We start from the raw sequence: 71,634 nt of genomic DNA on the forward strand, positions 1-71,634 counted from the left end.
AGCATGATCTTTCAACCAGTTGTGCATCCGCCTTACAGTAATTTCATCTAGACTGTATTTCCCTAGTTTGCTTATGAGAATGCCATGTGGAACTGTGTCAAAATCAAGTTATATCACATCTGCTGCTCTCCCCCCCCCCCCCCCCCATCCACTAGACCAGTAACCCCATCAAAGAAGGAAATGAGGTTGGTTTGACATGATTTGTTCTTGACAAATCCATGCTGGCTATTCCTTATAACGCTATTATCCTCCAGGTGCTGTGTAAACTCCTGGTAGAGATAGGAAGGAGCGGGGAAAGGGGAGGGCTGGAGAAAGGAGAACCAGGAAAGGGGATTTGGTCTCATTCCCTAGCAGGACTCTATTGCAAAGTTGTTCTGGGAAAGCCACTCCCTGTCCAGAGCACCAGTCACTGCAGGCAGAAAGCCCAGTTAACAGGAAGGCCAAAGGGACTCCCCAGAGCCACTTAGAAATTCCTCCCAAAGCCCTCCTGACCTGCACTCACCAGCTGATCAGGTGAGGCCCTCTCTGTGCACATACAAGGGGTGGCAGGGAGTGGGGAGATAATTTATTTGCATTAGAGTTCATTGGCTGAACCCACTGGAGTGGCCTTGGGGGTTTGGAGATTAGTTGTGCACCTCCCTCTCCTCTCCCTGAAGCAAATCAGTACAGACAGAAGCTAAGAGAAGGTCCCTGACCCCCACACTGGGCACTACCAGAAGCAATGGCTCCAAAGCAAAGTCATACTTCAAGAGGTAAAATGCCAGCCACCAAATCCTCTGCACAACTGTATTTGCTCTGGCAGTGCAACAGCACAGGGAGACAAAGCCTGGGGCAGCTATGCCATAATCACCACCTGGGCCAGGCTCTCAGACACAACTGAAACCTGCAGACGTCACTGAGGTTCTGGCACAAACACTCACTGCACACCACTGCCATGGGGACCACACCTCCTGTCTGCATAGCTAGCGTCTTCGCTGCAGTGTCTGAAAGGTAGAGAAGCCTGTAGCCACAGGAATCACTACACTGTAACTAAAAAACCGTGGAGTCCTTGTGGCACCTTACAGATTAACAAATTTATTTGGGCAGAAGCTTTTGTGGGCTAGAACCCACTTCATCAGATGTATGAAGTAAAAGATACAGGAGCAGGTATAAATACATGAAAGGATGTGGGTTGCTTTACCAAGTGTTAAGTCAGTCTAACGAGATAAATCAATTAACAGCAGGATACCAAGGGAGGAGAAATAACTTTTGAAGTGGCCCGAGAGTGGCCCATTACAGACATTTGACAAGAAGGTGTGGGTAACAGTAGGGAGAAATTAGTATTGGGGAAATAAATTTAGGTTTTGTAATGACCCAACCACTCCCAGTCTTTATTCAGGCCTAATCTGATGGTATCTAGTTTGCAAATGAATTCCAGTTCTGCAGCTTCACGTTGGAGTAATTGTGGCCACTGCACACTGGCCTTGGCTACACTGGCGGTGTACAGCGCTGCAACTTGCTGCGCTCAGGGGTGTGAAAAAACACACCCCTGAGCGCAGCGAGTACAGCGCTGTAAAGCGCCAGTGTAATCAGAGCTTGCAGCGCTGCACGCTCGCTTGCAGCGCTGCAAGCTATTCCCCTCGGAGAGGTGGAGTACATACAGCGCTGTGAGAGAGCTCTCGCAGCGCTGGCGGCGCGACTACACTCGCGCTTCACAGTGCTGCCACGGCAAGTCCCGAGTGTAGCCAAGGCCTCAGTGAGCTGTGTATGCTGCTTTAGCAGATACCCTGCCTGTCCCCACAGGAGGAGCCTTCCCAGGGTGCTGTCTGCCCTGCAGGGAGCAATCTCCAGTCCAACACTCAGGCCATTCAGCACCCCATTCACCTAATGAGGTACTAACGTCAAAGCTTCCTTTCCCCATTAATACCATCAAGCTGGCAATCAAGGAAACAAGCCAGCAGCCCTTTCACACTGTGCTGAGGTAACCTGGTATTTAGCACATTCTGAACATTAAGCTATTGTTCCTCCCCCCTCAGCCCCCACACAGAAGGGTCTGCCCAGCACTCTCTCCACTCCTAGCTTCTGGTCACCCCCACCTCTACTATTTGCAATGGAGAATCTATGCACTGTGCTTTTTGGCTGAATGGATCACCTCATAGACTCATAGAATATCAGGGTTGGAAGGGACCTCAGGAGGTCATCTAGTCCAACCCCCTGCTCCAAAGCAGGAGCAATCCCCAGCTAAATCATCCCAGCCAGGGCTTCGTCAAGCCAGGCCTTAAAAACCTCTAAGGAAGGAGATTCCACCACCTCTCTACACCTGGCAAAGGGCAGTACTAAAGTGGAGATGGGCAGGTCACAAGGGGTCACAGACCTGGCAACCAACATTCCATCAAGCCAGGATGCCAGTCTTACTAAGGTGCCGCTCCCAGAGTTTGACACAGACCACCCGCTTTTGTCAGACCATGGTAAGCACTGGTGCCCTTGTGCTTTACACCCAAGAGGAGGTACTCGTACAGATCTGGAGACTGGAATGCTCATCGGGGAAAGGCTGAGCGACCCATGCCCAGGCCATGCTGGACGCAGTCTGGAACACAGGCTGCCGGCTCTCAGGAAGAGCCACCGATTGTTTAATGGGTGCCACGAATACACCAAAGTGAATCAAAATTGCTGTCAGGGACGCAGACGCCACCTCCTCCTCATTGAGAGCTAGAGCCAGAGATATGCCGCTGGTTTATTTGTGCTCTCCCAGGCCGATCATTCTACTTGCCATCCCTGGCCTGTAAGAGCTCCACAGCTCCTGCAGGTTCCAAACATGACCAGTCCCACCCCAGGCCATTCTGGGCTAGTACCTGCTGCAAACCCACACAAGCACTCATCCATTGTCTAATCCCCACCCCACACAACATTTAAGCATCTCTCCTAACTTAGCTGCACAGGAGGCTTGGACAGTGGGTGGCGGTGCCCTTTTAGGCACACATGGAGATTTTGCAGTTGTCTTTATAACATACCTCGCTCACACTGGCACATCCTCCTCCAACAGTCACTAACTCATTCCAGGGGCTTCTTGCCAGCTGGCTGCAATACCCAGAGCATAAGCATGGCAATGGTGCCACCTGCTGTCTCCACAACAGAGCAGCAGCTTTGTAGAGGCCGCAGCTGGGTGGAAGATCTGGCTCAGCTTTCTTTCGGCGGTAGTGTCCCCATTCCCCAGACTGGGGCACTTGCTGATGGCACCTTTCTCCGGCTGTTTGTCTTCCTGTCCTCAGGCTACAGAAAAACTGAGCTGCTGGGTCCCCGGGCTGGGCTGGGGGCAGGATGGGTATTTACAACTGTCCACAACTGTTGTGCGTCCATGCGCTGACTGGCACAGCGATGCTCTCAGGTGGTCCTGTGCACAGCACTCGCCCCCCCAGACTGCAGGGCCTCCTGCCTGGCCCCTTTAAGTCTTGTGGTGTCTTAAATTAGCTGAACTGCTCCCGAGGCCACCAGGGGGGCAATGGTTTTGTATCTGATCAGATGCTGTGAGCCCTCCTCCAGGTCAATCACATATTCCCTGAAGGGGAAAGAGAGACAGGTTCAGATGGAAGGGCAGCAGCAAGCTTAGGCCGAGAGGAGAGAGGTGCTGCATTCTCCTGGGGCTCCTGCTTGCTTTTCAGGGTTGCAGTGGCAACGTGACCAGATTAGGCAAGGAGGAGTGCTGCTCCATCCAGCCCACCCACCCACCGCTGGACAGGCAACTCAGAGACATACACCCTGCACTCTCCGCGGCGGGAAGCTGAGCAGAGTACAGTCAGGATGGCATTTCTAAGGCATGCACGTATCAGTGCACAGAAAAGCAATAGGCCACTTACCTCTGCTCATCGGTCTCTGGCTCCACCAATATGTTTTCCTGCCTCTCCTGCACCCTCAGGAATACAAAGGAGTCCAGGTTGGGTTTGGGAACTGCAAGGAAAGTGACACACTCAGAGCCCTGACCCCTGGCTCAAGTGATTGAGCACAGGGCACTTTGTGCTGCACAAGCCACTCCTGTGAACAGTCTTCTGCTCCTCTCCAGGACCTTCACGAGGAGCTGGGATGCTCATGAGGACACAGTGCAATGCTGGTCAACAGCACCAGCAATGGGGGCATCACAGGCGACTGGCCAACCCCGAATGCACCAGCCAACACATACTTGAGACGGCAGGAAAGTCAGAACCCAGAGACCAGTGTGAATAGCCTGGTGACTCCCTTGTCTCTTCCCCAGAGGGCGATTCTAGGAGAGGGCCGTGTGAACATATCCAGACCACCTAAAGGGCCAGCAGTGTGGAGAGGGCCGTGCTCGGACACCTGCTTCTTCCAAGCACTCGCTGGAGCTCTAGCGCTTACACTGCTTGCTCTCTAGGACTTCAAGTGACTCCAGGGCTCATCCAGGATGTGTCCCCAGGGAGCCTCTGCTAGAATTCTATGGCCTGTGCTGCAGCCGGGCTTCCCTTACCCAGTCTCAGGAGATCCACTTTCTGCAGATTGGGAGGCATGTGTTTCAGGGCCACGTTTTTCAAGTAGGTTTCTGTGTTCGCCATGTACCTGAAACAAACAGCCCTTATTGTCAGTCAGATCACGGCAAAAGCTGCTGGGCCAGAACTGACTCCAGGTGCCAGCAAGACATGCTGAACCCACGAGCACGACAGGAACACAGCAGCAGCGGCTTGGTCTGGAGGAGCAGAAGCTGAAATTAAGGCTTCTCTGCTCCAGCAGAACAGCACACACAAATCCTTCAGCACCCAAGGGCACAGCCTATCTCCATGGGAAGGTGACACAAAAGGCAGTGAGGGCTCTTCCCACAGGCAGGACTCGGGCAGCAGAGGGAACTTTTCTGGCATAGTTTAGTGGGTGGCTGAAGTGAGACCTCCTGGGCCAATGGACTGCCACAAACTGCCAGCAGAGGGCCGCATGGAGACGGGTGAGGAAGCTGTGCAGCAGGAAGAGGCTCCTGTCATGAATCTGAAATGCACATGGAAGGAGGCAAGTGGCCAGACACCAAGACTGATGGAGGCTGAGCAGGGATCTTTTTTAAACCCCTTCCCAGACTGTCAGGAGCACTCAGGGCCAAGCCTCTAGCTTCACTGCAGGCCCAACAGAGAGTGAGGGACTTGTTAGCTGGTCACTAGGGGACAAGGTTTTCCAACCAAGCTGCCACGGCCAAGTTTGCCAAGGGAGGATCTACACTTGTGAAGCATAGGCTCAAAGGGAGAGCCGGAGTGCATACAACCCCAGTTCTCCAGGCCTGGATCTAGCCTGCAGAGTAGACCTGGCTCACCCCGCTGCCCAGCCTCCTTCCACACCTACTCACTCTTTAGCAAAGGCAAACTCCTCTGGAGAGAGGACGGAAGGCTCTCCTTCCGCTCGGGACTTCTCCTTCTCCAGGATATGGGGGAAAAACTTCTCGATCTGCCAGGGGAAGAAAAACCCCAAAGAAGTGTCAGCGGGGATTGAAACAGAGAGCTCTGTCATAGGCAGCTCCCAGCATTCTCCCTCTCCGAATTCAGACTTCTATAGCCAGAGAGAATCGGTCACTGCAGATTGGTGAGGTGCAGAGGTGGCGCATCTGCTCTGGGATTAGTTCCTGACCCGCGCAGGGCTGTCTGCGCCTGAGAGGCGGGATGGCAATGGAGTTTCCAGGAGGAAGATTGCACTTTGCTGACCCTCCATAGGGTAATAAACATGCTCACCGCAGCACTGACACCCCTCCCCCGCCCCCAAGTCATTGTGATACCCAGAACAAGATGCTGCGCTTGACACCAATGAGGACTGGATTCCCCAGGTGAACCTTGGTTACTCTAACCAAACATGTCAAGGGACCGTAACTCAGAGCCCTGGGCCAAAGCAATATGCTTTTGGTGTGGCCAGAATGCTGTGCCTCCTCTCCTGAGAGTCACGTTCCCATGGCACAGCACAGCAGAGTGTTACCTTCACAAGCCTGCAGCGCAAGTAGCTGCTGAGGACATAGCGGATCCTCTCAATCTCCATGCGGTGGATGCTGACCTTCAGGTCTCCGTGCTTGGCTCGTTTCAGATTTGACTCCTGCAGAAGGGGCACATAGGGGGAATATCAGACTGTTCAAACACTCAACAGCTAAAGACACAGAGAAGCCAATGGCCACAGACAGAGCCCCAGGAAAGAGCCATATTGCAGCTGCCTCTTGCAGACAGAGCACCTGTACCAGGAATGCAGGTTACTGCTCCTCCCTGCCACGTGGGAACCAACATGTGGGACAGCTCCTTGGAGAAGGGAATCCAAGAATCAGGTGCCAGATTTTGCAGCATATATGATTTGGGCAGGTAATGGTCAAGACTGCAGATGGTTGATTCTGTCATCCAGGCAACTGCGAGGCTGTCTGGCGCAGGAGATTTACACCACCTCTGTAGCAAACAACTGCATAAAGAACCAGGAACTGGCTAGCAGCACTGCCCCCATCACCAGCCCACACTGGCGAACAAGCTGCAGGCCAGGATGAACAGCAATCATGCTGAAGGCCCTATGGAATCGCAGATGGGCAACAACAACAGCTGATGCCAATATTAAACTCTGTGACTAACAGCAACGTGCCAGGAGCATGGGGGCTCTTGCTGCTCTCAGCACATAAGCATGAACCATCACTGCTTGGGCAGAGCATGCAAGTTAATCACAAAGATGCTCAGAACTACATCCACCCCCTGTGGGGGACACTGGAGAGGAGGATGGATAGGAGCACTGGCTGGAGCTTGGGCATGGAGTTTAGCAATGACAGTATGAACCTGCCCAGCCATTCCCAAACCCCGACCCAACCAGTGTCCCCAAACACGCACCATGTGGTCCAGCTGCTCCATGACACATTCCACGATTTCAGACTTGCTTTCCAGCAGCTCTGGGGCAAACTTCTCATTCAGCCAGGCCTGACAGCATAGTAGGACAGTGAGCCATAAACCGGCCTAACACCAAGCCCCCCGATCTGACCCACCAGGGCCCGCTCCCCTCCTAGAATCAAACCCAGGAGTCCTGGCTCCCATCCCCCGCTGCTCTGACTCCCCAGTCCCTGCCCAGAGCCGGGGTGAGAACCCAGGAGTCCTGGCTCTCAGCCCCCCCCTGCTCTAACCCACCAGCCCCCGCTCCCCACCCAGAGCTAGGGAGAGAACCCAGGAGTCCTGGCTCCCAGCCCCCCATGCTCTGACCCACTAGCCCCCACTACCCGCCCAGAGCTGGGCAGAGAACCCAGGAGTCCTGGCTCCCAGCTGTAACCACCAGCCCCCCCTTCCCCTCCCAGAGCCGGGGAGAGAACCCAGGAGTCCGGGCTACCCGGGGACCCAGACGTCCGGCCCCGCCCACCTGCTCCAGGCTGCGGAGGAGCTGGGCGGGGGTCAGCACCAGCTCCTCGCTGCTCCCGTCCGAATCCAGCTCGCGCAGCTCCGGCCCCTCCGCCATCCCGGCCCGGATCTCCCGCCAACCGCGGGCGCGCGGTGACGTCAGCGCGCTCTGCCCGGCGGCCGGCGCTTCCCCTCCCTCTCCCCCGCGGCGGCTTAAAGGGGCCGCGACGCCCAGCCAGAGCCCACGGGGCCCCGAGCCTCGCCTCCCCCCCCCCCCCCCCGGATCCACGCGCAGGGCGGGGCAGCCCTTCCCTTCGGACGGACGGACACAGGCACGGGCGGACAGACGGATCCAGGGACCGGCCCAGGCAGGGATGGGTGAGGGATGGTCAGTGCCTCAGACACTGGGGTGGGTGGCTCCATGAGGGATAGAGAGAAGGATGGAGCAATTCCTGGATGGACGGACGGACCTTAGTCCTGATTGGGTTGTGCAGGCCCCTGCCAGAGGCATCCCCCATTTCCCCCACCACAACCCCAGGAGCATTCGCGCCCCCTCCTGGGGTGCAGCCTAGGCCAGCACTAGCCGCCTCCTCCCCCCAGTGTGAACATAATGGCGCTGAGTCCTGGCGACCCCTTAGCAGTCCGGGGCCTCAGTGGGGAAACTGGACCCCATCATGCTAGGCACTGCACCCACACATAGGGTCACGAGTATTGTGAGAGGGTGTGGGGCCCAGCCCCTTTGTGGTGGGTGACTGACACACACACACACTCTCTCTCTCTCTCTCTGACTGAACTAGGGGGCTAGTTAGGGTTACCATATTTCCACAAGCAAAAAAGAGGACGGGGGGGGAGGAGCCCTGCTCTAGCCCCGCCCCTGCCCCGCCCCCATCCACTCCCTCCCACTTCCCACCCCCTGATTGCCCCCCTCAGAACCCCCAACACCCCCCCACTCCTTGTCCCCTGACTGCCCCCTCCTGGGACCCCTGCCACTAACTGCCCCCTAGGACCCCACCCCCTAGCTAAGCCGCCCTGCTTCTTGTCCCCCGACTGCCCCCTCCTGAGAACCCCCCACCCTCACTGCCCCCCTACGACCCTACCTGTCCCCTGACTGCCCCGACCCTTATCCACACCCCCACCCCATATTCACACCCCCACCCCCAGACAGACCCCCGGGGACTCCCATGCCCTATCCAACTGCTCCCCACCTCCTGACAGGACCCCCAGAACTCCTGACCCATCCAACCCCCCCTGCTCCCTGTCCCTGACTGTCCCAACCCCTCTCCACACCCCTGCCCCCCTGACAGCCCACCCAGAACCCCTGACCTATCTAATCCCCCCGCTCCCTGTCCCTGACTGTCCCAACCCCTCTCCACACCCCTGCCCCCTTGACAGCCGGGCTGGGCCGGGGGTGCTCGGCCGGGGCTGGGCCGGCGCGCTCGGCCGGAACCAGGGCCGGCGCTGCTGGGGCCTGAGCCGGGCCGGGGCCGGCGCTGCTGGGGCCTGAGCCGGGCCGGGGGTGCTCGGCCGGAACCGGGGTCGCCGCCCTGGGGCCGGAACCGGGGCTGGGGCCGCCGGGCGCCGCTCGGCCCGGGCCGGAGGGAGCCTCTCGGCCAGGGCTGCGCCCCCCCGCCCCAGCTTACCTGCTGCTGCCTCCTACTTGCCCCTGCTTCTTTTCAGACTTCCCGCGAAGATCTGATTCGCGGGAAGCAGGGGCGGGGGAGGAGCAGATGGGCGGAGCGTTCAGGGGAGTGGAGGAGGGGGAAGACAGCTGCGGGGCCGGACAGCGTGGTAAGGCTGCAGGGGATGGGGGGAGCCGGGAAGGGGCTTTGGGTGCCCAGCGGCGCTTGGCCGCCGCTTTTCTGTCTATAAATAGCCGACCGGGGGGAAATACCGGACATTTTTAGATTTTTAAAAATCCCCCCCGGATGGCTATTTATAGACCGAAAAGCCGGACATGTCCGGGGAAATCCGGGCATATGGTAGCCCTAGGCTAGTACAGGCCTCAGTTCAGACTAACTTCCACAATTTTCCTTCAGTTATACACAGCTCTGTAGAGTAATATGACCAACTAGTGTAAACTTCAACTCAGCACAAAGCATCAGTCCCAGTTTTATTAGGCCCCAGAGAACTGTAAGAAGGGGGAAATTTTTTTAAAGCAAGGTTATATGAAACGGTTAAACACAACAAGGTAATTTAAGAGTGAAACGAGATCTAAGAATGTATTGAAAAATATTTTAATTTGTGATCAAAGGGGGAGGATTTATTGATGCAATCAATGAGAAATAGGGGTAGCTACATGGTGCAATAAATGTGCAGAGCATTGTTCATTACTTTAAATTACAGCCTTAGCAGACACCCTGAAAGGGCTAGCCTTGCTGGAACACCACTCTGCCTGCAGAAGTCCCAGCTCCAGGGATGCCAGGCATAGACTGCAGAACTCAACACCGATGAATCCACTCATGAATCATTCCAAATGGAGCTGGACAGTCAGTACAGAGGCCAAGACTCCTCTGGCTGGGATACAGTATCCAGTCACTCCCCTGGGATCATCAGCCAATAAGGAGGGCCTCACAGACCATCAAGACTTTGGGTATGTTTTCCTTCACATTGACTAGCATGGAGAAGCATCTCATAAACCAGGAAGAGAAAGATAGAGGGGAAAAAGATACTGAATTGGGGTGGTTTGGTACCACATGACATTGTGATTAAACTAGAATGGTATCAAATTAACATTGCACACATTAAATGGATTAAAAGATGGCTAACTGATAGCTCTCAAAATGTTATTGTAAATGGGGAATAGTCATTGAGGGGGTATGTTTCCAGTACAGTCCTGCAGTTTTGGGGCCTACACTATTTAACATTTTTACGAATGGCCTGGAAGAAAACATAAAATCACTGATAAAATCTGCAGATGACACAAATTAAGGGAGTGGTAAATAATAAAGAGGACAGGTCATTGATTCAGAGCAAGTTTGATTGGTTGGGAAAATATACATTTTAATATGGCTAAATGTAAACGTATTCATCTAGGCACAAAGAACGTAGACCGTACTTACAGGATGGCCCACTATATCTAGGGAAGCAGGGACTTTGAAAAAGATTTGGGAGTCATGGTGGATAATCAGCTGAATATGAGCTGCCAGCGTGACGCTGTGAGCAAAAGAGCTAATGCTATCCTGGGATGCATAAACAGGGGAATCTCAAGAAAGAATAGAGAGGTTATTTTTCTCTCTATTTGGCACTGGTGCAACCACTGCTGGAATACTGTGTCCAGTTCTAGAGTCCACAATTCAAGAAGGGTGTTGATAAACTGGAGACGGTTCAGAGAAGAACCACAAAACTGATTAAAGATTAGAAAACATGCCTTGTAGTGATAGATTGAGCTCTTTGAGTTTATTGAGCTTAACAAAGAAAGGTTAGGGGGTTACTAGATTACACTTTAAGTATCTACATGGAGAACAATTATTTAATAATGGGCTTTTCAATCTGGCAGGGTAAGGTTAACACCATCCAGTGACTAGAAGTTGAAGACAAATTCAAACTGGAAATAAGATGTAAAATTTCAAGAGAGAGTAAATAACCATTGGGACAATTGACCAAGGGATTGTCCATCACTGACCATTTTTAAATCATAATTGAGAATAATATCCATAGATCTTCTCTAGGAATTATGATGGGGAAGTTTTCTAACCTGTGTTATACAGGAGGTCAGACTAGATGACCACAAGGGTCCACTTTGGTCTTGCAATCTATTAATTTATTTACAGCCTGACCTACAAGCTCATGATTCTCTGAAGGGGAGCCAGAACACTCCAGAACCAGTCAGTGGATACACAAGTTGAGCGCCCTAGGAAATGCTGCATCCAGGATCAGGTCTCTCCAGGTTGGTCATGGGCAGGAGGTCACATCCTACTTCTTGATCATTACTGTATTCCTTACAGGGAGGTGCTCAGCTATCTTCTGTAAACCTTAACTTAACCAAACCAAAAACTATAAATTATTCAGAGAGAAACCTATTCATGTCCTCTTGACTGTTAAAAATCCAATTTCTCTTTAATTCAGACAATTTTATAATACAGATCCATTTTTCCATTTACTGAGCTCCCTTGCTGTTCCCACTTTTGGGGAACAAACTTCACAAACTTTTGGCTGCTTATCTAAAAGTATGGAGTTGCATCCCACATTTGTAAATACCATCCAATTGTAAACAGTCTATAACATATTGATGTGTGCAGCCTGAACTACAGTGCGCTCAGACATAGAAACCTCTAGACTGAAACCTACATGGGCTCAACATTAGATGTGATCGCTAGTGTTGCTGCTAACATTTTGTTTCTACACAAGCAAAAATCTGATTCTTTAACAGAAAGTAGAAAGCAGGGCTTTGGAGCGGAGCCCCGAGCTGGAGCGCGGAACAGCTCCAGAACAGTGGAGCTGCAGGTTTGTGCCTGGAGCTGAAGCGGAGCCGGAGCACAGCTCCAAAGCCCTGGTAGAAAGCCCACCCTCAATGTGTAACATTCATTAGATTAGTAGGATAGCTGTGTAAGTGTATACAGATTTTAGAATCTTGGTGAGCAGCCATCAGTTTTACTTAGGGAGTTATTATTTGATTCATGTCAGTACCATAAAGTATGACACAGTTTATTTAAGAAAAATTTATTAATCCATTAATATTTCTTCAAAATTATTGCAACAGGTCTGAAAAGGCAAACACACTGTTACAGCTTAGAAAAACAAGTATTTTGTACAGTTAAAATATTACACAAGCCTCCAGGAAAAAAAATCCATGTATGAGGAAATTACATCTGGAAGCTTAGATCCAGTATTAGCACCTACAGTATCACAAAGCAGAATGCTCTCTCTGTTCTCGACAGTTGTCTTCTTTTGTAAATCCCTTAATTCCTTCCACGGGAAAGGATGATAGCTCTCAAAACAGAGGGACTCTGCTAACTTAAGCCAAGGCTAGCTAGAGAGTTCACTAATAAGGGAGAAGGAGACAATAGAAAATATGACACCAACTTGATTTGTAGGAAGTTTTACTCAGAAGATGTCCAAGGTATTTTAACAGATGTTGCTGAGGAATGTTTATGCATGGGAAATACGACATACTGCACAGCTCTACTCTTCAGCAGTTTGCCAGTGACTAGAGTTAAGAAACTATCTTACCCACTATCTAGTACTTTGTCAAATCAAATTTTCCTATAAATTATATTTATAATAAAGTTTATTACACTTCACATATTAAACATTAAGGGATAGAGTAGGGATGGTTACATTAATTGGTTCAGCATTCATTTTATTGTGCTTACATAGCTTAATGAAACAAGCAATACACTATCTCCTCCTATAAATTTAGGACAATGCAGTAACAGTAGATTCTCAAACAGTAGCAAAACACCCAGCAATAATGTTAGCTAATGGTTCTTAGGAATAACTAGAACATGAAATCAAAAAGCATTTGCATTATAATTCCCAGAGAGCATCAGCTCTGGAAACTTAAAATGCTCTATGCCTTGAGTCACTTGCTGCCAGGCAGAGGCACTCTGTGCAACGGACATATCTACCTGCTTCCCACTCCCCTCCCCCCCAAGGACTTATTCTGGAGTGAAGATTTTGTTTTTGAAACACACACATGCTCCCAAAGTCAGACTTGTTGCTTTCTGAAGTCTGTTTGATGTATAGGAAAGCCTGAGTGGCTGTGGAGGAACAGTACTGCTCTCAGGTGGCTGATCTGCCAGTTAATTTCAAGTGCAAACAGCTCAACTGCCTTTTCCTTGGAAATTAAGATGATCCCATCACTTAAAGCTTGTCATAAGGACACAAAATGGATGCTGACCAGCCAGAGGTTCACCCCATGTGGAGCAGAAGTCTAGGAAGTTAGTCCTTTAGTGGATTGCACCATGGATCTGGCAACGGAGAGGAATGATGCTCTAGACAGGAGGTAGGTGAACCTTTTGGTACAGCAAGTCCACCACCTAGCTGGGTGCTAGAAAGCAAGACAGAACAAGTTTAACATTAGGGACACTGCATGAACCATGCATGGGACCTTTACATAACGGTGTCTGTTCTCCCAGAAGTACTGCAGCAGGGAGGAGGTAGCATGTGTAATGGTTCACAATAAGGGCCTGGGAGCCAGCACTTAGTTATATTCCCAGCTGTGCCACTAACTTGGCAAGTGGCTTCACCTGTAGGTCCCCTTCTGCAAGACAGGGCATAATACTTCTTGGTGTCTCCCCTGCATCCTCTGCCAATGAGGCCAGCATGCCCACTTCACTACTTCTTCTACCGTAAGCCTTATGCATGGAACATCCTCCTCGTCTTAATCCATAAAGCCATTATCCTCTCAGGACCCACTTCTGCTGTGGCATCTACAATCAGCCACCTAATGATGACTGGGCTGTAAGGCAGCCAGGAGAGTTTAATTTGTTTAAGGAACAAGATTAAAATGATTTGGAACCATCACATAGTGAAACAGCTATCTCTGTGGCCACAAGACCACTACCATTACCATGTCATTCCTCGTATAACCAGCTGGCTTCCTCAGGAGCCTTGCGAATTATCAGCCACACCAAGTGAGGCTTTACCCCTTGGTTCTGGGCTGTTTATTGTCCAAATGACCACAAATGATAAAGCTTCCAAGTAGGGCTTCCTATCCTGCCAAGTTTACCACCAGGACTCTTCCTTCTTCAGGGACTACTGCAGGCCACCATCCCTTCCTGAAGCTTCCCCAGCCATCCACATTCAACAGAGACACTTGCCGGTTTTTACAGTTACCTACTCCCTTCCCAGGTGACTCTGACAATTGACCAGGGCTGGCTGGCCCCAAGCCTCTGGCCCTTAAAGAGGCAGGCCACTAGTACACCTCCCCATTTCACTGTAACCCCCTTTGGAGCAGGGGACTATGTCTGGCTGCGTTTGTATGGCACCTAGCCCAAAGGGTTCAATTTCATCGGGAGCCTTTGGCTGCCACTGCAATACAAATGCCTGTGTGTCCAGGTGTAAGGAGTGGATGTAAAGTACTTTGGAAGCCAATAAGGATACTAATTATGTAATTCTAAAATTAATGCAAATTAATCCACTTTTCATAAGTGAACACTGAATATTTTTAGCAGACTTGGTGAGGGACACCCAGATATTTTGGTTCTGCAGAGTGGGATGACAACACTCTGCTAGGGAAGATTACTGAGGCACAAAGAGCAGGTAGGCACTCAACTCCACTTCCCCTTTGTACCTCTGAAAATCTCCCCGAGGGACCTGCAAGAAGATTCAGACACACCGGTCAGAAGTCTCTCAGATCATGGTCTTTCCAAACAAAGTAATCAAAGTTAGAGTTTACTTACAGCTAAAGTATCCAGAGGGTTGGACTATTTAGTGTGTACTGGTAAGAGCTACTGGCAATTTGCATCTCTGCTCCTAGCATGGGCATGTAAGATGCAAGTTGGTGGCAGTGACAGGCTGGAGGGATTGCACTAATGCAATTTCTCGACATTGTTGAGTAAGCTCAGAGCCTGACTCCCCACCAAACGAATCTTCAATGGATCACTGAATCAGCAGGCCAGATTCTGATATTAGCAATACTGGTGAGAGTTACTCTGAATTTACACTGACGTTGCTGAAATCAGAATCTGACTTAGAAAGTGCCTCCTATTTTCAGCTGTAGGCATATTCCCTGCTGTTCTAGATTCTCTCACTAAACTGTATATGTAACCCACACGCGCTATTCAGCAGTCAAACAGATTGTCTAGGACACTTTGCAGGCTGCAGGTTGGGGGTGGTGGTGATTTAAGTTTGGGAAGATAGATACCTAATAAGACCCGTGGTTCCATATTGGGCATGCTCCTGATACATATGCAGCTTCTCTAACAAAGTTATGCTGAACAAAAATATTTGCAATTCATGAAACTATCCAGAAGTTCCTAATGTAAATCTTTCCCCATTTTAGAAATTTCACAGTTGTTTGAACTTTGATAGAGTAGGCTCTTGTGTGTAATTGCTCAAAACCTACACCACCTAGGAAAAACTTTGTTTAGCAATAATAGCTGTGAAATGACTCATGACAAATGGATTGTGCCAAGTAGATGCAGCTGCAACTGATAAAACAAACTTGCTCCCAATGGCAGAAAACAAAAACCACACAGAATATCAGGCTCCAGAGTGCTAATAACTAGAGCAATCAGTTTGGACATTCTAAATCAGAAGAGTCATCTCTAAGTAACACATTGTTACAAACTACTCCGACATCCCACAGCTTATTGTGCAGCTAAAAGAATATTCCGCCATCTACTCTAGGAAAGTTTCCCGTCATGGCTTGGTGAGCCTCTCAGGGCTTGTCTATATGTACAGCACTGCAGCAGCACACTGCACTGATGCAGTTGTGCTGCTGTAGTGCTTAGTGAAGACGCTACCTAAGCTGATGGGAGAGCTTCTCCTGTCAGTGTAGATATCCCACCTCCCTGAAAGGCAGGAGCTATGTCGATGGGAGAAGCCCTCCGGCAACATAGCGCTGTCTACACCAAGAGTTTGGGCCATATAACTGCATCACTCAGGGGTGCAGATTTTCTATACCCTGACATAGTTATACCGACATAAGTCTGTAGCATAGACCAAGCCCCAGGGCTTGTCTCCATGGTGCTGGCAAAGCACATTAGAGGGGTGTGATTTGTAGAGTGCTCTAACAAGCTGTGCTCTAACTGCCCCATGTAGACCCTGATGGGGGGGAAGAGGGGAGGAACTAAAAAATACCCAGACGATGTTAATGCAGACTAGGTATCTTTTAGTTCACACCAGCAGGGTCTCCATGGGGTGATTAGAGCACAGCAGGTTACTCGCATGTGATTTGTAAAACTCTCTAATATGCTTTATGCACAGTGTAGACAAGCCTGTGAAAAAAATCCCATTTAGAAGAATTGTAGGCACAGGTTAATCAAGAGGCACCCAGCAAAGCAAAGGAGGGAAGAGTGTTGGGTGGAATTCAACTGTACATGTTAGGTAGAATTTGGCTGCTGATGTGTGATATTCCTACTCAGGCCAGCAGATAAAATACTTTGTACTGAGACTGAGATTCTTGGGTGAGAGGCACTAAGTGCTTTACGAACATGAAGAGTCACAACCTTGGTTGTAATTAAGAGATAAATGGGGGATCACTTCAACCAGCATTGAAATGCAGCGACTTTAGCAGTGCACAGGAAGTGAATACTTTATCTAGTTGAACCAAAAAGGGAATTGGAATTGGAGTCAGGATACTGGGGTTAATATCTTGACTCCTATGAAAAGTGCAAGAGGAAGCTTTAAGCAGAAGATGGCAGCTCCAGCAAGAGTCCCTAACCTCAGGCTGTGGCACTGATTCAGTACTGACTATAGGGAGCAAGCGGCACCACAGCACCTACTAAATTGCCAACACTACATCTTGCAGCTCCTGGATTTTTCTTAGATGTCTCCCACCCAAGTACTGACCTGGGTTGACCCTACTACTTAGCTTGAAAGAGCCGATAGCATTCACACACTAGTGTGACTGCAGTGTTAGCATGTTAGACTGAATGGGAGTCCCATATCACCTTATGCCATTAAGTAGGAGTCACTCTGAAATCCAGAATAGCCATTTAAACAGTGATTAAATTCAATCATTACATTTTAAACATGATTTTTAAAGTTCTGCACTGTTCAGCAGAATCGGGATCTACTAAACCTAGGAGATAATGATTTTTGATGCAGTACGGCATAAATTAGATTTAAGTTTATGCATGTTTAATTAAAATCTGGTTTTCATCAAGGTTAAATTTGATGTCATCTGAAGTACATCATCATTCAGCGGCATACTGCCAAGTATTGGTGTTTTTACAACTTCCGCTGGGATTTAAAAATCTAATCCACACATAAGATTTATTTAAAAAGCCTTATGATTACATGCAGTGGTTGGATAAACATTCAGTCTCAGCAGGGGAGAAGACCTGCATCTTCTGAATTTACAGAAGCAGGTTATTGACTTGACATCTAATGCAAAGTTAATATTTACCTTAGACTCCTTAGTTTTATCTTCCACTGCTCAGTCCTCTGTCTTCGTAAATGGTAATTTCAATCTGCACAGCATGGCTGTTAAGAAAACATGCTATATAGAAAAATCATGGAGATAAAACAGGCAAGTGAAACAAAGCAAGGCAGTGAAGCACTTGATCTTTCAGCCTCACATCTGCCATTACAGAGAGGGAATTTTGCTAAATTTCTCAACTATAGTAAGCAAAACATTTTTCGTGGCTTTTGGCTTTGCATTCTGGCCTGTGCTACAACCTGCCTTTAGACAAAAACGTCTGTTTGGAGGCATAAAGACTTTGTAATATTGCAGTAAAGCTGTTAACATTTTTATGAACAAACAGCTTGGTCATTAGGCAAGTTTTTGCTTTGCACTCTTCCACTGTTCAATTATTAATCAAATTACCAAATTAAATCACTATTTACAAGTCTGTTTACCAAATGCAAGTCACTTTTCTGTACTTACAGTTCCCAAAAAAATGCACAGCACATCAAGGGTAATGAAATTACACAACTGACAGCTGTAAGCTATTTGGGCCACTACTCAGATAAACTCAAGGAACTGCAATTAATTAGGATGACAACTCACCACACACTATGAGCCTATGCATTTCAAAGGGGCTTTGAGTTCAGAATTCTTGACAGATGAAATGTATTACTCATACTTCCTCTTTTATTGCTACAAGATGCCCCCACAACCACCAAGAAAAATGGTAACTAGAATGCTAAGCCATTTGCAGTGAGGTCCGAAGCCTAGAAGAAAAGTTGTAGGGAGAACAGCTGTAGCCAAGAGCAAAATCCAGGGGGACAGACCTCATCACTCAGGCAGATTGTGGAGGAGATTTTACCATAGGCACCAGTGGGAGCAACAATGCATTGTTTCTAAGCCAAGACCAACATTTAAAATAGTTCTACAGAGCATTTACATTCCATGTTTTATTTCTATTAGGAAGTCAGGTAGCCTTTCTAAATGGCTAAGTTGCATCTTCCAGAGGTAGCTGAGGTTGAAGGAAGATACTCTGCTTCTGAATAGCACCTAAGAAAGCTCCAAGGAACCGATTTATCCAATTCATATTTTATTAAAGAGACTTTCTAAATGGATAGTAATTTTATCCTAATAAAGTTTGAGAGGAACAGCTGAGTATGTTACACATGAGACCTTATAAAACACATACTCCTTGGTGTTTATAACATCACAGAATCATGGGTGCCTGCAGCGTGCAATGCAGCCTCTGTGAAGTAAGATGCACTATTACCGCTCTGAGGACAGAATTCAGAAGAGGATTAAGAAGCCATAAAAAGATACAACTCTTAGTCCTCTCTCGATGGGGTCCGTCAGGAGGAGGCCCTGGGGTGCGTAGATCTTCTCATTCTGTTCCTGAATGAATTTGGCAATTTTCTTAAGAACCTGGTGACAGAACACACAGACTTTACAGTTTTTCTGTTTGAGTTTTCACATCAGCCTTCCTTTAAAAGCCCCATCTACACTACAAATACAACCAGGTCAGGGAAGACCTAGCAACACAGCTCCACTAACACAACTGGGACGTAGCCCTGTTGTATAGCTAGGCTATTTTTTTCTTTTTTGGCAGGAAGGATACATGGGTAGTGTCTTGTCTATACCAGCACTGAAACTATATTGCAAGGAGGTCAGGAGACAGCTGTATCGTAACAAGATTCTCTGGCAGGGGTACATTTGTATAATAGTGTGTCTGTGCTACAGGAGGTTAATATAGGCTATAGCCTGGAAAAGAGACCTGTATAGTGCTATGAAAATATGCAGTTTAAATTACTCACAAGCAATTTGCTTACTATGTGTCATGGTGTGACTCTAAAAGAGAGAGGAGGCCCCTTTCCTTCCATGTCAATTTCCCATTAATAATAGAATGCCAAATACAAAGTGCTGATCTTAGCTACTCCAAAAATAACTGTTTCCCCCCTACATGCTTCTTCCACGGATTCAGAGTTCAAGGCCAGAAGGAGCAATTAAATCATCTAGGCAGACCTTCTGTGTATCACAGGCCATTAAATTTCACCCAGTTACCCTTCAATTAAGCCAACAACTTGTGTCTGGCTAAAGTATAACTTCCTGAAAGGCATCTCAATTTGAAGACTTCAAGAGATGGAGACTCCACCACTTCCCATGGTAGTTTGGTTAATCATCCTCACTGCTAAGCCTTATTTCTAAACTGAATTTGTCTGGCTTCAGCTTCTAGCCAGTGGTTCTTGTTATGTCTTTCTTCACTAGATTAAAGAACCCTTTAGTACCTAGTATTTTCTCCCCAGGAAGATACTTAATACACTAATCAAGTCCCCTTCTCAATCTTCTTTTTGACAAGATCAATAGATTAAGCTCTTCAAGTTTCTTACCATAAGGAGTTTTCTCCAACCCCCAAATCATTTTTGCGGCTCTTCTCTGTATCTGCTCCGATTTTTCAACATCCCTTTTAAAATGCTGACACTAGACCGGTATGTGGCATTCTAGTTTCAGTCTCACCAGCGCCACATACAAAGGTAAAATGAAATAACCTCTGTGCTCCTATTCACTACACCCCTCTTCATACAGCCAAGGATCACATTAGCCCTTTTTGTCAGAGCACTGCGCTGGGAGCTCATGTTTGGTTGCCTGTCCGTTATGATCCCTTAATATTTTTTTCGAGTCACTTCTTTCCAGAATACAGTCCCCACTGTGTGTAGGTATGGCCTGCATTCCTTATTCCTAGATGAATTTTTACTACAGTTTAAATGCAAAATTATACATTTTGTTTGAATGGGCCAAGGTTACTAAGCGATTCAGATCATTCTGTGAGACTGCCCGTTACTCATTATTTACTACTCCACCAATCTGTGTGTCATCCACAAATTTTATAAGTAGTGTTTTTGCATTTACTTCTAGATCACTGATGAAAATATAGAAAAGCATCAGGCCTTCTTTGCGCCATTTGTTCTACTGCTTCGACTCCTCTAGTCCAACAACAGCCTCTTTACTGGATAGCACTCTTCTCCCCCACCCTCCAAAAACTCAGAGGTGCTGTTGCTGTCTCCTAATCAAACAAGTCCTGCTACATTAAATGGGGGGGGAGGGGTGACACTTGGATGAGGGAGGGCAGTTTTGAAGGGGTTGAATTCTGCTGGTTGTTGGGTGGGGTGTAAAACTACTATTTTATATTTTGTTCTAATAACTTATGGCAGGAGTACCCAGTGTCTTGGGTAGCTGCTTATTTGTGTATAAGTCCAAATAAAACAAACTTGTCTGCTGATGAACAATGTAGCTACCGCTTTTCCCTGCATGAATGTCACCTTTGTGATGTACCAGTTGTCATCTGTCTGAGCAGCAGGAGTCCCAGGCCAGCATTCTCTTTAAATGAATCCTTTTGCATGTTAGCACAGAGCACTGCCCTTATCGAAATAGTGCCTGGGGCAAGTGCTAACTTGCATTTCTGGCCTGTGTGTAAGCCAAGGCAAACAGACTGCACTAGTTTTATATAGTATAATTTCCAAACGCTTTGATCCAAATAGTTCACACACTGATTGTTGAAGTCAAAACAGAAGAGCCATCCATACACTTCTTGCTTCATACAGGTTCAGTCTACTTTGCCCCAGATAGGACCCTGATTAGTAGATTTAATGCAAACACAGGACAGGCTTTTAGACAGATGGTGTTGCTTTTGTCACTTCACTACAGAAATGTTTGGGAAACCGATAGCTTTCAGTGAATTATGTACTTGAAGTTATTTGATAAAAAAAACTAACAGAACCCTAAAACAAGATCAAACCCAGCTTTTGCAGTTGGCTAAGCTCCAACATTACTAGTTCTACCAGTTTTATGGTATTTCCACAACCGCTGAGTCATGCATCTATTTAAATATTTAAGAGACATTAGAAAGAAAGGTGGGAAAATAAACTGAAAAGGGTTCTAGAAGATAAAAATACCAGAGTGGGAACGCACAGTCTGCATATATACTGGGCCAAGAAAAGTTAAAATACTTTCAGAGATATTAAATCTAATAGTCACCAGCAAGGACCATTAGATAATCTAGTCTGACTTCCTGTCTAACACAGGCCGTAGAATTTCACCTAGTTACCCTTGAACGGAGCCCAATAACTTGTATTTGACTAAAGCATAGCTTCCAGAAAGGCATCCAGATTAGGACCAAACCAAGGAAGTAATTTCACCAAGGACACTTTAATATAAAGCTTTGCATAATGCAACTAACTTCTGGAAATTCAGATTATATGTATGTATAAAGCAAAGAGTATCTTGTTTTAAGAGAACAGACTACACACAGTAACAGCAGAAAACCAATACAATCTCTGAAACAGTCTTAGCTGAGTGACTTTTGTATTTTATTAGCAGTGTGAAGTTTCACTTTGGTCTCTCACACACACTGCTCCTTCAGATTTATGGAAACCTCCCAACGTTTCAGTTCAGGAAGCTTTTACTAGGCAGAGTTTTGTTTCTTATCTCTCAATGGGTATGTGTCAGCTTTCTTCAGACACATAATGGAAGCAAGCAAGCCATAAAGATGTCCAGCTCAGATCTCTCCAACTCTCCCATTTCCTGCTCAGTCAAGCCACAAGAAGTGGAAACTAGAGATGTCATATCCATCTCCACAATCCATTACTACTTAAGTCTCTTACAAAATGACTGCATGACTGATTTCAAATAAAGAATTCCTGAAATGCATCCATCCATACTCTGCTAAGGGTTACTACTTAGGGACACACTCTAGCTCGGTTTAATCAAATGTAAGTTTTGATGGATGAACTTTCTGGTGAGCTTTCCACAATATTGCGTATTTAGAAAACTATACCGATTAAAGAAAGTGGCAAGATGATCACATTATGGAAATCAATCTTATTTTGAGAGGGTCAAAAAAGTTATTTGTAAAACCAACTAGATAGTCAAACAAATTACATAGTATAGTAGTAAGAGCAACAGACACAAAGTTAGAGAGAGTTAGTCACAAGAATTAACCATCTCTTTGCTCTGTTCTCATTAGCATGATCAGGAATGCTGTTTTCTCCAATGAGATTTGAAAAGAAAAATTATCTGCCTTGCCATCCCTGTCCCAATCTAGTTTTCAGTTGTAAAAAGACATTTCAGCTGGTGCAGCCTAAGGTTTAAAAAGTCACTCTTGTTACATCAGATAGGGCAAAGATATCTAGATAAGTAAAATATCGCAAACAAGCACAATTTATCACCCAGCTCAGAAGGGATGACAAAAGGCTTCTGTTCATATATAATATGCAGCAGTAATCTTGAATAGAATGATTTGGAACATGTTTTTATTTCCAGTCAGCAATATTAAATTATCAGGCTTCTTTAAACTCTCCTTTCATTTAAAGAAGGGGAATGTATTCAGATACTGACTTGACCATCTATTCACTGGCTTTGTGAACTCAGACTGCATAAAAATAAAATAAAGAGGAACTGCCAATACTAAATTCAGACCACATATGTAAGCATGGATGCATGTGGGTGTGAAAGTATGAATGTTCCTCTAGTTCCTCAAGCCAGTGTGTCAGGGTGTTTAAACAAGAATGAAAATCTTCATTTTTAAAGAGAAGTTATCAGACCACAACATTTTTATAATTTAGAATGATCTAGTCGTTCACCAAAGGACTGGAAGTCAGCAGTTCTGCACAGCACAAAGCAGGTCACTTAAAATCTCTACACTTGGTTTGACCTGTATAATGGGCATAATATTGATTTCACAAGAGGGGCATATGGAGTAATCCAATGCTCAATGAAAAACTGGATTTTATTTGGAAATATTGTAATGGGTGTTGGATTGGGCCCTTAATGAATGTTTATCTGGAGCTTGGAGAATCTCAAATAGAGGGTGTTGTATAAGTGTATGAGAGAGGTAGATTTGGAGTAGTTATGCCCCCACCATCATCTACCTTAACATCTCACTTAAATCCAAACTCACAGGAAGACAAGTAGTAAAACAAGTAGTGGAAGACAAATAGAGGAAGATGCTGAAAAGTAAGCTAACAGCAGCATAAACGCCAGAGGATTTGTGGTGGCGGACAAAAGCCAGTGACTAGTGTTTAGGGGGAATGAGGAGCCTTCCTTGGGCTACAGAGCTGTGGAGCAACTCTCTCCTCATCAGTAATTTAATCCCGTAAGAAATTAACAAACATTCAGTGTAAAACTCTCTAGTTTAGTGTTTGTCTAATGGATTTTAAAGTTAAACATGATTGGGTTAGGAATGGTTCAACCAACTGGGCACACTGGGTGACGGATAGGTTGAAAATGTATCTTTGACTTTTCTCCTAAAACTGCACATTATCTTTGTATGGTTATAGTTTATCCAAGCAGCAGGATGATCTCTTCACACATCTGGAAGATGACACTTTATTTCTTTGCTACTCTCCAACCAGTGACTCAAGTTGGCATTTATTCCCTGCGTATATACTTGCAACTCTCCGATATAAGTGAGAGGAGAACAGACCAGGATTTTTCAGGAAGCTAGGCTAGCAGGTGAAAGCTTATTCTGTATTTGTACTACAATGAGGAACTATACTGTTATAAGAGAAAACCTTATAATCAAAGTTAAAAAGCAGAACACTTCTGTTGACAGATCGTAACTTTCACATACAACATTGTGAGTTTCATTTGCTTTAAGTTTATTGCATGAAACGTAACAGGCTCACCTTTTCATAATGTGTCTCCATACACAAAAAGATAGTATAGGCAGTCAGACAGGCCAGACATCCTTCAAGATAAGATTGGCCCCCAAGCTTCTCAGCTTCTGCATAAAGGTTATTTAGAGTTTGAACCGTCTCTTCAAACTGCTGCCTATCAATCTGAAAAAGAGATTGAATTTAACAAGCCTGACCAGCAAATTTCTCATTCAGAACTCACTGATCCCCAATACAGAGATCTAGCTTCTGTGCTAGAACAGTCCATTAACCAGCAATGTCACCTCCAGACAGTTTCAAACACAACATGGAGAGCAAAGGTTTTGTTTAGGTACTGAATGACTTCCATAAATTGTAGCATTTGGTTAAATAGCAGCTAAGTGATCTAAAGTTATTAGATCAAATGTGTATTCCCACATTTATTTATTTAGCATGTGCATAGTCATCTAGCCAAGCGATGGCATCTTCAGTGGCGTGATGCAGGTCTTCTAGGCCACCGTTGAACCTAGTCAGCAGGCAGTCTTTGACAATGTGCTTCATTGTCCGTGTCTCATTTACAGCCCTTGTTTAAACTGCATTATGTGTAAGTTGTTAGGTTCAAACTACAGCCTAGTTGAAAACAGCTGATCTGGAGGGAAAGGTCCTCTAGATTTCAAAAATAAATTCTTCACTGAAGACCTTGACTATTTCGCATTACTATGGTAGAGTTGATCAACCAAGTTATTAATAAAATTAACAAGGAAAAACCAAGGTGACTAGTGTTCCCTACGGGGCAGGAGAGAAGGAAACAACACCCAAAGTGACATTTACCAGCTACAGAAGACAAGAGCAATTGGCAAGGAGGGGTTATTTTGTAGCTTAATAAAACATTACAATTGACAGTAACAAAATGAAAGAAAGTACTTGAGAGGGTACTTGTGAGGCCACTGAAGTGCAGGCTCAGCAGAATAGCCTCACCATGAGAGAGCTCTGTGATAGACATAACTGCACAACAATACATGCTTTCTTTTTCACTGGCAAAACAGATGTAGTTTGTGTTATTGTTACAAGGCACACCTTTCCTCAGGATTACAGAAAGCATAAATATCAATGTTTCATAAATGATGTGAATGAGCATTTTAAGCATATTGTTATGTCTAGATTTTCACATCAAAATCAAATGTCTTCTAATAATGATCAATGAACAACAACAAAAAAAAGAGCAGCTGACAAGAAATAAGAATTTATACAAATGAACAGAATTTCTACTTCTTTATCAAAAATAAAGATTATAGTCCACAGGAGAGTTGGGTGCACAAGGGATGTGGGATCTAGCCCTTAGCTTGCATTAAGATAAATGCATGAGCTTTAATACACTGCTTCTTATTCAGTGTTTCAACCATTCCCGATATGCGCAAAGTAAGTATTTATAATAAAGACTTTACAGTGTCTAGAGTAAGAGATTGAGAGTTAGGTAGATTTAGTTGCTTTAATCAGACTTTATAATGAAAAGACTCCTCCCACACTGAGATGACGCCAAGAACACTCACCTCTGATTCTAATTATGCATGTTTCAGAATGTTTGGTATGAACTATAGGTTTATTGAACATTCTGTATTTTAAAGACTGTGAACAGCAAATGAAAGGTGGCAGAGTGATAGCCAGATAAAGTCTCCATCCCTTTCATAGTATGATATTCAGAGTTGAAAGCAGACAAATGCAGACGCAAACCACTTCTATATAAAGCAAGTTACGAAAGCTGGAAGGATCGGTTTACTAATATTTAAAACATATTAGATTTTATACTAGAACTTCATGTATAAATATCTTCCCCATAGTCAGAGCTCCCACACTCACAACCGCTCTTTAAGAACTGTATTGATTTACCTCCTAAAGGCTGCTAGTCTGGACAGGACTGTAGAGTTTTCAGCTATTTTATCCAGCTTGTGAGGTGCCATTCTCACCCTTGCTACTATTCAGTTTCTTCTGTTAGTGACCAGCTACATTCCCAACACAAATCATGACACCGGAAGGCCTTCCTGAAAGGCACTGCTACGGATTGCTCCCCTTATAGCCCTGTCCACACCCTTTTACTCAGTGACAAAGTATCACTTCACCGCTGCAATTACCTCACCAGCACAAGCCACTAGGCTGGCAAGAAAACATTCATTACTACGTCTACATCTTTCTGACAATTTTCTAATAATTAACACTGAATGCACCCAAGATGACATTGTGCATTCCCATACTTTGTGCATGAGAAACACACTGTTGTACAGTGCAGACTATCTAAGCACTCCCGCTACGGATTTGTTTGTATCTGAGCAAAAACCTCTCCCCTAAAATCATAGATAGAAATTATAGAAAGTAACTGCTATAAAGCAATGGTATCCAATAGAAAACAATGAATGATCCATTTCAGTTTATACTAAGAGCAAGAATAACTGGGCTGTGCATTAAAGCAGAGATACCTGTACCATGTAATGTAAAAGTCAAATCACAAACAAAAAAACAAATAACTGGCTCTTACCTAGAACTTTGCCTTCATAGATCTCAAAGCACCTCACTGAGGTGATAAGCACCATTAGCCCCATTTTGCATACAGGGAAGTGAAAGAGGAACCAATCAATATTTTTGTTCAAACATATTAAAAAAATACTAATCAGAAAACTGCCGCTGTGACAGACAGACTACATAGGTTAGGCCACAGCAAATGCAGCTCCCTAACAGTAAATTTAAGAAGTCAGATTATTAATGTGGGTTGGAAGGCAGGCTCCATTTTTATCTGTGGTTAGTTTGGTACTATTTAAACCATAGTCCTATTAACTGAAAATAAAAGACAGAATGCATCTTACAACCACTTTGATAATCTCATTTCCCATGGTGTCAAGTTTCTTCTAAGCAGAGGCCTTGGTTGAGGAAGTATTGGCAAAGTTTCATCTCAGAGACAGAGACAAAGCAGCGCCATCCACTGAACAAAGGCAGTTTAAGATTAACTATTAAAATTCATTTTTAATATATGGCTTCCAATTTAATACTCCATTACTCTTCTAGAGTGCCTCATTCAAGGATCCTAAAATCTTTAGCAAAACAATTAAAGGGAGAATCCATTTTGCCTGGATTTAAAAAAAAAAAAAAATCTATTCTGATTACTTGAATCAAGCAAGGTCACTGAAAGAGAGCAGAGCAAAAGATATTTCCTTCTATTTTACCAGTTAGTTCACTTTAGAAAATGTAAAACCACAAAAATTGGCAGTAGATCTCAGGTATGGTGTTATACTAGAGCAGGGGTAGGCAACCTATGGCACGCGCGCCGAAGGCGGCACGCGAGCGGATTTTCAGTGGCACTCGCATTGCCTGGGTCCTGGCCACCGGACCGGGGGGCTCTGCATAATTTTAAATTAAGCTTCTTAAACATTTTAAAAACCTTATTTACTTTACATACAACAATAGTTTAGTTATATATTATAGATGTATAGAAAGAGACCTTCTAAAAACATTAAAATGTATTACTGGCACATGAAACCTTAAATCAGAGCGAATAAATGAAGACTCGGCACACCACTTCTGAAAGGTTGCCGACCCCTGTACTAGAGACTACTTTTAACTCTTATAAAATTGGTTAGATTTCAAGCTGGTAGTGTCCCTTTAAGACTCAACCACTCCGAGTTAGGTAGGTACAGCTTTTACAGATTTAGGAACTGAGGCACAGAGAGTAAAGTGACTTGTCAAAGATTACACAGTAAACCAGTCACTGAAGTAGGAAAAATAATAATAATAAAAAATAATCAGTCTTGACTCCCTATCATCTACTCTAACTACCACCCCACAGCTAACAACTCAAACTGATAAAAAAATTGTGCACAGGGTAGTTTGTATAAGCACGTAGGAAGCTGTCACCTTAGTTATTGGGAAAACACCACATACATGGTTGGCTGTAAATGATAAAGGACTCATTCTGAGCACATCCTATCACATTCCCTTCTTCAGGCACAGGAAGCAAGGAGGAATGTATAGCACCTAGGCTCTCTGGTCACCCACGTGCAGCTAGCTCAGGCCTTTCTTGATCCTGTCCTTAACACAATCCCTGATAAGTTAAAACAAAACTTTTACCCTGTTCTCCAGCTCCAGGGGGAACTTGGTCTGGAACTGGCACCTGGTGCCACTACTGTAGTCTCGCTGGACAAAGACTTTACCAGAAACAGGTGCCTGCTGCGGCCGCATGGCACAGTTGGAACTGGCTGTTCTGTGAGAAGAAACAAAGGGTCCAACACATTACATGATCACCACCAGAATCACCCTAAAATTCAGCAGTACACCAAACTGCCCCCCGGACCTACAGCCCAGCCACAGGGATGAGTTTCCAGGCAGTTGGTCCTACCCCTCAGCAGAGCAGCTGTTTTATTGTCAGTTTCAATGAGAGTGTTGAAATCTTCCTCATTCCAACTGTCAGCTTGAAACTGACCGGAAACTCACCCCCTGCCTTGCCTGGTTATCCCATCCCCGCAGCCCACGAGAGAGACCCTCCTCCCTTTCACTCTGGAACAAGAACCCCCAGGAACCCATTTCCTCTGCAGATCCCCTGCCCACTCACACTCCCGCCCCCGTCCCTCAGCCCCTCCCCCGTCCCAAACTCCAACCCCCCCGTCCCCGTCCCTCAGCCCCTCCCCCGTCCCAAACTCCAACCCCCCCCGTCCCCGTCCCTCAGCCCCTCCCCCGTCCCAAACTCCAACCCCCCCGTCCCCGTCCCTCAGCCCCTCCCCCGTCCCAAACTCCAACCCCCTTCCTGACGCCCCAATCGCAGCCCCACCAAGGACACTACCCCCCCGAACTCCGGCCCAAGGGGCCCCCATCCTTACAGACAAAGCCAGGCCCCCTGCTCCCTCCAGTCCGACTCCAGCGGCTGTCGCGAGCACTCACTTACGACTGCCGTAAAAGCACCACCCCAGCTTCGCTGAGAGCCGTATGTCAGGAGCCCTGCGCATGCGCCGCTCCCACTGGGTGTACAGTTGGGCTGTTGTACGCATGTGCCAGCCCCTGCGCCGGGAATGAGATTCTGCGCATGCGTCACTCTTCTGTTCAGGGGCTTGTAGCCTGTCATGGGCCCGCAGGCTCCCTATGGCGCCTCAGGTCCCGCCTGGCGGCACAGTTCCACCCCGCAGTGGCACAGACCACGTACACGGCGTCTAAGGTCCGGTCCCCCCTCCCCATGGCACGGTCTATGGCACAGTCCACAGGCACGGTCCCCCTTCCCCATGGCACGGTCTATGGCACAGTCCACAGGCACGGTCCCCCCTCCCCATGGCACGGTCTATGGCACAGTCCACATGCACGGTCCCCCCGCCCCATGGCACGGTCTATAGCACAGTCCACATGCACGGTCCCCCCTCCCCGTGGCACGGTCTATGGCACAGTCCACATGCACGGCCCCCCCTCCCCGTGGCACGGTCTATGCTACAGTCCACATGCACGGTCCCCCCTCCCCCCATGGCATAGTCTGTGGCATGGCCCCTCCCACCTGTGGCACATCTCAATGGCAGTCCCCTGTGGCACAGTCTGTGGCCCAGCCCTTTCTCCCCGTGGCACTGGCACGGTGTCTGTGGCAAAGCCCCATAACCTCTTGGTGTGGCCCCTTACCTGAGAGACACGTTTGACAGATGAATGCAGGCTGATAATATGATTGTTTAGCTGGGTTACTCCACTCCCTCCCTCCCTCTGATTTTGATCAGTTTCCATGTTTGCACTGGCAGGAAATTTAATACACTTAATATTTAAGCATTAAGAAATTTAATAATCATTTTTCAAAGTGCAATGGGAATAGAGGCTGCAATTCACAATAGTGTCAGAAACAATCATATTTGATCATAATAGTATTTAATAAGTTCTTATTGTTATATTTCTAATGTGACATCGGATTTAAAAAAAGGCTTCAGAGCAGCTACTGGCTATTACAGGCCAGTAAGCCTAACCTCAGCATGCAGAAAATTGGTTGAAACTATAGTAAAGAGCAGAATTATCTCACACATAGGTGAATACGATTTGTTGGGGAAGAGTCAACATGGCTTTTGTAAAGGGAAATCATGTCTCAAGGTGCCACCAGACTCCTTGTTGTTTTTGTAGATACAGACTAACACGGCTACCCCCTGATACTTGACCTCTCTATTAAAATTCCTTGAGGGGTCTACAAACGTGGACAAGTGTGAACCAGTGGATATACTGCACTTAGACTTTCAGAAAGCTATTGAAAATGTCTCTTGCCAAAGGCTCTTACGCAAAGTAGGCAGTCATGGGATAAGAGGGAAGGTCCTCTCATGGATCAGTAACTGGTTAAAAACAGGAAACAAAGGGTAGGAATAAATGGTCAGTTTTCACAGTGGAGAGAGGTAAACAGCGGGGCTCCCCAAGAATCTGTACTGAGACCAGTACTGAGGCCAGTGCTGTTTAACATACTCATAAATGCTCTGGAAAAAGGGGTAAACAGTGAGGTGGCAAAGTTTGCAGACGATACAAAATTACTCAAGATAATTAAGTCCAAAGCAGACTGTAAAGAGTTACAAATGGATCTCACAAAACTGGGTGACTGGGCAACAAAATGGCAGATAAAATTCAATGTTGATAAATGCAAAGTAATGCACATTGGCAAACTTAATCCCAACTATACATACAAAATGATGGGGTCTAAATTAGCTGTTACCACTCAAGAAAGAGATCTTGGAGTCATAGAATCATAGAGTTGGAAGGAACCTCAAGAGGTCATCTAGTCCAATCCCCTGCACTCATGGCAGGACTAAGTATTATCTAGACCATTCCTGACAGGTGTTTGTCTAACCTGCTCTTAAAAATCTCCAATGATGGAGATAGGCTGACCAGATGTCCTGATTTTATAGGGACGGTCCCGATTTTTGGGTCTTTTTCTTATATAGGCTCCTATAACCCCCCAGCCCCTGTCCCGATTTTTCACATTTGCTCTCTGGTCACCCTAGATGGAGATTCCACAACCTCCCTAGGCAATTTATTCCAGTGCTTAACCACCCTGACAGTTAGGAAGTTTTTCCTAATGTCCAATCTAAACCTCCCTTGCTGCAATTTAAGCCCATTGCTTCTTGTCCTATCCTTGTTAAGAAGAACAATTCTCTCCCTCCTCCTTGTAACAACCTTTTATGTACTTGAAAACTGTTTTAATGTCCCTCTCAGTCTTCTCTTTTCCAGACTAAACAAACCCAGTTTTTTCAATCTTCCCTCATAGGTCATGTTCTCTAGACCTCTAATCATTTTTGTTGCTCTTCTCTGAACTTTCTCCAATTTGTCCATTTCTTTCCTGAAATGTGAACATCTGTTCAATGTGCAGCAGCAGTCAAAAAAGCTAATGTTAGGAACTGTTAGGAATGGGATAGATAATAAGACAGTAAATATCATAATTCCACTATATAATTCCATGGCACGCTCATACCTTGAATACTGCATGCTGTTCTGGTTGCCCCATCTCAAAAAATATATATTAGAACTGGAAAAAGTACAGAGAAGGGCAACAAAAGTGATAAGGGGGATGGAACAGCTTCCATATAAAGAGAGATTAAAAAGAGCAAGACTATTCAGCTTGGAAAAGGGATGACTGAGAGGGGATATGATAGAGGGCTATAAAACCAAGAATTGTGTAGAGAAAATGAGTAGGGAAGTGTTATTTACCCCTTCATATAACACAAGGGGTCACCTGATGAAATTAATAGGCAGCGGGTTTAAAACAAACAAAAGGAAGTACTTCTGCACACAATGCACAGCCAATCTGTGGAACTCGTTGCCAGGGGATGTTGTGAAGGCCAAAAGTATAACTGGGTTCAAAAAGAATTTGCTAAGTTCCTGGAGGATAGCTCCATCAATGGATATTAGCCAACATGGTCAGGGATGCAGTTCCATGCTCTGGGTATTCCTAAGCTTCTGGCAATGGATGATAAGGGATAGATCACTCGATAATTGCCCTGTTCTGTTCATTCCCTCTGATGTATCTGGCACCGACCTCTGTCAGAAGACAGGATACTGAGCTAGATGGACTATTGGTCTGGCCCAGTATGGCCTTTCTTATGTTCTTATCAAGCATGCTATGACACTGACTATTTTGCTAGAACCATAGGGAACACTCACAGACACAGGGATGCCATACCATGCATTACGGGCCATGTGGAAGAAGGCATGGAAGCAGTTATTTTAAAAGCTGACAAACGGAAAGTTCAGGCAAAGCAGTGTGGATGGGGTGGGAATGGTGTGAAGCTGAACAAGGGAAGATAAGTAGGGAGAGGCAAAGTTATATGCAATGTTTCTCAATGGCCGGTCTGTGGACTGGCGCCAGTCCACGAGATCTCCCTAACGCAGTTAAGGAAGTCAGCAAGCCAGTCCCTGATATCAGAAAGGTTGAGAAATGCTGATATACAGTATGGAAGGTGATCACAAGCAGTTTGAATCTGAAGCAATAGTAGATGAGCAGCCAATGGAGGGATTTGAGTAGGGGAGTGATATGATCAAAATGGCAATCAGGGAAGGTGACATTAATGACTACATTCAGTCTTGCCAACCCCAGCATTCAAAATTCATTAGTCAGGCCCCATAAATCATGAGATTTTCAAATTTTATCAAATTATTTTTGGGTTTTTTTATTTGTCTTTTGCTTTTTGAGTCTTTAGGGTCAAGTTTTTCCGCTTTTCTCTGCAACCACAAGATCTGGAAACTTTTTTTTAAATGAAAGCGGAGACTCTCCCATAATTACATAACTCTAGGAGCTGGGGCTTTAAACCACCAAATGGTGTGAGACTTGTAATAAAATCACGAGAGCTTCGAACGCTGTGATTTTGATATGGACTAAAGGGACTGGGAGCCAATATCTGTACAGAGGAAACCAGAGAGGAGGTTGTGGCCGTGGTTGAGGTAGGGTACAATGAGGGCCTCAATGATTGATTTGGCTGAGAGAATAAAAGGATGGGTTTTAGAGAGATTGAGTAGGAAGGAGTGGCAGGATTTGGACATGGCCTGGATGCAGACACATTCTCTCTTTCTCGCTAGGACTCAGGACATATTTGCATTTTTTAAAGACATTTTCCCTATCTGTAAAATCAGATTATTGACTACTATTGATATTTTCATCTATTAAAACTGATAGCTTTCAAGTCCATCATACATGGGCACCTTTACTTGTTTGGTTCCTTCATTTCCAGTTTGTAGCAACGTACTGATCTACACTGTAAATATCATCATCCCTATTGATTATGATATTCATATCTTGCTCTAAATCAACCCTAGCTTCAGACACTCTTGAAGTGTCCTCCTTGCACTGAAAACAACATCATTAGCATACCTGATATTACGACGTCTGTTCTCTCCCATTAACACACTCTGTTCAGAACACTACACATTTCCATTTCAGCATAAAGATGGAATAGATGTCGTGGCAGAACAGAGCTTGACTCTTGGCCTACTTTCCTGATACTTAACTTCTTTCTTGTGCCTTTTTAATTCTGAATTATGACCTTTTGGTTATGGCACAGACAAATTGGCCAACTGCAACAAAATCCTGTTTTGTGAAAGCAATTGCTTCTGTTGCATAGACTCATGCTTCATTTAACCAGATGTTTGCAAAGAATACTCCTCGTACTAAACGTTATTAGAAATACACCCAGGAACATGGATATCTGGATTGTTATAGCCCCTCCTCTGCTTGTTTTTGACACACATTCAGTTGTATGGTGTTCTACACAACAGCTTCTACTCAAACACATCTCTTTACTTGTTCTATGCACAATGTGTTGTGTGCCTAGATGTCATGGTGGTCCGTGTAATAAATAATAAATGTGATTCCTCTGGATTGTGGACTGAAATGATTTCTGAGGATGAAAGATATGAGAAATTCACATCCTTTAATAATTAGCACAGTGTGAAGAGTGTACGTTTAGCTGCAATAGCAGTGGAGGACAGGAATGGATGGTCTGCAGAAAAATTGTCTAAGTTCCCAACTCTTTTTAAAAAACTATTCTGATTGGCCATAGGCCAAGAAACACTGTTTTCCAACAGAAATACACATCCTGCATTCCCTTAAACCTTCTCACATTGCTTCTAAAGTAAGAAGCAAACACAGGAAATCTTGATGTTTGAAATGTCAGTGGAATTCAGATGAAAGTGAACCATAAATGCCCTCTGGAGGTTCTTTATGTTTGATATATTGAACTCCATCCAGCTTTCTGTGGACATTGGCCATGGTGTCTCTTGCCATAAAGTCCCGTCTGCACGTTGCTGTGCAACATCTTGTGTGCCATTTGCGCCCTGGCTGTCACCTTTTTACCCAGAGGGGGCTGCATTTCTGGGGTGATACAATGTAGATATCACTAGAGAGAGAATTGGGGAAGTGCTTGGGGCTCGTTGGATGGAATGTGATGTATAAATGTAAAATATTACTGTATTAGATGTTACAACAAAGGGTCAGATCTCAGAGAGCTGTTCATCTAATTACTGACTCATTGACTCATACTGATCCATCTGTATAAGTGTGATCAGTATTCAGGCAACAGGCGTAAGAACTGATTTAAATTTCATGTTGGTAATTGAACAAGTTTTGCTGCATATATGTACTACAAGGTCACCATATTCACCACCTGCAAAGGAATGCTCAAGAAAAAGCAGTCTTTTATGAAGGATGTTGCAGCCCCAATCAACCTTTGCCAAGGGCTACCAATGAGTTTTCTTCAAACTTCTCATATGAGTGGAGCTCTCAAGCTGGCTGGTTGATGTACCACACTAGTTGCCACGCAGCATGCAGTCCCACACAGGAGGTTTCTTAACTCAACCTGGATCTTCATAAGGAACATTATGGGATGTACACATGTCCTGAATAGGAAAATGGGCACACTGCCCCTATGGAATGAGCTAAATCCTGCAGTGCAGAAGATCTAGATGTGTGAGCAGAATTTGGGCTCTTAATTTTGCAGGGGGAATGATAGCAGAAAATGAGCATGTTGCTGAGCTGCAGGCAGCCATGAAGTCCTCTTCGAGTCCAAGCATTATATAGGTTTATGGGGCAGGTTCTGGCCCCTCTGCTTCCTGACTCACTGACCAGTCCCCTGTTACCACCAAGGAAACTATCACTGTCCTCTTTATTTATTTATTTATTTACATTTTCAAGGGGCATTTCATCACTACCCTTTTCTCTCAACCTTGTTTTTCTGCTCTGCCCTTGAAACTTCAGGACCCTTTACGGGCACTGCTTTGTTCTTCTCTGCACAGTTGGTTTGTACTGATGCGCCCCTCCCCAAAGATGCTTCTTTTCAGGCGCTGTGTGTATTCCTGAATTGTTTTACGGGTGTGTTTAGACATATTTAGCATGGGGCTGTTTATACCTGATACCCCCATCCTGCCCCAGGATACTGGTTTAGAGATGCACACAAATTCCACAGCCTCTAGTAGGTCAGGAAAAAAACAATTTGTTTTGCAGAAACAATCCCTCCAACTTTAGCAAGTGAGTTCAAGAAACTCACCATATGACCAGAGAGCCCAGACCTGTCACAGTGGTGACTGAAACCCACAGACAAATTGTGTCTCAGCTATATTTTGTATTTGTTTTACAAGACCTCCTGTGTCAGATGCCTTCTAATGCAGGGGTAGGCAACCTATGGCACGCGTGCCGAAGGCGGCACACGAGCTGATTTTCAGTGGCACTCACGCTGCCCGGGTCCTGGCCACTGGTCTGGGGGGCTCTGCATTTTAATTTAATTTTAAATGAAGCTTCTTAAACATTTTAAAATCCTTATTTACTTTACAAACAACAATAGTTTAGTTATATATTATAGACTTATAGAAAGAGACCTTCTAAAAATGTTACAATGTATTACTGGCACGCGAAACCTTAAATTAGAGGGAATAAATGAAGACTCGGCACAGCACTTCTGAATGGTTGCCGACCCCTGTTCTAATGTCTTCCTGGGCTCAAAGGAGCTGCTGTATTTGGAGAGTAAAGAGAGGCCAAGACCTCAGCAAGCTTCAAGCAGGGTTTGGACATTTCTATGGAGAACACCCATATCCAGAGTTAAATAGTTAATGCTAAAAAGACTTTTTTAAGGCGTTAAAAACCTCATGCTTCAGGGCTAAAGCCAACCTCTAACTACAAGGCCTTAGGAGGAGATCTGCCCATAACTGCCCTAAATGGATCTGTTAGTTCTGATCCAGTCTGGCAATTCCTAGCTTCTAAGGTAAGGAGTTTTCCTCTTTCATTATCCCATCCCAAGAGCACACTACCCAGCTCACTCTTCCCACACTCCTCCAATAAAAAGGAGAACTCACTTCCCCTTTTGCTGAGTTATAGTTTCTATTTAGGGAGTGAATAAGGCACTGCTGATGTAATGCTGGGTTCTGAGCCTCATCTTTAAAACTCCCAAAGTCCTTTTCAAGATAGATCTTTGCTCCCCCCCGCACTTCATCCTATTTAATTGGCTCTGCAGTTTGCAGATAGCCATGGGACTGGCCATATGGATTCAATAAGCCTGTTTTCAGTATCTCCTATGTTGTCTCCTAGATGATATAGAAAGATGTGTCAGACACATTTAATTAGAAACAGATGGATCCTCTTGGAAATGAATCCGTATCAATTAACTGCCCAGCGCTGTCTGGGCAACTTTTAATCATGTAGGTAATTATTAAAATCCCAAAGCTGTTTGGGCTCAGATTCAGACCCACATTAGTATGTTGGTGTCCCAGTGACTTGGTCTCCCAGTGTAACACCAAGTGTTGCCTGCTCCACTTCCAGTGTGTGATATTCTGCCATTGGTGTTAAAGGGAGTTTTGCCATTAACTTCATGGGAGCAGGATTGGGACCCAAGTTTCTTTCTCAGGGTTAGAAAGCAGCAAATAAACAGCTCCTATTGTGTCCCTGTGCTGCTCAGAATGTCAGCAACTGACATGCAAATACGTAGTCCACATGAAAGTCCACCACAGAGCCTCAGAGGCTTGTGAAAATATTCACTCTCCAGGCTGTTACTGCCCAGAGTGTTAATTTCATTGTGTTTTCTTAGGAAGTTGAGCTGGTGGGAACAGATTGGCATTTGCTCCAACATTATTCCAAGTTTATTTTGCTGATAAACATATGATAATTTCCAGGCCCATTAACCTTTGACCTTCAGACTCCTGCTTTTGCTAGATGCAAGCAGGGTCAAAGATTATTTAGTTTAAGGAAACCTTGAAAACTAGTTATGAGAGCTGGGCAATCAGCAAGAAAAATCATTAACATCTCTGTGAGTTTTAGACTAGAATTTTGCATCCACTGTATTCACACCCATTTTTATTCACTTTATATTAAAATTAATCAGAACAAATGATTGTGCAAAGTGCATTTCAGGCTAGTAGCTGAAATTACAAATTCATGGTGAGGCAAAATTTGTTTGGGGCAGAAATAGTTTATGAAGGTTAGATTACACACTCATGAAACAAATAATGCCACATGACTTAGTGTGACACAACTCAAATAGTGAACCCACTAGGTCTTTAGAAAGCTTATTACATTGTGGAATGTTTCTATTCATTAAGGGCCTGATCCAAAACCCGCTGAAAGACTGACATGGATTCAGTGACAGCTGGATCACACTGTGACTGTTAGTGCTCATTTCAAACTCTCTTGTCTTAACAATAACACAGTATTCTCAAGAAGCTCTGTACATCTAAACCCTGGAACAAGTTTTAGCCATTTTAGGTAGTTTTAGTTGGTGTTCGCCAGAACACTGTACCATTTGCAGCTCTCTGTCACCTTGATTTGCAGCACTTTTAAAAGCACTTTTTACAGACAAAATATAGTAAAAATGATAAAGTGAAGCAGTTGGGAAAGCTCAAGGTCTCACGGGGAAAGATACTGCACTTCCTACATAGCTGCTGCATACCCCTCCCAGAGGCAAGGTAGTTATTGAAAGAGCTTTCTCTGATATTCCACACACTCTGCCATGTGCTCATATGACTATCCACCACTGTTCGTACCCTAATGCTCATCTGCATGTATAGTAAATACATACATAAATAATAACTCATCTTATGCAGTGCCACTGGTAGGCATGGAGCTTTGCAGGCAATTTAAAAGCAACAGGTCCTTGCCCCAGGGACGCTATAGTCTAAATTAGCCTAAACACAGTGAGCAATGAGAGTAAATAAAAGGCAGCGCATAGGAAGATGAAGGATGCAGCAGTGACTGACCCTGAGATGTGCTTACTGTTACATACAAGTCTCATTAGTTCACCTTTTTAATGTATTAAAATTAGGCTTCCCTGGATAGTCAGTAGGTGGCACTCTTCCCCTCTAAGTGAGTAATGATCTGATGCCCCACATGGTATTAGGGGGCACGTTGCTGCTGGATGGGCAGTCTTTGAGAGGGGATGCAAAGCTGGACTGCTGACCCATGGGACTTTTGCAAGAGCAGGCATGTTAACCCCAACGTCCAGGCCAAATTCCACTTTGGGTAATTACATCCTGCCTTTGTAAATTCTCCCTGGAGTTTCATATGATGCAGTATTCTTCTTCACTCCCTCTTGGAAATGCAAGATTCTTTGAAGCTAGCTAGGAGACCCTAGAAGTGTCAATCAGAGGAGAATGAAGATGTTCCCCATCCGTATGGAACTTCTGAGGGTCCTATAGGATATTTTCTCTTTGTGTGTACAGGTGTCACATTACCAAGCTGATTCAGAGCTGAAGAGACAGGGTTGAAAGAGCAAGAGTACATTTTCCAGAACCACTGGGAGCCCAGCATGGATATGTTCTGGGTAACAGGAAATTACATTTGCCCAGAGATAGTTTAGTTTGAAAGCTGTTTATATAGTGGGAAAATCCATATGCTACAGCTAAATGGGATCTGGATTTAATGACATTATTTAGAAACATTTTAACTAAACAAAAATGTAAGACAAGAGTGAGTGAGTCTTCCCGGGAGGTGGAATGCTTCTGTTTAGTATAACAAGTGTAAATGTGGCCTCCACAAAACCTCAGAGAGAGGCAGTGCCCTCTCAGCAAATTAAAAGACCAGGAAAACAGGAGAATGAGGGAAAGAGTTGAAAATTTTAGAGCTTTCTATGTTAAGTGGGGGATGTGGGGTTAAAACAAAGCAGCCCCTCAGAGTACTGCATGCCCGAAGCCCCGCTCATCAACAAGCAGAGTTTATGTCACACAGGAGAGATAATGGGATGGAACATTTTTGCAAGACCTGTTGGTCACTTATTTAATGCATGTTCATGTTAACTAACAAAGTATTTACAAAGAATCCCTGTAGAACCTTGTGCTAATAGAGACACACAACTTCCTCCCCCAACCTCCACAGCAGGGAGTAGTTCTGTAATTTGCCTACCAAGAAAAATCATCTAGAATCTTTTCTTTTCATTTCATTTATTGAATGCATGAAGTATGAGGTGGTGACACATTCGGTTGCCTCTTCAAATGTGGACTCAGAAATAGCTATGATAGGACTTGACCTTTCTGGCTCCCAGTCTGATTCAGGCAGAGTATGTCACAGATGGAATGCACTGTGCCCCCGAGGAAGAAAGCTGACCACCCTATGCACTAAGACTGGTTACCATCCAGACAAAGGGCCACAGGACTCACAGTGTTAATGAATCCTGGCACCTGCTTTACTAATTTGAGGAAAGCTGATCAGATAGTGACAATTAGCGGAAATCTGGAAAGAAAAAAATAAGGTGAAAGATATGGCAGGTGCTCATGGGCCAAGTAGTTTAGGTTGTTAATTATTCAGTATTATTCCTAAACACTAATCCGGAGCTAATAGGGGTTTTCACCCTGAAACTGTGGGTAATGTTGGTCCTTCTGAAAGTAAGACACTGATTGCATAAGCATCTATAGAGATTTAACCCCCATGCCCAGCCTCCCTGAGCTGTGACTGCCAAGAGTGAATGTTTGTCTGATGATAGAGAAAGAAGCCTTCTATGGATTAAGTAGAGGTCATTAAATTCATTTCACTGGTGACCTAATGTGGACACGACCTTCCTGTCCAGGTGTCAGGTTAACTCACTGTTTCCACCAGGCATCTATCGGCACTAATATTGGCCAGAAATCACTCAGTCCGTTCTACTCATGTTCATATTGACACAACAGCTCACAACCAGCGATGGTTACCACTTTGTTCTAACATGTAGCTTTATCGTCACCATCTATAAATAATTTTCCATGGTATCACTGACACAGGAGCTGGGCTCTCTTGTCCACTTCTCATTGGAGCTGGGTTTCTTTGCTCATCTAACTTCCTCCATCACATAAGGGGAATTCAGCTCTCTTGTAAAGTTTTCTTCCATTAAGAAGTATTACTGAAGCATCACAGAAATTAGAGATGGCAAATCAAAAGCTACTGGGAAACCACAAGGCTGGGTCACTAGAGGCCACCAGACAATGTCCAGGCTCTTGGACTCACATCCTCTTCCTCTTGGAAGGATTGAGTGTTTTTGGCTAAGCCCTGCCTGTATAATCTGCAGTCTTAGTTCCATGGTTCATTAGTCAGACCCCAGATGGCCTTTTGTCTTTGCTTTTTCTGGGGTTCTTTTTCTCCCTTGGAAGTTGTGAAATCACAAGGCATCTGAAGATATTATTCTAAGGTTAGGAAATTAGCTAATCAGTGAAATGCTTATTAAGAGAATTATTGGAAATCATTATTTAGTGCAAGAATCACGGGTGGTTATGCTTTATTATTATTGTTTTCCTCTCCTCCCCCAATGGCAGTTACACCTCCCTGTTTGTCATCCCTGCATAATTGCTGCAGTGCGTTTGTCCAGTTGCTGGCAACGCTCAGACCAAAATGGCTGCTCAGCGGGATGAGTTGGTGGCTGCTCAAACTTCCGGTAATGTGCAGGGTGGATGGTGAAGTTTTCCCAGGCTGCACCGTGGGCAAAGAGTTAGAGCAGCCACATTTCAGGAGGGCGTTAGGGAGTCCAGGCCCAGGTCTGTGTGCTGTCGTGGAGACGCCAGAGCCCCAGGTTTGAGACCCGGCTAAAACAGCCTTAACCTAGGGTCAAAAATCAGAATAGAAGCTAAATCCCTGGTTTCTGTAACCCAGCATCTGCTGACTCAAGTCCCACTAACCCTAGGCTTACATTGTAGTGTAGGCATTCCTTTATAGTCTATCAGAGGGGCTGGTTGGGCTCTTGGAAAGTTTGATGTCCCTATACATTTTGTATCTGTTACCACTGTACCTCTTTACTAACTAACTTTTATCCCTCTTCTTGCTACCCTGTGTAGGAGATTGTATTGTTATTAAAAATAATAGGAATAAAGTTAGAAAAAGCAGGAAAATGCCTTTATCGTAGGGAATCATTGTACTTTTCTCTTTGTTTTAATAAATCTTGACGCCCACTTGCTCCAGCTCTGAGGCTTTAATAAAAGAGCAATTTATTACAACCCATTATAAACAGCAAGTCATGTTGGGACTTAGAGACATTCCTTTCAGATTCATGTTTCAGTGCCTTTGTCTGGAGCTCTACTGAACAAATTGATAACCTAGAAGCCCCTGCTTAATTACAGGTGTCCATTCCCATGCCCACTGCCTCTTTCCTCCTCAGCATCAGAAGGCTCAGTGCAGAACCAGGTACTGTATCAATTACATGATGCTTTCTCATGCAGCTTTTATATTAAATACATCCAAATGAAGAAAGCTAGCTGTCTGTCTGGCTACACAGCCACTAATAGAGCCATTCCGGGATTACTCTGGACTTCTAGGCCAGTCGAAGCAAAACATTTTGGGCTGGTCAACTGCATTATTTGTTTAACTCTGACACGATGTACAATGCTGTTCAAGACATGAATTGAAGAGACTCCTTGAGCCAAAGAGCTTACAATCTAAAAGATGATGTATAGCAAACAGGTCACAGGATTAACTCAAACCCAAACTTCTCCATCATGCATGGTCTTTGGATCTGGTGTTGAGGTTCAAGTCCCATCTCTGATTTATTTTTAGGAGCACCCCTTGGTGGGATGATGGCAGCATAATGCTTTGTGCAGCTTGGACAGTCCTGTATCTATGCCAAAACTCACAGAACTGAACAGAACACCAGCCCAGCTGGTCTCAAAGAGAAATAGTTTGGATGTCTGTCTAAAAGATATGCTCTAGGTCCACCAGAAGTCACTCGATAATGCTTGATAGTGTTCATTTGTATTACAGGTAAGAATAACTCCTTGCTCTGCTGGAATCACTGGAAGACATTTTATGGGCTGCGTTATGCAGGTGGTTGGACTAGACAATCTAATGATCCCTTCTGGCCTTAAACTCTATGAATCAAGTTTGTGTGGAATAATCATTTATACATCCAAAAGGAGAGGCATCATAGCTTACGCTGTAAAGAACTTCACAACAGTACCAGTCCAGGCACCAGGAGATCAGAAGGATAGAGATGCACAAGTCTGTTTAGATCACCATCAACAAATGACAAAAATGTGGGGCAACTTTGCTTCCTGGTCAGCAGACAATGCTGCAGACCTGGGCGTGGGTGGGGAGGGGCTCCCAAGAGCTTTTCAGAAACTCTCCTGGAGAAGTTTGCGGCCCTTAGCTCCATGAAGGTGAACCTCTTTGGCTCCTTGACAGCCCTTATCTGAAAACTGTCTCGACTTCAGATCAGAACTGGACTGACCAAGTATTAATGGAAATGAAGGTCCTCTGCTCATTTGGAATTATAGTTATGGGAGTGGGGGGAGGATATGATAATATATTTATCTGCTTAAGACCAAGGAAAGAAGTTCATCCTAAGTCACTTCACTGGCCAGGAATTCACCCAGGATTCTAGCCTGAAATTTGCTGGAGGAAACACTTTTGTTTCATATTTTGTTGAAGTTGAATGTTGCACAGTTTGGAGAACGGTTTTTTTCCCCTCCGGAAACTTGGTTCTGTTGCAAGCAGATGGATGAATGGACAATCCTGAAATGATTAACCCTGGGTGGGGACAGATAACCTGCAAACCTTGTAGGGCAGCTGTAGCCTACTGGCTGACTCACTCCTGCTCATATGTGGCTTGGGCCCACTGGTCCGAGTGTCTAGCTGGGATGCACCCTGCAAAGAAGAAGAGGAGTACAGAGATCCAGTTAATGTTCACACTTTTCATGAACCAGCAAGCACATCATCATCATCATCATCTGAGATCAGGGCCCCATTGCACTGTGTGATTTGCATGGTACGAGATGGCCCAGTCTCCAAAGATCTTTAAATCTGAATAGACAAGGTAGACAAAACATGAGAGAAAGGAATTATTCTTTTAGTAGTTAATACAATATAAGTATTGCCTTGAACAATGTTACTGTCCAAATTAATTTGGAACTGTTTGGCAAATCTCTAGTTACCATGGCAACAAAACTACACATTTGAATGTATTAAAAATCAGACAGTAAATAACATCACATAAAATTTCAGAAGTTGCATGTCAATAACTTTGGGTGCATGTGTGTGAGAGAGAGAGCAATGTCCACAGACAGCTCAGCCTGTGTAGCTCCCATATCTGAACAGGCCTAGATTAAAGAAGTGTGGAGTACTTTGTGCAGTTCTGAGTGGATTTAAGACCAGGTTTCTTAACAAATTGTTGGTGCACTTGTTTGGCACATCTGCAAATGTAAATGACCAAGCCTAAGTGCCAGAAAATGCAAAAATGACTCAGCCTATCTTTTCATTAAGGAAATTCTCTTTTTCTGTTAGTTCTTGACATCATTTTGTTAAAACATTTTATTTTTTCCCCAACATCTTTTTCATTCTTGCTGAGAAAAGGAATATGAAATTTTACAGTGCAGTAATAAACCATTATTATTTATTAAATAAGAAGGCCCTGTAAAAATAGAAGGCGAATTCAATCCAGATGCTATCTATTTCAAGGGCATTTGAATTCCAGATGTTGGTAGTAAAATGTGGTGTCTAATTCACGTTGTTGGACAGAAAATGCTCCTGGCTGGGTAACCTGCCCTTACTTATTGAGATTGTGTATTATTTCCTGGGCCCGCCCACCTCAGGCATGTTAGAAAAAGAGACAGTATCTAACTGTGGGATTAGACTTTATTCCTCTGCTGAACATACTTTTCTGCATTTTTATGGTTCAGGGTGAGATTGTAAGCACATCCAATCGACTTAGTACTTGCTTTATGAAGGTCATAAACCAACAGCTCATAGAACCCCGCAGCCATGTTTGTACAAATGATCTGAGAGGATCAGAGCCATGTTGGACACAGACAGTTATGCACAAATCACTAGCAAGTGTTAGGATAAAAAAAAGACCAGAGTGTGTTACCTCATTCGCCTGCACTACTCGTTATTTGTGTCCCTTGAGAGATTGCAAACGTGCCCTTTTCACACTGAGGCAGTGGGTTCCACTTCACGTTTCATATTATCACTTACCCATGTTCTGAAGGGATCCTGGGCTGGGGAGAGGAGCTGGATTGGTAGCCCTGGAGAGCAGTGTATTCTGCTTAGCCCTAGGCCAGGTACAGCATCAACAGTGGTAGTGCAGCATTGCCTCCCCAAGTCCCAGGCCTCCCATCAATGTGCAGCATCACTGCTGTGAAGGGACAATAATTTGACCCACATGCTCCCTTAATACGAATACGCTGTCTGCTCTGAGAATGTCTGTAGGGCACTATCCAGCCCGAATGTTTGCTCTGTGCCATAACCACAGTCTGTTCTGAGGGGGAATTTCCCTAGAGAGCCACTTCTGCCTTTCATGGCTGCCCAGCCTCCTAGGGCAGAAGTCTCAGACTCTGCCCAGCCTGTTACGGAGATTGGACCCCATGGAAATATGTGGCTGTGCCCAGCCAACTACGACCCCTGGCTGTGTGGCCCAAAGCCCTGTGCCTGCCTGGGCTCTGTTACGGGCTGAGCAGACAAAAGAGTGATTGTGGTGAGTAGAGTGGCCGTACCAAGGGGAACCATGTAGCAAATGACATACAGCCTAATAGATAAACATCTCAAACGCACCACGTCATCTACTAAGAATGCTGAAAGCAGATAGTGCTGCACGGTTTGGATGCAATGAATGGGTACTGTAGGCAGCCATGCGGTGAGAACGGGTACTTAGTTACCACCATTGTGGGGGCATTAGAAATAGCTGGATAGATTCATCCAGAGTCATTTTAGTAACAAGGGGAAATTGAATTGGTCCCTGAAGGTACTGTAAGGAGTCAAATGGCCAGTATAGTGGTTTGCTGGGGGAGCCCTTAAAGGCACACCAGATCCATAGAGATTTTACTTCCATGAGGACTTTACCAGAGGAAAAGCCTTGGCCTTGAACCCTCAGAGCATTGAAGAATGGACCCTGGATGTTGCAGTGTAAGGAGTCAGCAAGTCTGCCCAATTGATCAGTCACACTCTGTTAGTGCCTCCCTCCCAGGACGCGGTACCCAACCGGGCACTGATGCGCAGGCATCCGTCTCACCACTGATGACACTGGTGATACAGGTTTCAGAGTAGCAGCCGTGTTAGTCTGTATCCGCAAAAAGAACAGGAGTACTTGTGGCACCTTAGAGTGCCAAATATGCCAAATTTATTTGGGCATAAGCTTTCGTGGGCTACAGCCCACTTCTTCAGATGCATAGAATGGAACACACAGAAAGAAGATATTTATACATACAGAGAACATAAAAAGGTGGAAGTAGCCATACCAACTGTAAGAGGCCAATCAATTGAGATGAGCTATCAGCAGCAGGAGAAAAAAAACAGAAGGCCTGGAAACTCCACCTAAACCTCCCTCCACTTGGTTCCATTATATAGAACCATAGAATATTAGGGTTGGAAGAGACCTCAGGAGGTCATCTAGTCCAATCCCCTGCTCAAAGCAGGACCAACCCCAACTAAATCTTCTAGATGATGCTTGCATATAACTGTCCCACTGTTCCCACGCTGGGCAAAGTCTATGGAGGCTCCATTGGTAATGATAGTAGGAGAATCTTTCTCCATTGCTGTCTGCCTCTTGTGATGCCCCATCAAGAGGAGGAGAAGGCAAAGAAACAGATGAAGAGAAACAGCTGTTTATGCCTCTGAAGTGCCTGATATGTAACAACTTAGGCTAATGGGTCTGCTCCTATTAACATAAATGTTTTCCCACGGACTGCAAAGGGAGCAGCACTGGACTGTCAAAGAGAAACCACACAAAGGACAGAAAACAAGTTTTATAAAAAGATAGAGGGTCTTAAATTTGAGCAAGCTCCCGCTGGGGGATTGCCCTGAGAAGTGGAGCTTCCTTTTGTTGCTTTCGTCTGCTGTTTCTGTCAATATCTGCTCAAGGTTGAGGAGCTATTTCAATGAGGATAGGTTTGGCAAGGCTGCTGCTTATTTTCATTGTAACTGTAGAGTAGATAGATTGATAGCTGCACTCTTCCATTGATTTCAGTGGCACTCCATGCATCTCCACCAGCAGAGGGTTTGTTCCTGTATATCTGAGAACTTCCACTATTAAATGTGTTCTGTGAAAACTTTCTAGTCCCCCTTTGCCTCCTCCTGCTTGAGTGCCTCGGAGACCCTGTTCTAAGGCGTTGTCCACAGTCTGTTTGTCACATTTACAGTTTGGTGAAGATATTGCTCATGTGTGGGTAGTTTCTGGTCAGTTCACTCCAGCTGTGGGGCATTGCCAGCACCCTGAGAGGGAGATGGCAGATTCTAACAGTGTCACTAAACACTCTGACTTTGGAGAACTTCTCCTTTTTATGATGGATTGAGCAGTAACACAGAAGTACACCAGGAGCTGGTAAATAAAATAAAAATCAGACGTTTGTGCTGGAAATACCAGAGGATCTTGGCACCTACGTGCTCGGGTGCTGAGTGCCTTAGAGCTGCACAGTTAGAAAGGTGTGGATTAGCCTGCTACAGGGAATTTTCCTGGGAGGTCCCAGGACTTGAAGACCCCCCGACTGAGTCTCTCAAAGCAGAGGAAGATTGAGCACAGACCCATTGATGTGTGGATCCAAGTTCTGGCTGGCTGCAACATAGGCCAAGATAAAGTCATTCCCTTCTTGTTAGCCAGCCAGTCCTCTGAGGCGCATGGGGTACCACACAAAGGAGGCGGGATTTTAGGGCAAAATTCTAACTGCAACAGACCTTTCTGTACAGTAATTATAAAATGCTAATGCACAATGACCAGCTCTCCAGGGAGTCCTTCTTCAAAGCCCTCATGTGGCTGTGGCAGGGGACTCTTGGAGAAGTTACAGCTTCAGATCAGAATCACCAGCCTAAAGATCACACAGAGTGGCTTTTAAATGGAAATCACTGTTTTTTCACAATTAGATGGAGCGGGAATAATCAAGCGGGGCCAGAGCAATCATTATTGTTTATCTAATTGCCAAACAGAGTTTGGTATGACAGCTAGTTGTTGCATTGTTCCACTAATTTTCCACCTCTCTTCGCTATAAGCTGGTTATGTCTGCACACCACATCACAATGAAAAACAAAACAAACATTTTTTAATGAGAGCTTTGATAGCACCCAAAAGTGAGCTAAGTGTTTTACAGGCAAATAAATCACCTAGCTGCGTATAATCTAGCCAGTTTACAGGTATCCAACATGGCACACATGCATGTGTGTGCATACACATGCATGTGGAAAGGAGGAAGCACAAGACAATTTTTTAAAAGGCCTTTTCCTCTTCATGTTTAACCCTGGCTTATTAGTCCGTTGTGTTCTTGGAGCCGAGACTGCTCTTATTTACTTGGGAGACTAGGCAGCCCTGCAACACAGTGAGGAGTGAAGTCACCTTCTCTCATCCCTGTGCTGAATGGCGCTTGAGTGGGATGGAGAACCAGCCTCTGGGTTTCTCATGCCGACATGAATCGTAGGTCCTGAAGTAGCAGCATTTCTTTTGCATGTTGCATATGCATTACTGCGGGGCTGGCTACTCCTAGCAAGCTGTGTCCTGCTGCATCACCTAATTCACGGGGTTATTTGGTGCCCAGTCTCAAGGACAACAACCTTGGAGTGATAGAAGTAGGGCGTTAGGGTCCCAAGGCTTCAAAAGGCTCATGAGTTATTAAAACAAAACCAAACAGAAAAGAGAGTTCCTGCCTGAGAGAGAGTCTGTGTTATTGCTATTGCAATACCCATTTATCAGGGGCGAACTGTTGTGGTATCTGTGTGGGAGCAGGTGAGGACAGCATGGCAACACTGTACTGTAGGGGTAGCCGACTGGGATACGCTAATCAGCGGTTTGTTGGCATTCCCGTCAGACACCCAAGGATTTCTAGCAGGGCAGTTACATTCACATCACATTGAAACTCGATGCAAAATTGTCCTTCTGCCACAAGGGGACTTTTTGTGGCTGAGATGAATGTAGTGTTCATGAAAAAGCTGGAGACCAAATTGCTCTGCTCAGCCAGACCAGGTACAGCATGGGCTGCAGCGGGGCAAGCTTCCCACGGGTCCTGCCCACCAAGGTGACTCAATCCTGACCCAGAGGGACCAGGGGCAGGGGGGAAGTTTAGTCTCCACAGCCCGGTCAGTCCTGGGTCACTCTGCTGCCCTGGGTAACAGAAAGTTCTCTGGGTTCCAAATAACCCCTCAGTGTCCACGCGCAGCAGGACCACCATTTGCCACATTGCCGCGGAACTTGCAGAAGGAGCACAAGTCACCTAGCAAACTCCATCCCCTGAGTGGACCCGCCACTGCTGACATCATCAATGAGACTGGTGCACAAACACAGGAATAACAAAGGGCCTGGGACCAAGTCAGCCTGTTGGTTTCAGCACCACTGAAAGCAGCAGAACAGCAGGGCTTCCCACAGGGAAACAGCGCCAACTGGCCCGGGGAGTCTGCTCCTTCCCAGCTGCTGCCTGGGTACTGCAAAGAATGGAGACTAGCAAGAAGAGGCTAAATACCAATCTTGGTAAAAGCAGACAGAGAAGTCCCTGTGGTGCTGCCTCTCCTGCCATCTCACGCTAGGCCTTTCACTTTGGGTTTCATGTTTGTGAGTCTGAGAATAACCATCCCAGAGATTCCGCTGGGCCCCAGGAATTGCTATTCCTACTCACACCCACGATATCCACAGCCCAGGCTCCTGTCTCCAGCAGAGGCCAGCACCAGCTGGTTCAGAGCATGATGCAGAACCCCCTGAGGGGGACAATTATGGATTCCAGTCTCTTTAAATGAAAGAAAAATACAGACACATTGCCCTGGTAAATCAGTGTTGAGGTATTTTATTTCCTTTGTCTAGTGTCACAGGCTCATCTTTTAACGTTTAACTGGGGACTGGGAAAAGCCCGAGTGCTGTTGTACCTGGTTAAAAATACATGGCAGGGCAGCCTGCAGGCATCAGTATATTATTTATTGATTTGGCATCGATGAGGCCACAGGAGACCCTTTCCCATGGTCTCTATGTGTCTACAAGGGGAGAAGATTATGGATAATAGAGGACTCTTTAATGTAGCAGAAAATGGCAGAATAAGATCCAGTGGCTGGAAGCTGAAGCTAGACAAATTCCGACTAGAAATAATCTGCAACTTTTGTACCATGAGGGTTATTATTTATTTGTATTATTGTAGTGCCTAGGAGCTGTAGTGATGGACCAGGATCCCAGGGTGCTAGGTGCTGTACAGACATAGAGCAAAAGGATGGCCCCTGCTCCAGACAGCTTACACTCAAAGTATGAAACAATAGATGACCACAGGCTGCCCAGCGGGAATACAAGGAAACAATGAGACAATATTGGTCAGCATGACCGGCAGTGGTCTCATTGGAGCAGCTTGCCTGGGGATGTGGTGAGTCTCCATCACTTGATGACCTCCTGAGGTCCCTTCCAACCCTGATATTCTATGATTCTATGAAGTCCTTGCATCAAGACTGGATGCCTGGCTGAAATCCCTGCTTTCGCGCTGCCAGAAGTTGTGAGCTTGATGCAGGCATTCTGGTGGAATTCTGTGGTCTGTGTTATGCAGGACCTCAGACTAGATGATCATATATAATGGTGTCTTCCGGCCTTAAATCTGTGGCTCAGCCACTGCCACCCCTAAACTGAAGCATAATGCAGCAGTGAAGGGGTTAATGTGAGACGTATTGATTTACTTAGCTATATACAGAATATAGTAAAAGATCTTCCACCCAATGCCCTAGGCACTGCAGGCAACGTTTGAAACAATATAAAATACACAGACCTGTCACTTCCCTTGGATCAATGTTGACACACAGCAACAACAGCAATATAACCAGAATTCATTGGCCTCCCGTCCCACACAACCCCCCTGGCATCCCACCTCTAGCCCTATTTCCTCGTGATGAGCCTTGGAGAGAAGATGGACCTTGCAGCATGTCAGCATGGGCGACAAAGCTGGTCTGTTGCAGACCTGGGGAGAGAGAGTTCCAAAGGCCCGAGACCATGATAGAGAACACCCTGCCAGCTGCACCTTTATATCCAAGGAGCTACAACTCAGAAGGAGATGCTTCTCTTCCACAGGCAGGTCCCAGACCATTTAGGTCTTTGTAGGTCAAAACCAGCATCTGACTGTTAGCAAATGTTCATCTTCCAAGGCCGCCAGATGACCCCTGGTTGGCTGCCTGTTTATCGATTCGTTCTGGTGGGAGGTGGGGGCATGTGGGAGAGCTGCAGGCGTGTTTATCCTTTCAGTGCACTAGCACTGTGGTGTGGAAGCTATTTCCCAATGCAGCCCTATTCAGAACCTGTGCGCACCCTCCGGCCCCTCTCCCACATACCCTCTCTTTGGGCTAAGCAGTTGGTAAATGTGATAATGACAGTTCTAATTTGCTTAGCTAAAGATAAAACAAAAAAGCAGGCTAAGCAGTGGGGTTGCCCTGGGAACCTGAATATCAGCTGTGCCTGCTATTGCTTCCTCCTCCAACCCCCTGCAGGAACAGCCTGAACTAATTAGCCCTCTAGCACTCCATAATGAAGGCTAATAAACACCTAATGGGTTTGCTTGAACAAACAAGCCCCTTACAGACCATAGGAAACCTAGAGTCACATGGAGAGGCTCGGGGGAAGACTGAGGTTGAGGGCTTGTGTTACCATTGCCTCTTACCAGCTATTGCATATTGTGCACCTGAGGCCGAGGGACTGCCTTGCCCTGCTGTCCACAGTTAGCTCAGTCGCCAGAGCAAACGATTGTGGATCCTGCCCAGGTGAGATATCACGGTGAGAAAAGAAAAGAATTCTCGCTGTGCAGGTGACAAGCCTCAACAATGGCTACTTGGTCTGCAAAACACTGGCTCATTTTATTGTTAGTTTGTCTTCCCGACCCTAATCTCTGTCACTAGCCTCTATTGTCAAGGGACTACTTGTTTGTTCCTCAGTTGTGAAGAGTTGTGAAGAGTGCCATCCAATAGGCTCTGGGCCTTGGCAGGGTCCCCAGGGCACTAGAGTAATACCATAATAAATTCAAATAATAATTGCTGTTAGTAATGACATTAATGTCTCAGCTTGTGTTACCCAAGAGATCCATCTTAGCCCGGCACATACATACCTGACTATCCAGATCCCGGAGGAAATGTGCTCAGAAAATAATCTGTTTAAAATACTGTACCAGATGGACTGCATTTTCCTAACCTTTAACTGGTTCCAATGTGCAAACAGTTAAGATCGTAATGTTAACATTTTCTCAGATGTTTTATGTGCATATAAAATATTCTCAAAGAATGTGCTTTTGAATGCAAAGTTTAATCCAATTACAATTTTACTAGAGTTTATAAAAACATAAAAAGTATGTTTTCAGGGTGTCTAAGATCCTGTTGGCTTTTGTAGTAAACTCTGAGGCTCTCGCAGTGGAGTATAATTGCCACTACATAGATGACTCTGTCGAGTTATAATTATGTAAATATGCCAGCATTTCAGTCCAATATCCTGTCAGCTCTCAGGATGAATGAGATAATGAACAGAATTAAAAACAAATATGTTCCTTCTTTTTACCAAACTGGAAGCATTTTCTTTTTGTTTTGTTTTGTTTTCTGTCAGAGGCTAATGGCAAGACTTCTATTGACTCCAATGGGCTCTGGATAAGACACTAAAAGCACAAGTTAAAAAATAAAACAGCAGCCCTGACTTGACCAGTATGAGTTAATCATGCTGCCTAGTTTATCCCCAGGCAGGTCCAAGCCTAGAACTCTCAGTCAGAGGTGGAGACAGCAGCATTTTGAAATGCAGACCTCACAGAGATAACATGTTAGAATATGTTTTTCCATGGCTCAGTCCAAACGCTGAGTAAGTCAGAAAAGGAGGCAAGTGGCCCTTAGTGGATGTTCCTTTTGATACTCTTGCTATTACATTGTTGGAATATAAAAGACAACAAACATGTTAACTGCTGTGAATCTTCCTGGTTTGCTGTGTTCTTTTACACGCAGGCTTTGTTTCACTGCATGGAAAAGTAAACCCCATAATAGGTCTCTTTCTGAAGACCTACTTATTGCATTATAGCATTTTATGAGTCAATGCATAAGTAGTTCATAATTTTAACAGGCTTATTCCTATGCAGAGATGGTGAATAAGAATAAGCCTGTTAAAATTATATAGCATGTGTGCGGGGAATCGTAATGAAGGGCAATAAATTACCCTGTTAAAGATACTGAGCTGCGATTCCATTCTGTGCACCAAGCCAGCCAGCATCCCTCTAGGATGCAGCCCACTGCTCGGTAACAGACACGACCTCACAGGAGCCTGACAGCCCTGCATGGTTGCTCAACGTTCTGAGCAAAAAAACACTGCATTTCCTTATGGCTGTAATTTTAAAAAGACAGAAGGAGAGCCAGAGTCCCTGCTGCAGATCCCATGTGGAATCAGAAAGGAATGGGCATTCCTGTCTAGTGCAGGGAAACTCACATACAGCAGATAGATTTTTTTTTAAACTGGTAAATACTTTGTTAAATTATACACTGTTGTATTGAGGGGAATAATTTACATAGGGACCCATTAGTTTGTTGTAATGACTTTTTTATGACTGCTCATGTACGTCTAAGGAAATACACGATGGAATAATACAAACGATTGTTTCAATATTAGGAATGAATGAAGAGGGAACAGACTCTGCTTTAGTGTCTGCCATGCAAATAGCGCAGCATCCCTGTAGATTCCACTGCTCTGCTTGCTCATGATACTGGCATGGACAGGCACAGCAATTTGCCATGTGCCAGGTACAACTCCACCCGGGAGGGCCCTGAAGCCAAAGGAAGAACCAGGATAAGAAGTTGTTTTGAAGAAGTTTTTCACAGCTGTGTGAGCGCCAGGTGGGGTTCAGAGTATGGCTGGGAAGGGTTAGCCCACACGTGGCTGTTTAGCCGAGTGGCTCTCCCTGCAGGGATATGAGAGCAAGGAGAGATCTTCCCCTCTCTCTGGTGAGCTCCTCCATCCCCTCCCCCTTTCTTGTAGTGAATTTCTGCAGGATTCTGCCTCCCCAGCCCCCTGTAACTGCCCCCTGGACCTGGACTGAGGAGGTAATTTGAACCTGCCCCAGTGGGTATCCCGCTCAGTGTTTACAGAGAAAAGACAAGCGCAAGGAACAGGATTGTGTTTGTTATTTGTAAGTCAAACCAGCTGGGATCTAAAGGCTGCAGATCCTGTCTTTGAGAAATACCAAATGTCACTGCTGCTTGCAGCCACTTTTTTTTTTCCACAGAGGGTTGTTTTTTCTTTGCTTTAACCCCCAGGTGTCAATTTCCTGGGCAAAGCCTAATCGGCTTCAGAGGAACTCCAAAGAGAGCATTGTCTGGGGAAACACTAGATGGGGCCTACCTGTCAATGGAGAGACACCAGTATCCGCATGGGAAAGAGAGGCTTGGGGGAAGACGACAACAAGGGCAAACTTTCCAAAGATGCTTTGAAATCAAGCTGTGAAGCTTAAAACTGCCCCAAAAGCACTATGCTGGAGCATCAGAGCCAGCTCAACTGCCTCCATTACCGAACCTGCCCCCAAAGGCAACGATCCTTCGGCAGGGCATTGTTCAGCCAGTGGCATGAACCAGCCTCTCCCAGAGCTGCCACGGTGAATGGTGGTGGGTTTGCATCACAGGGGTTTGTGGGGCTGTTTTAATTGACTTTGATCCTTGCAGCGATTTGGGTTCAGCCAGGGTTTGCTCATAACTGGGTCCTTTGTCACCTGAGATGGGAGGGGCCCTCGCGGTAAATCAGGTCTGAGTATGAATGTGTAACAAACTTGGCACCAGGAAAGTTTCCCCCTGAATCTGGGTTGTGTTGTGAGCATTTCATGAAGCTCTGTTCTCACCACTTTATTCTGTATGTCATGCACTTGCCCCTTTGAATCCTAACCCAGGAACTACAAGAGGCCTCACAGAGCCCAAGACTGACCCTACTCCTACTTTCAATTTTAATGTCTTCTGAATTCTACCCCAGGGTTGGCTTGGCATCATTTACATGAACAGACAGAAGCATAGGTGTCCACATAGCATGTGTTTATTTTATCCCTTTCCCTGGGCGGAGTTCTTCATGGCTTTTTGAAATCCCTTGGGGGAGCTTCAGTAAACTGGTCAGTTTCCCTCAATATCCTCAGGCAATGGCGTAATCCACGTTCAGTGGAATTCTGTATCCCACACAGTGTCTGAGCCATAGAGGATAAAGTTCCCTTACAGTGGCTAGTTGAGGGACCTGCTCCTTTAGCTCAAGCTGCATAGCCTTTGCTCTTAGCTCTAGAGGCACTGGGGTTCAGTCCTTGGTAATGATCAAGATTGGTCATTTTGCTGTTTCCCAGGAGCTGCTGATCTGCACAGATTCAAGGTCCCTGGATGTAGTGATTCAGGACAGTGAGGAGCCGGGGTGGGCACAGCCAGCATTATATCTTCCTTGCCTAATATCTAATATTCCCAAATGCTCCTACAGTCTCTCGCATCCACATTGTATTTACACCAAAGGCTGTTCCTTTAAGTTGTGGAGATGGGGTGGCCTCACAGCAGGGGAGTTCCACACATTTTGGCTTTGGGTCCTGCTCAGACTTGAAGCCATAAGCCAAGCTGCTGGAGCTCCACCAAGCTCTGGATGTCAGCATAGCTGAGAGTTTCCTAGTTCAACACAGCCAACTGCAGATACACTGGTCTAATGGAGGAGATGGAGGAACTTTAGAACAAAGACACGTTCATGTCACCTAACACAGCACAGATCCAAGAGGACAAATCAACTTTACAGGCATAGCTTAGATTGTGAGATATGCTTGCAAAGCCAATTTGTTTCATTTTATAAGCTTGAAAGAGTCAAGTCAGGGTTCCCTGTATGGTTTGAATTACATTTGGATAGTGGTGCTCAGGAAAGCTAGATATGGAGACATAGTCTCTCAGTCAGTTTGTAGCGGAGCAGGGGACATCTAGTACTTCTTCAATGGTTTAAAACCAAATAATCAATTTCTGGGGGGGAGGGAGGGGGAAGGGGAAACAAAAACAAAACTAGAGGTTTCTAAAGAGTTTGGAAAATGGTGAACACCTGAAAATGGAGGTATCCATCAGGCCTCAACTTTTCTGGAATCTGCTTCCACAGAGACATCAGCAGAGAAAGTAGGGATCTCAGCTTGTTACTTTTACTGGGAGGAAGCTCTAAATAGCACCAAAAAAGAAACATTTTTAAATTTAAGTCATTTTGTATTAGTCTATGTTATCGGCAAGACTGCCACGGCTGCTACACTAATACTTGTGTTTTGCTTGTCCAGTAGTGTGCAAAATATCATAAATATCACCAGTCGCATACATACGAGTGCAAGAGAGCCAAACTTTCACTGGCAGCGTCTCGGCTGGTGTGCATTCAGTGACGTTCACCAGCTGAGGATCTGGCCCCAAGTCACTGTGGAAAGAACAGTGACTTTATTAGACAGCTTCCAAGGAGCAATGTTTTGGCTGCTTCTGTCTGTCAGGTACAGTTCTTCCTCTGAGAATGAGGCTTTGTACGCTGGCTCAGCTCCCAAAAATAGGGAGCGACACCACCACACACAACAAGCTTGCCCCTTACATTGCTCTAGTGTATGTGGAAACTCTTCCTCACAGGATGCCATACATTGATTCAATAGCTGCTTATGGTTTTGATCTGCTGCTGCTAGTATGGAGCAGACATAGTTGCTCTTTAGACAGCTGCCCCCTGCCATTTGTTTGCTTACGCCGTGTTTTGATCTTTGGAGAGCATATTCCTTTTATTCCTGTGCACTGTAATATCTGTTACATTGATCATGTCAGTCACCTCTGCCTCCAGCAGATACACTGCAGCCATGTGGAAAATTAACTAGTATTACATAACAACAGCAATAATGGTAATCATAATAATACCACTCAGCGCTTACAGAGGGTTTCCCATCGTCGGAGCTCTTCTCAACCATCAGCTAACCCTCCCCATGCCTCTGGGAGGTAGGGTGAGAAGTGTAATTTGCAGTTCACACTGCAGCCTGAAATGCAGCTAACAGAGTTTAACAGCCCTCTTAAGAAGGACTCTCTCCTTGGGACCTGGAGCCTTGTCTCCACTGGGAATTTGCTGGGATTCCAGCAAGCAGCAGCCAGCCACTGATGTACCTGCACTCGTTCAAACCCCCAGGCTAGATAAGGCAAGCTGCAATTTACACCAGCTTCAAGCAAGAGTAAGGTGCATTGGTGCAAATAGCGGCGACTTGCCTTAGCTAGCCTGGGGAGTTGCACTGCTGCAGATACATCAATGGCTGGCTGCTCTTGGAGCTCACTGTAGTGAAATGACAGTATAAGCCTTCCAGCTCAGAATAAAGCACTGGTCTACGTTTCTATGGTCTAGGTAGCTGTCTCTGCTCCCCCTCTGCATGGTAACCCAGCCAGGTAGGCTGTAAAGAGATACACAGACTGGAGACATAACGGAGAGGGAAGTTTCAGGGAGCTGGTCCCTTGCTCAGCGCAGCAGCAACTGATGCCAGGTGCACCCTGGGCGCAGGAAAAGAGGAAACCGTGGGTCATTCCTGCTGTGACATGAATATTGTCTGGGCTGTGGGAGCCAAGCCATGCACTTGGCTGTGCTGGTGATATTGGTGAGGCAGCAATCTGTATTTCTCTCTAACAGACAAAGAACGTCTTCTCTGACTGTAGCTCATGCCTGGGAAGCTGTTTAGAGATGAAGGGCTAGGTGCTATTACTGTCACCCTGTGAGCTCTTGGCTTGCTAGCTGCTGACCATAGTGAACCTTTCTGAAACCACCACGGCATTACCTCGCACTGAAATCAGTGGGAAAGTCAGTGACGTTCTATGGGAGAGTGAAGCAGGTCTTCAGGAACTGCCAGGACATGCCAATATCTGCATCCTCAGCCCCATCAGAGCAGAGCCCATTAATAGCCTATGGCTCATCTATCATTCCACAATAGCATTTTCCTTTGGCACTGAGAAATTAGGGAGACCTACCATGTACCAGCTGAGTCAGTGACTCCTGTCTCTCACCCCTCTCTGCCCAGGAGCACACAAGCATGGAGGAGGCTGTTCTGCCATTGGGGCGTGACCATCCTTGCCCGGAAGCCAGCCATCTACTTCAACAGGCATGGGAGCTTTCCTCCTCTTTGTTCCCTTGAAGGAACCAGCTTGCAGGGCTGGATCTCTGTCACCAGCCAGCCAGTCCCCGCCCCTTTACATCTCGCTGTCTCAGTCACTGGATTGGCAGCATGGTGGGGTTCAGGAGCGAAGCTCTTGTGCGCTCGCTTGCTCCCCAGCCGCACTGTTTTGTAATGATCACTGATGGGGAAGTGCGGTGCTCTGCCTTGTGTGAAGGGCACCAGGGTGGAAGAGCAGATTGTATGTAATAGGGCCAGCTCCCAGCTATGCCCTGGGAAGCATTCCCTGCAGTAATCCTGCCTTCTGGCACCTTCTGTGAATGTGGGAGGTCAGCAGGTCAAGCTGATTTCTGTTCCTGGAGCTGAAACAGAAGCTGGGTTTTATTTTCCTCGCCTGTTGATTCCCTCCGGAGGGGATGTCAGGGCCTCGGTGGAGTGTTATTTTTCTAACCTTCTGTCCCCCCAGAAGGATGAGTCTGAGGTTTTGATGTCATGGTTTGAATCAAGCTGCCAGATCCCCCCCTCGTGAAGCCGTTTCCCCGAGCACTGAGTTACATGCTAACACCAAAGCAGTGACATCTTCCTTACATTTAGGCTTTCCCCGGGAGGCTTAGCTGGTAACGCACCCTGGTCTCCAACCCGGGGGCTGTGAACCCCAGGAAGGACCCACAGAGTGGCTTTGCCAGACAGACACCCCAGAAACCTTTCTGGTGGGAATCGCTGCTGCACCAATAAACCAGTTTGTGGTAGCCAAGGGAGTGATTTTGTTTGGGTCTCTAAAGCTGCACGTCTTGCCCTTGTGTCCTCCAGACTCTGTTGCTGAAACGAAGCGGCAGGAACAACTCTGGCTCCCGAAGGAGTTTTTTCAACATTGTATTTTAATGTCAGTGGCCTCCCTGTTTGCCTGCAAACATGGGAATGTGATTATTGCATGCACTGCCCACTCCCACCCTGGCCCACACTGGCTATATATTGTTTGGTAGCCCAGAGAAGCTGACCTCTCTCCGGAATTCCACAGTGCAGAGACTGAGCCCTCTTTGGTCTCCTATTCCCTCTTTTGGCAGAAGGAAAGCTGATCCTGGAGCAATTCATGCACAGTGCCTGGCCGATGCCCCCAAAGCTCACTGCCCAGGCCCCTTGGCTTTCTGTGTCAGGAGATTCGGGAGCCACAAACACAGCCCCTTCCAATCAGCTGAAGAAGAGGGGCCCCCTGAAAAGGGCAGACCTGTCTTTGCAGCCCAAAGATGAGCAGTAGCTGGCTGCTTTCTTCCTCTAATCATGCATTAATGGGAGAGTTGGAAAAAGGAAAGTGGCTGCCTGGTCTCGGACTCGCCACCTCGCTGTGTGAAATGTTTTCCACATGCTGCGCACGAGCAGCTCAAGTCCTTCTGGCCAGCCAGACTAGCCTGGACCCATTCAGCGGCGTTTCACCCACTTCTCTTCAGTGGTGCAGAGGCCAGCAGGGTCACCGTTTTCCCCAGGAGGTAACAGTGGAGATTATGTCAGCGAGAAGCAGGCAGTTCTGGGGACTGGTTTCTGGCCTGGGGCTGGGGATTTCGCTGCTTGCTCTGCTCAGCATGACTGATTTTACACAGCAGTCTCTAGTCTCTTCGCCACCAACTTTGAGGCCTTCTGGCCTTAGGAAGTTGTCACGGAGTGTGGGGGAGTCAGGGCCCTGCACCCCTCTTCCTGGTGTTTACCGTGACTCTCAGCCAGCCAGTAAAACAGAAGGTTTATTAGATGACAGGAACACAGTCCCAAGCAGAGCGTGTAGGTACAACCAGAACCCCTCAATCAAGTCCTTCTGGGGGGTTTAGGGAGCTTAGAGCCCAGTTTGGGGTTCCCTGCGTTGCACCACCCAGCCCAAGCCTGAAAACAAAACCTCCTCCAGCAGCTCTCTCCCCCCTCCCCCCAGCTCCTCCTCTCCTTTTTTTAGTTTTCCAGCCAGAAGGTGTTACTTCTCCCAACCCCCATCCTGGCTCAGGTTACAGCTTAGGTAGCTTCCTTCAAGGGAAGTCCCCCATCCCCAATGTCACTCCCCTACAACATTCCCAGGTCAAATCCGCCCCGCTCCCTGCTCCATCACAGAAGTAACATAGGTTTTGCCATCTCTCTTGGCCCATGCTAAGGTAGCCTGATTCAATACAGGTGACTCTCTATGGGAAGCCATTTATACCCCCTTGCCCGTCTGGTGGGTGTGTGAGTTAACAGGTGCTTGCATTAACAAGGAGATTGCCCCTTGAGGTGGGCTGCATTTAGGGTCAGATCTTCAACTCCCAGAAGCTCCCTGTGTTCTCAGTTGGGGAGGGGAAGGGCATGAGTGGGATATTCTTCATGGGGGAGCGGAAAGGGGCTTCTCAAAGGGAGCTGTTGGGTGCTGGGCACTTTTGAAAACCTGGGGTACAGACAGAGCAGTTGCTGGTGACTGTCCATGCAGGGAGAAGTCATTCTATGATCTGCGATGTCCCTACAAACTCATGCTCAGACTGCAAGCTCCAGCCCAGGGAAAGCATCGGGGAAGGGTTTCAGAGCCAGAGCTCAGCAGAGCAGACTCCAAAGCAAATGCCATTGGAGGTTACTGGACTTCAACCAAATAGCAGAAAGTTAGAAACTCCAGAGCTCTGCAGAGGGGAACTCCACTGCTTCTCCAGGATTTTTCAGAGGGACTCAGAAGGGCCAGTTCTGCATCCAGTTTGTCAATAAAAGACACACTGGATTGTGCATGTTGGACCCCCGACAGGAGGGGGGTACAATGTGCATGTGCCATGGCAGGTTGGTGAACACATACAAGGAGGGCGTGCGGTGCAGTATGTGGAGCAGAGCACTGACAGTCGGGGTTCCTGGCTTCTCTTGCTCGCTCCGTGTAAATCACTTCACCTCTCTCAGGGCCTCCGTTTACTGATTCCTAGAGTTTAAGGCCAGAAGGGACGATTATGATCAACTAGTCTGGCCTTCTGCATAGCGCAGGCCCCAGAATTTCAGCCCATGGCACCTGCATCCAGCCCAGAGATTCTTCCTGAGCGAGAGCCAATATTTCAGCCAGACAGCCAGTCCTGATTTAAAGGCGTCAGGGGATGGAGAAGCAGCACAGCCCTAGGTGAATCATCCCAATGGTCAGTTACTCTCATTGTTAAAAAACTGCAGTTTAGTTCTAGGGTGACTATGTCTGGCTTCAGTTTCCAGCTCCTGGGTCTTACTGTGCCTTTTTCTGCTCGATGAAAAAGCCTCTGCTATCAGAAAGCTTCTCTCCATGTGGATACTTGTAGACTGAGATCCAGTCACCCCTTCACCTGGATAAACGAAACAGATCGAGCTCCTTTAGGCTCTCGCTATAAGGCAGACTTCCCAGACGGTGTATCAGTCTCTTTTCTGAACCGTCGCCAGATTATCCACATCCCTTTTGAAATGGGAACACCAGAACTGGACACAGTGTTCTAGTAACACTATACACAGTGATAATGCCACCTCTACCTTGATACGCCTCTGCGCAGTGATCCCAGAATCACATCAGCTCTCTTAGCCACTGCACTGCCCCGGGAGCTCATGTTCAGCTGATTATCCACCATGACCCCTAAGTCTCTATGGTGTCACTGCTTTCCAGGATACAGCACCTCCCGCCCCCTGTAAGTGTGGGCCTGAAAGCTGCTCTTCACACACATTCGTACAAACCGGACCTGGCTTGTATGGCTGCACAAAGGGCAGACAGCGTTTGATCCCTGTTCCATTCCGAACTGGCAGAAATACTGGCGACTTCCCCAGCTCTGCTTATGTGTATAATTCCCTCAGCTGAGCCTGCCAAAGGCTCACACAGTGTCTGTACTGTGTAGTTTAGATTTCAACCAGCTCTCTGAGACCTTGCCTTCCTGTATGTGTGTAGAGCACCAGGTACGCCCAGTTAGTAATGATGCTGAAGTGAGGTTTCTCATCCGTGGTGCATGGCCATTCGGAAGACTCAGACCCCACCTCTTCCCAAGGTGGCAAAGACTGGGAGAGGTTCAAAAGACTGGGACTGTTCATCTTAGAAAACAGACGACTGAGAGGAGATATGATAGAGGGCTATAAAATCATGAATCATGAGGAGAAAGTGAATAGGTAAGTGTTATTTACTCCTTCACATAACATAAGAAACTGGGGTCACCCAATGAAATTAATAGGCAGCAGGTTTAATACTAACATAAGGAAGCACTTCTTCACACAACGCACAGTCAGCCAGAGGAACACATTGCCAGGAGATGTTGTGAAGGTGAAAAGTATTACTAGGGTCAAAAAAGAATTTGATAAGTCCCGGAGGATAAGTCCATCGATGGCTATTGGCCAAGATGATCAGGGATGGAACCCCATGCTTTGCACGTCTCTTAACCTCTGACTGCCATGAGCTGGGACTGGACATCAGGGGATGGATCACTCGATAATTGCCCTGTACTGTTCACTCCCTCTGAAGCATCTGGCACCGGCCACTGTCAGAAGACATGATATTGGGCTAGATGGACCATTGGTCTGACCCAGTATTGCCAGTCTTATGTTCTTAATGGTGTACCACAAGGCAGGACCCCACTCCCATGCACCCTCTGGCACCATTCATTGCAGTCCTTGTACCTGGCTGGAGGAAGCATTTGCTATAAAAGAGACATGGCTCTGGGTGCAGACAGGTAGCCCTGAAATAAAGAGGTGGGTAGGTGAGAATCTGTGTTTGGCTGTCTTGGAGTTGGAGTGGGGAGCATCTTCCTTCCCCTTAACCTACTGCAACCAGCACGCCCCACCCTGGCCAAGCACCGGAACCTGCAGCCGCTGTGACGCTCCCAAGCCTATTAGCATTGTGACCCATTTTAAAGCTAGGATTCCACAGACCTTCCTTGCCCTGATGCTGCCAACCTAGAAGAGCAAAAAGAACATTTCTCTGCCTCCCTCTGCCCTGCTCAGCTGCCAGGAAAGATCCTCAGGAAGGAGCACAATCTTTGTTTAGCCATTAAAGCCGAAAAAGGGGGAGAGAATCTTAGGAAATGCTTGAAATGATTAGCTGATCTTAACTCTAAGGAGCTAAATAAATGCAAAGCAATTCCCCCTCCCCCAGCCCCTCGTGCTGCTGTAGAATGTAATCTCATTTCTAAACACACAATTACAGAAAATAAAAAGAAAAGAAAAGAATAATTAATTTCTGCTTCCTCATGCAAATCCTTGGACCAATCATTTAGGGATCAGGAGCAATTCAGCTTCTTGTGCAAATTCCAAACTGAAGGCCTGAAAAAAGAAAGTGAATGGATTTACTTTTCTAAGAACCAGCATTAACAAAGGTTCCATTTTCCATGGTTATGTGTCTGGCTAGACAGCCCTTGCTGACAAGCTCTCAAAAAACATGTGTTGGCCTGTTGAAAAGGCCTCAGTGTTGACTGACAGACAATTGAAGTGACAAATTGTTTCATTGTACTTGGCAGGGAGAGCGCTGTATTAGATAATTATGGTGAGGAGGGAAACGATAGATCAGAGGTCAGAAGACATGTCTGACCCTATTTTCTGAACACTCTGAATGGAGCCCGGTCCCTGGGGACCAGAGTGTGACACTGTCTCATTTTTTAAAAACTTTCCGTTCAAATGATTAAGAGCTAAAGAATATAGAGAAGGGAAGAGCTCTGCTTGCGCCTCCCTCTGCCCCTGGCCTTTTAGAAAGCAGCTGGCAGAGTTTAGCTATGACAACAAGTTTGCAAACTCCCTCTCTGTTAGCTGCATGTTGTAACCTAAGATGAGGGCAAGATTTCTGCCGAATGCCTCTGTTGCATCACACAAAGACGGACGGAAAGGCGACAGGGTGCTTCTGAAGCGAGTCCGGACAGCAGTGTCCATGACAGAGATGCTAGAAAAGCACCTTTGGTAGATGTTTACCTGCTTTCCTGGGAGCTGTCCTGGTGTGGATTTAAGGGTGCTCATTACACAGACATGACTCACAAAATAAAAACCAGACTGTGCCCACAATGCAGGCAAAGCTGGATAGGGCTGAGTCAGCCTGGGCAAAGCCCAGATAGTAGCAGACAACAGGTCCCCTCTTCCTGGACCCTCTGCCCAAAGGATAAATGGCAGGACCAGGAGTACCGTTAAATAATGGCAGAGTAAAGGCCTGTTCATCGATTCATAGGGTCCAGAGTCAGAACGGCCCATTGCAAGCATCTAGTCTGACCTCCTGCATAACACAGGCCAGAGAATTCCCCCAAATAACTCCTAGAACAGATCCATCCTCGTAGAGTCTGCAGCTGCCCCTTGGGCCCCCCTCCTCCTGCCTCCCTCTGTCCATTTGCTAGTGAGAACAAGAGACCATCAAAACCAGATCTGGGCCTTATCTGGGCCTCCATGACAACAGGGACAGCAGCAGCAGCACCTCCCAGTGCAAGGAGCGGAGGAGACACTGAGCATCTACTCCGCTCATGTGCCAGAGCAGGAGTTGAAATCCACACACAGGCAGCAGGCTGCTGGTAGCGTACATAAGCTGCAGGTTTCAGAGTAGCAGCCGTGTTAATCTGTATCTGCAAAAAGAACAGGAGTACTTGTGGCACCTTAGAGACTAACAAATTTATTTGAGCATAAGCTTTCGTGGGCTACAGCCCACATCATCGGATGCATGGAATGGAACATATAGTAAGGAGATATATATACATACAGAACATGAAAAGGTGGAAGTAGCCATATCAACTCTAATAGGCTAATTAATTAAAATGCTGGTAATTGCTCATCTTAATTAATTAGCCTCTTAGAGTTGCTATGGCCCAAATAAATTTGTTAGACTCTAAGGTGCCACAATTACTCCTGTTCTTATAAACTGCAGGTTCACGACAGGGTCAGTCGCAGGTCGCTGTTGCCATCCCAGCGAGGCAGGGTTGCTGCAGGTGTGGATGGTGCTTAAGTCTGACAGCAAAGCAGTGTCCCACAGGCAGGAAGCACCTGGGACCTTGGCACGGACAAAGAGCCCACCTGCGAGCCAGGATGGGCTAGGGAAACTGACCCCAGAACAATCCCTGAGGCCCAGGATATCTGGGCACGCCGACTCCTGCTTTGGCCTGGCTATGAGGCTGTGTTGTTCTAGCCAGGGCTGCTGCACACTCTGGCCCTGGACAGGCACCACCCCACGTGTGTAAAGCAGTTTTGCACAGAGTGTGGCTAGCGCCCTTTTACTTTGCACCCCCACCCTGGACATTTTCACCACCTCTCTGAACATCTATCACTGCAGAATCAGCACAGGGCAGGTGGATTGGGACCACTGGCCCTGACACCACTTTTGCAGCCTGGGATGTAACGGAAGTTCAGCCTCAGTTGGAAATGCCTCTAGCGCCTTGTGTGAACTGGCTGAGTCCAGCAGGCTGAGTCCAGTCTCTCACTTTAAAATATACAGCATTCCTGGAAACCATCTCCCACGGCTACACTCGCTTCTCTCTTGTAACGTCTAAAATCACCTGTGGTCACAGGAAATCCCGAGAGTGACATTCTGGGCCTGCGCAAGGGCCCAGTTGGTGTGGTGCATTTTGGGGACTGGAGAGGGAAAGAGAAACTAGCAAAATGAGGTAACAATGAAGCTCTTGTCCTTCAGCCACTGCCATGGGAAGCAAGTCAGGAGAGGAAAATACCCAGGAAGGGGGCGGAAATACAATCAAGTGTCAGTAGAAAAGGTGATGACCTGGGGGAGATATGAGAGAGACAGACAGACTGACTGACTATGGACCATAGGGAAAACTGGGACAGCTGTTGGCAGTGGAGCCTGAGACATTGTGCAGCTGGAATTACAGGATTGTTCAATGAAGAGGAGTGTCACAGACAGAAACAAAGATTTTTGGGGAAATCTGGATGTCAGGAGAGCAGTGCAAAGCTGCAGTGACTTTGGGATAAAATGTTTGTGCATGTCGGTGGGGTGCACTGACCCTGAGGGATGCTATTCCAGAAACATGCATCAACGGCTGCATAGGCCACAAGTAACTTGCAACATTGTAACAAAGGTTTTGGAAAGAATTGATAAACTAAACAGTAATATAAAGTCACCAGGACCAGATGGTATCACCCAAGAGTTCTGGAGGAACTCAAATGTGAAATTGCAGGACTATTAACTGTCATCTGTAACCTATCATTTCAATCAACTTCTGTACCAAACGACTGGAGAATAGCTAATGTGATGCCAGTTTTTAAAAAGGGCTCCAGAGGTGATCCCGGCAATTACAGGCTGGTAAGCCTGACTTCAGTACTGGGTGAACTGGTTTAAAACTAGTAAAGAACAAAATTGTCAGACACATAGATAAATATAATTTGTTGGGGAAAAGTCAACTTGTTTTTTTGTAAAGGGAAATCATGCCTCATCAATCTACTGGAATTCTCTGAGGGGGTCAAGAAGCATGTGGACAAGGAGGATCCAGTGGATATAGTGTATATGGATTTTCAGAAAGCCTTTGACAAGGTCCCTCACTAAAGGCTCTTAAGCAAAGTAAGCTGACATGGGATAAGATGGAAGGTTTTCTCATTGATAGGTAGCTGGCTAAAAGATAGGAAACAAAGGGTAGGAATAAATGGTCAGTTTTCAGAAAGGAGAGAGGTAAATAGTGGTGTCCCCCAAGGGTCTGTACTGGGACCAGTACTGTTCAACGTATTCATAAATGATCTGGAAAAGGGGTAAACAGTGAGGTGGCAAAATTTGCAGATGATACAAAACTACTCAAGATAGTTAAGTCCCAGGTAGACTGCAAAGTGCTACAAAAGGATCTCTCAAAACTGGGTGGCTGGGCAACAAACTGGCAGATGAAATTCAATGTTGATAAATGCAAAGTAATGCACATTGGAAAACAAAATCCCAACTGTACATATAAAATGATGGGGTCTAAATTAGCTGTTACCACTCAAGAAAGAGAACTTGGAGTCATTGTGGATAGATCTCTGAAACCATCCACTCAATGTGCAACGGCAGTCAAAAAGCTAACAGAATGTTGGGAATCATTAAGAAAGGGATAGATAATAAGACAGAAAATATCATATTGCCTCTGTATAAATCCATGGTATGCACACATTTTGAATATTGCGTGCAGATGTGGTTGTCCCGTCTCAAAAAAGGTATATTGGACTTGGAAAAGGTTCAGAAAAGGGCAACAAAATAATTAGGGGTATGGGACGGCTGCCATATGAGGAGAGATTAATAAGACTGGGACTTTTCAGCTTGGAAAAGAGACGACTAAGGGGCGATATGATAGAGGTCTATAAAATCATGACTGGTGTGGAGAAAGTAAATAAGGAAGTGTTATTTACTCCTTCTCATAACACACAAACTAGGGGGTCACTAAATGAAATTAAGGCCTGGTCTACACTACGACTTTAATTCGGATTTAGCTGCTTTAATTCGAATTAACGCTTGACCCGTCCACACAACGAAGCCATTTAATTCGAATTAAAGAGCCCTTTAATTCGATTTCTGTACTCCTCCTCGACGAGAGGAGTAGCGTCAAAATCGGTATTGTTAATCCGAATTAAGGTTAGTGTGGCCGCTATTCGATGTTATTGGCAATTAGATGTTATTGGCTACCCACAATGCAACGCTCTGGAAATCGATGCTACTACGGTAGCTTGGACGCACACCACCGAATTAATGGTGCCTAGTGTGGCCGAATACATTCGAATTCATAAAATCGGTTTCCTAAATTCGAATTATATAAATTCGGATTAATCCTGTAGTGTAGACATACCCTAATAGGCAGCAGGTTTAAACAAAGAAAAGGAAGTATTTTTTCACACAATGCATAGTCAACCTGTGGAACTCCTTGCCAGAGGATGTTTTGAAGGCCAAGACTATAACAGGATTAAAAAAATAACTAGATAAATTCATGGAGGTATGTCCATCAATGGCTATTAGCTAGGATGGGCATGAATGGTGTCCCTAGCCTCTGTTTGCCAGAAGCCGGGAATGGGCGACAGGGGATGGATCACTTGATGATTACCTGTTCTGTTCATTCCCTCTGGGGCACCTGGCATTGGCCACTGTCGGAAGACAGGATACTGGGCTAGATGGGACCTTTGGTCTCACCCAGTATGGCCGTTTTTATGTTCTTAAGACATTTTTAAAAGGTTGGGATGTGAATTGGAGGCCAGGAGGTGGGTGTGAGGTGAAATGTTGCAGCATGCAGAAAGGGGGCATGATGTTATTGTGTAATATTTATATTGTGGTGGGACCAAGAGGCCTTTATCAGGTCTGGGCCCATTGTGCTCGGCGCTGTACAGCCATATAGAAAATGACCGGCCCTCGTTCAAAGCTCTCACAGGCATAACAGCGGATGAGACAAACAAGCCACTTTGGATAGCTGGGGTTACAAAACGAGGGATGCGCGTGTATGTCAGAGAAGCACAGTGCCGTGTAGGCTGCAATCTCCTTGGGGCAGGGGCTGTTCTATTAGCACAGCAATAAATGCCAGGAGAGCTGCCTGAAAGTCAGACATTGCTGTAACACCATCCCCTTCTCTCTGTCTAGCCAGATCCTTCTGCAGTGCAGCCTCCTCACCAAAGTATCTCAGCAGCAGTGTGGTAACTCCAGGGCTGAATGCTGTTTGTTTCATGGAGCCTGTCCTGATGGACTTGTATCCATTTTGTTTTGGGGGCTCTCAGACTCCGCACAGTGCGCTTTGTGTAGCCACAGTACTTTTTGGCCCCGGAAGCACAAATTGTTGCCTGTTTTTGATGCCGAAGCCATGTGTGTTTGGGAACGGGCCCACATGCATTAGAAAAATGTATGCATCTTAGTGAGCCCATCTGTGAATTCGTGAATCACCCCTAGCCCAGAATTCCAGGGAGTCTGCACGCTTGGCCAGAGACCGTTAGCCAAGGCTGAATAGTGCGTCAGGTGCCGAGCTGTATAGCGACAGCACCCAATGAACATGGGTGGGTGTGTGCGCGCGCATCTCCGGGAGTGCGGTGGCAAAGAGAACTTGAGCAATTAGAGCCTCAGCAGCCTGCAGAGGATTTCGGAGGGTCAGCACTCATGTCTGTGGCCAGAGATGGAGGTGAGGGGAGACCACAGCTGACCGCTGTGTAACATGATTGGTTAATTTCTGAATATTTTCAAAGTGTCTCTGTAGGGGCAGCAGACTGTGGATGCAAACTGCCCGTCTCACAGCACCAGTGCTCCTGCTGAAGCCAGGCCTGCTCAAAGCCGGCACTAGCAGTTTATGAAGCTAACCCTGCCTTACCGAATCAGAACTTGAACCAGTCGTCCCACCTCCCAGGCTCAGACCAGGGTGCTCCATAACTCAACACTTGTCTGGACAGTAACTCCCTCCTTGCTCAAGATGGATGGCTTCTGTGCAACTACAAACAGACCTGCACCCACACTTACTGAGGCTGGTTTTTTTCACTGGTTGCAACAGAGTACAAATAATAATTATTGAAGCCTCTCTCCCACCATAGAAATAAAATATGGCCATGGAAAGCCAGCACAGCTACTCCATTGAGAACACTGTTAAACTGAGTAATACCAATAATTCAAAACAGATGAGCGGAGGGCTCAAATACTATAGACTTAGTATCCCAATCTGACCTGACCTTTAGAACTTGCTGAAAGTTACCTTGAAACTCACCAGAACTCTTTGTAACTTCTGTAAAGGGTTATTTATTGCAAAGTCATAAATATTTGTTATGGATTTTCTCCATCAATCTTGAAAATGAATTAGGTTAGAAAAAATTTATGTACATGGATCTTGGGCATGTGTTTCGGGGGAAGGGGAGGGAAAGTAGAATCTCCATTGTGCACAGGAATGAGCTGCTGCAGAGCTGTAGGCTGTGCTAGCTGCATTAACCAGTTCCCTTCTGCAAATGGTTTAAATGCACTGTGCTATTGTGGGGCAAAAGGGGAAGAGGAGGGGAGCTTTCTAAAAACCCTCTTACAAGCTTTCTATAAAGCTGTCTGTGTAGAAAGGCAAAGTTCCCCCTCCTGGCCCTCAACCCACTCAAGAGCTCAGTTAGCAGCTCGGGGCCCTTTGTGCCACAGGAAATCAGACTCAAGGCAGCATCGGCCAAGTCTCTCACAAGCTGGCTCGGGCAGTGGCTGTAGGGAATGGGAAGCGATCTGCAGACCAACATGATTGTCTTTCCAGCCAAAGGGGCCAGTATCCCCCCTCTACACCAGGCGCTGCCCCATGGCAAGACGTGGTATGTGACACATCCCCCTTGGGATGCAGCCGGAGCAGCCTCATCATTCCTTGCCCTGCAGTCAGCACCCCAGTGAATTAATAGGCCCTGATTCAGGGAAGCACGTAAGCACGTGCTTAGCATTAAGCACATTGAGCTCAGTGGGATTTAAGCACATGTTAAAGTTACATGAATAGGGCTGCTTCTCGGAATTGGTGCCGTATGGCTCTGTGATGGGATATTCACCCCACACCATTCCTGAAGGGGTTCAGGTAGCTAGAGGGGGCAATTAACCACATAGGCTGCACCTGGAGGGGAGCCAGGGCTCAAGAATGTTTAATTAAGGACAAAGGTCACCTGGGCAGGAGCAGGCTTCTCTAGAGCTAAGAAGCTGAGCCCAGAGGGGGGCTGTCACAGGGCCTCACAAGAAGCCAAAGGGGAAGGAGCTCCAGGGAGCGGAGGAAGCTCGGATGGGTGATAACCCAGAGGATGGAAGGAGGAAGTGGGGCAGAGCGCAGGGAAGTAGCAAGCAGGTTAGGGAGTAAAGCAGACCCAAGCTGTGGAGTACGGGGTCCCTGGGCTGGAACCCAGAGTAGTGGGCAGGCCTGGGTTCCCCTCCCAGCCACTGGGGAAGTGGCACAGCCTTGGACGCAGAGCAGAGGACTGCCTGGAATGGCAGAGGGACAGCTTGTTCAGCGAGACCTTTGCCAGACCCTGGAAGGGGAGGATTTGGCCAGAGGGCCAAGCCATGGAGAAGACTGTCATGAGTCCTGGAGGGTGAGCTTGAGACGATGGGCTGAGCGACCGCAGGGAGGGGCGTCCGACTGGTGGTGAGCTAGTTCCCAGCTGAGCCTGAGGAGGCGCACCAACGGTGAGTAGTGAACCCCATTACCGGTGCCCTTTGAAAGCAATGAAAAGGTTCCCATGGGTGTTCTCCTGAGGGGCCCCAGAGCCTGGGCTCCAGCCCAAGCTAGAATGGCTACACTGCAATTTTATAGCCCCCAAGCCCTGTGAGCCCAAGTCAGCTGACCTGGGCCAGCTGCGGGTGTTTTATGGCAGTGGAGACATACCCTAAAAGCCTGATTTTTCGTGTGCTAATGTGAAGTGAAATTCATTCTTCTCTTCAATACTCAGGGGCTGTGTATCTTTTCTGCATTAGTTTTATAGGCACCCCAGAAAATCCCTCAAGATCCCACAAATCATACCAACACTCGTAAGCTGTTGGCACTGTAGCTAATGAGATGCTATTTTAAGAGGTTATTGCCAACAATTAAATCTGGCTGCATTTTTTGGTTTTAAAATTGTTTGTAGCAGCTGTGCTTACCCTGTATATAATTTCAACAAGTGCATAGGAGAATCTGCCACAGTTCAGAATAGTTGCCTGATAACTTTTCCTGGCCCTTGCGTAAAGGTGTTATTGCTGAACAAAAGTCAGAATGGAAAACAATTGTTTATCTTAGCAGCAATAATCCTGGCTTATGATAAAAGTGGTTTATTAGCAGAGATACTAAGGAATGGCTGATGCAGCAACATGCAAGGGTCTTTCCTTTTGTAGAACCCAATGCAAACATACTGTTTTATTCATGTGTTCCTGGAATAGAGGCAGTGACTCACTGGGTTGTACGTTTCCTTCTTTCCTCAGAAACTCTGAGTAAGGAAAGATCAGAGAAGATGGTTCTAACCAAGCCAGTGCTGAAACTTTTAAAATCATATGCTTGGTGCCTAGATGCCATGGTTACTGGTGCTCTATACCATACATCTGTAGGTATCTAGAAAGAACAAAGGCCCCAGACCCAAGGTATGTGGGAAGTGGCTGCAGGGCCAGGTATTCGGATTGCTGGATGGGATGCAATATATTCTTCATGGAAAGGGATCGAGCCTTGCATAGCTAAATGTGGCTGGGATTTGAGGGGAGGGAATACTCTTTGTAAAAATATTAATCAATTGTTACAGACTTTAAAACTCCTGTGACTGAATCGTAGCAAATATGTAGCAGTTGTACATGTATCTTTATAGCTCCATGTGGAAATACGTTTCTGCTTGAGAATATGATGAGGTACATGGACAGGTGCTGTCTGTGTCTAGATCAGGGGTCAGCAACCTTTCA

At 46.1% G+C, this 71,634-nt stretch overlaps 2 protein-coding genes across 3 annotated transcripts; both read right to left on the reverse strand.

Annotated features, from left to right (window-relative positions):
- Positions 1-3,266: 3,266 nt before the first annotated feature.
- Positions 3,267-7,428, reverse strand: GINS4 (GINS complex subunit 4). The gene is made up of 7 exons (XM_065399602.1): positions 7,324-7,428; positions 6,807-6,893; positions 5,929-6,042; positions 5,312-5,409; positions 4,457-4,545; positions 3,834-3,924; positions 3,267-3,535 (listed from the first exon to the last, which is right to left on the reverse strand). The coding sequence occupies exons 1-7, from the start codon at positions 7,417-7,419 to the stop codon at positions 3,439-3,441; spliced, it is 672 nt and encodes a 223-aa protein (XP_065255674.1). The 5' UTR covers positions 7,420-7,428; the 3' UTR covers positions 3,267-3,438.
- A 4,525-nt stretch (positions 7,429-11,953) lies between these two features.
- GOLGA7 (golgin A7) lies at positions 11,954-28,878 on the reverse strand. Of its 2 annotated transcripts, none has more exons than XM_065398895.1 (6): positions 28,820-28,878; positions 28,074-28,206; positions 23,994-24,146; positions 18,637-18,738; positions 17,317-17,380; positions 11,954-13,290 (listed from the first exon to the last, which is right to left on the reverse strand). In XM_065398895.1, exons 2-5 carry the CDS (start codon positions 28,182-28,184, stop codon positions 17,333-17,335), a joined length of 414 nt encoding a protein of 137 aa, XP_065254967.1. In that variant the 5' UTR covers positions 28,185-28,206; positions 28,820-28,878; the 3' UTR covers positions 11,954-13,290; positions 17,317-17,332. The 2 variants fall into 2 exon arrangements, with proteins under 2 accessions (XP_065254967.1, XP_065254969.1); XM_065398897.1 differs by having other exon boundaries at positions 28,074-28,201; positions 28,820-28,864.
- Between the last annotated feature and the right edge of the window lie 42,756 nt (positions 28,879-71,634).

This window comes from Emys orbicularis, chromosome 2 (assembly GCF_028017835.1).
Source record: "Emys orbicularis isolate rEmyOrb1 chromosome 2, rEmyOrb1.hap1, whole genome shotgun sequence".
In the NCBI taxonomy this organism is placed as follows: domain Eukaryota; kingdom Metazoa; phylum Chordata; order Testudines; family Emydidae; genus Emys; species Emys orbicularis.

Coding starts and splice junctions, on each gene's coding strand:
- GINS4 (XM_065399602.1), bottom strand. CDS start 7,419: ATGGCGGAGGGGCCGGAGCTGCGCGAGCTGGATTCGGACGGGAGCAGC. Junction 6,894..7,323: donor TCCTCCGCAGCCTGGAGCAG/GTGGGCGGGGCC, acceptor CTATGCTGTCAG/GCCTGGCTGAATGAGAAGTT. Junction 5,410..5,928: donor TGCGCTGCAGGCTTGTGAAG/GTAACACTCTGC, acceptor TTCCCCTGGCAG/ATCGAGAAGTTTTTCCCCCA.
- GOLGA7 (XM_065398895.1), bottom strand. CDS start 28,184: ATGCGGCCGCAGCAGGCACCTGTTTCTGGTAAAGTCTTTGTCCAGCGA. Junction 18,739..23,993: donor TGGAGACACATTATGAAAAG/GTGAGCCTGTTA, acceptor TTCTGTCACCAG/GTTCTTAAGAAAATTGCCAA. Junction 17,381..18,636: donor TCGAGAGAGGACTAAGAGTT/GTATCTTTTTAT, acceptor CATGCTGTGCAG/ATTGAAATTACCATTTACGA.